Source organism: Sciurus vulgaris (assembly GCF_902686455.1).
Source record: "Sciurus vulgaris genome assembly, chromosome: 19".
Classification (NCBI taxonomy): domain Eukaryota; kingdom Metazoa; phylum Chordata; class Mammalia; order Rodentia; family Sciuridae; genus Sciurus; species Sciurus vulgaris.
Genome location: NC_136480.1, coordinates 30,967,028 through 31,039,116, shown reverse-complemented (window position 1 = coordinate 31,039,116; position 72,089 = coordinate 30,967,028). Strand labels below are relative to the sequence as shown.

General features: G+C 37.1%; 2 protein-coding genes across 2 annotated transcripts; both read left to right on the top strand.

The window, feature by feature from the left end:
• Positions 1-15,647: 15,647 nt before the first annotated feature.
• Positions 15,648-52,320, top strand: LOC306650452 (vomeronasal type-1 receptor 50-like; the record flags this gene model as incomplete). Its single annotated transcript, XM_079122474.1, has 3 exons — positions 15,648-15,990; positions 16,041-16,556; positions 52,295-52,320. 3 exons carry the CDS (start codon positions 15,648-15,650, stop codon positions 52,318-52,320), a joined length of 885 nt encoding a protein of 294 aa, XP_078978600.1.
• A 4,271-nt stretch (positions 52,321-56,591) lies between these two features.
• On the top strand, positions 56,592-57,248 carry LOC306650451 (vomeronasal type-1 receptor 90-like; the record flags this gene model as incomplete). Its single annotated transcript, XM_079122473.1, has 1 exon — positions 56,592-57,248. One exon carries the CDS (start codon positions 56,592-56,594, stop codon positions 57,246-57,248), a length of 657 nt encoding a protein of 218 aa, XP_078978599.1.
• Between the last annotated feature and the right edge of the window lie 14,841 nt (positions 57,249-72,089).

Here is a 72,089-nt window from a genome sequence, read left to right as displayed (position 1 = left end):
CTAAAATACATGATGCAAAAGGAAATATCACGACAGACACTACTGAGATACAAAACATAATGAGAAGCTACTTTGAAAATCTGTATTCCAACAAAGTAGAAAGTACCGAAGATATTGACAAATTTCTAGAGACGTATGCTCCACCCAAACTGAACCAGGAGGACATACACAATTCAAACAAATCAATATCAAGCAGTAAAATAGAAGAAGCCATTAAAAATCTACCATCCAAGAAAAGCCCAGGACCAGACAGATTCTCAGCCGAGTTCTACAAGACCTTCAAAGAAGAACTCATTCCAATACTTCTCAAAATATTCCAGGAAATAGAAAAGGAGGGTACCCTACTGAACTCATTCTAGGAAGCTAATATCACTCTCATACACAAACCAGGAAAAGACACATCAAGGAAAGAAAATTTCAGACCAATATCCTTGATGAATATAGATGCAAAGATCCTTAACAAAATATTGGCAAACCGTATCCAAAAACATATTAAGAAAATTGTGCACCACATCCAAGTGGGGTTCATTCCTGGAAAGCAAGGATGGTACAACATTGGTAAATCAATAAATGTAATCCATCATGTCAATAGAATTAAGGATAAGAATCATATGATTATTTCAATTGATGCAGAAAAAGCATTTGACACAATACAACACCCCTTCATGCTCACAACACTAGAAAAAGTAGGGATAGTAGGAACATACCTGAACATTATAAAGGCTATTTATGCTAAGCCCATGGCCAACATCATTCTTATTGGGGAAAATCTGAAACCATTCCCTTTAAAAATGGGAACAAGACAGGGATGTCCTCTTTCATCACTTCTATTCAACATTGTCCTCGAAAATCTAGTCAGAGCAATTAGGCAGACTAAAGAAATTAAATGGATACTAATAGGAAAAATAGGAACTTAAGGTGACACTATTTGCGGAAGACATGATTCTATATTTAGAGGATCCAAAATCCTCCTCCAGAAAACTTCTAGAACTCATCAATGAATTCAGCAAAATAGCAGGCTATAAAATCAACATGCATAAATCTAAAGCATTTTTATATGCAAGTGACGACAGCTGAAAGGGAAATGAGGAAAACAACTCCATTTGCAATAGCCTTAAAAAAAATAAAATACTTGGGTATCAATCTAACCAAAGAGGTAAAGATCTCTACAATGAAAACTACAAAACACTGAAGAAAGAAATTAAGGAAGACCTTAGAAGATTGAACGATCTCCCATGTTCTTGGATAGGCAGAATTAATATTGTTTAAAATGGCCATACTACCAATTGCGCTATACAGATTCAATGCAATTCCAATTAAAATCCCAATGATGTACCTCACAGAAATAGAGCAGGGAGTCATGAAATTCATCTGGAAGAATAAGAAACCCAGAATAGCTAAAGCAATCCTTAGCAGGAAGAATGAAACAAGGGCTATCCCAATACTAGAACTTCAACTATACTACAAAGAAATAGTAACAAAAACGGCACGGTATTGGCACCAAAATAGGTAGATCAATGGTACAGAATAGAGGACATGGACACAAACCCAAATAAATACAATTTTCTCATAGTAGACAAAGGTGCCAAAAATATACAATGGAGAAAGATAGCCTAATCAACAAGTGGTGCTGGGAAAACTGGAAATTCATATGCAACAGATTGAAAATAAACCCCTATCTCTCACCCTGCACAAAACTCAACTAACAATGGATCAGGGACCTTGAAATTAGAGCAGAGACCCTGCATCTTATAAAATGATCTTTTGCTTCCTGCAGGCGCACTTTCAGCTTATTGGTATTATCATTCATTGCCTGCATTTGCTCTCTTATCTCATTCTTTGCTTCAGGAATCATCTTAATCATGTATAATCTGAAGTCCTTTTCTGACATTTCTTCTAACATACTGTCATTGTATTCTATTACTATAGAATCTAGATTTGTTTGGATCATTTTCTTCCCTCGTTTTTTCATGTTGTTCATGTATCTTCCCCTCTAGCAGTGCAGATCTGGGGTTTTGCAGATTTCCCCCTATAGGCTTATAGTGACCCCTATAGGTTTCCAAAACCCTTTCTTTGAGGGGAGATCAATATTAGCAGTTCCCAAATCAGACACTATGCAATCCCAGACCAAATAGCCACTATGGGGACAATAACAAATTGTCATAATAAACAAACGGAGTTCAAATATTATCTTCAGTAAAACAAGCAGATTTGCAATAAGGTCTGCCGTTTCTAATGGAGGACAAAGAGGATGCAGAGGGATGTAGAATATGGCTGTTAATGGGATAAGAAAAGAATATACAGAAGTTCTAAAAAATAGAAAGGGAGAGAGTGTAATCAAAAGAAATCAGATGTTAGAATGCAAAACAGGGACAAAGAGATTCTGAGGGAACTGTTAAACAAAAGGAAAAGAAAGCAAGAAAGTAAAGAAATAAAAACAAATTTTTTTAAAAAGGAGAAAAAAGAAAATCTACTCTATAGCAGTCATATACTAATGAAACCACTCAGTGTTCAGTAGCCTGATGCATGAGAGGCACCTGACAATGAGCTTCAAGCCTCCACCTGGCATCTCAGGATGGGATTTGCCCCACCCAAGATCGGAGCTATGGCTTCCAGGATTATCCAAGATGGCTGCTCTGGCTTCGAAATGTGTTGGCAAATGGGGAGCTGCAGCTCAAAGTGGACATGGTCAGCTGGAGGTCCTGGAGACAAAATGCAGTTGGTGCAGCAGGGGTCCTTGTGGGCCCATTGTGTTTGGTGTAGTTGTGGAATCCTGGATGCTGGGTACAATCAGTCGGTCTTGGTTCCTGGTGATAGGGCTGAGTCAGTTGGTCTGGGGGTCCTGGCAGCAGTGAGCAGTCAGTTGATGTGAGGTCCCCAGAGGCAGGGAGTGGTCAGTGGGGCTGAGGGATCCTGGAGATGGGGCTCGGTCAGTCTGGCGAGGGGTCCTATGGGGCCTGGCTGTTGTCTCAAAATGGCAGCAGCCACGTGTAATGAAACCTGCAGGTACTGTGACAGTGAACTTCCAGGCGGCAGCAGGCAGCTGGTGCTCCACTTGCGGTCTGCGGTCAGTCTGCTGGCAGCTGTGGGATGATCGGGAGGTGAACCTCGAGCGTTGGGTGATGGATAGGGTTAAGGTTGGCGATGGAGAGGCAAGAGGCAGGCAAATGGCACCTGCATCTTATAGAAGAAAATGTAAGTCCACACCTTCACCTTGTTGGCTTAGGATCAGACTTCCTTAACAGGACTCCTATAGCACTGGAAATAAAAACAAGAATCAATAACTGGAATAGATTCAAACTAAATAACTTTCTCTCAGCAAAGGAAACTATCAACAATGCAAAGATAGAGCCTATAGAGTGGAGAATATCTTTGACTCTCATACTTCAGATAGAGCACTAATTTCCAGAATATATAAAGTACTCAAAAAACTCTACACCAAGAATACAAATAATCCAATCAACAAATGGGTTAAGGAAATAGACATTTCACAGAAGAAGATGTACAAGCAATCAACAGACATGTGAAAAAATGTTCAACATCTTTAGTAATAAGAGAAATGCAAATAAAAACTACACTAAGATTCCATCTCACCCTAATTAGAATGGCGATTATCAAGAATACAAGCAACAATAACTGTTGGAGAGGATGTGGGGAAAAAGGTACACTCATACATTGCTGGTAGGACTGCAAATTAGTGCAGCCACTCTGGAAAGCTGTGTGGAGATTCCTTAGAAAACTTGGAATGGACCTACCATTTGACCCAGCTATCCCACTCCTCAGTCTATACCCAAAGGACTTAAAATCAGCATACTACAGAGATACAGCCACATCAATCTTCATAGCTGCTGAATTCACAATAGCCAGACTACGGAACCAACCTAGATGCCCTTCAATTGACGAATGGATAAAGAAACTGTGGAATATATATACAATGGAATATTACTCAGCTATAAAGAATAATAAAATTATGGCATTTGCAGGCAAATGGATGAAATTGGAGAATATCATGTTAAGTGAGACAAGCCAATCTCAAAAATCCAAAAGAGTAATGATCTCACTGATAAGCAGATGATGACAATTAATGGGGGTGGGAGGGGGGACAAGAATGGAGGAAGGAGGGACTGTATAGAGGGAAAAGACAGGTGGGAGGGGTGAGGGGGAAGGAAAAAATAATGGAATGGATCAAACATCATTACTCTATGTAAATATATGAATATGCAAATGGTATGGTTACTCCATGTACTAACTGAAAAACATGTATCCCATTTGTTTACAATAAAAATAAATTTTAAAAAAATGTGTGAAATACCTCTATAATTAAAACTACAGAAAAATAAAGAAAAAAATTAAAGAAGATCTGAGACAATGGATAAATTTCCAATGCTAATATACAGCAGAATTAATATTATTAAAATGGCCATACTACCAAAGGAGTTATACAAATTTAATGCAATTCCTAGTAAATTCCCCATGACATTTTTCATATAAATAGAAAATGGAATTAGTAAATTCATTTGGAAAACTAAGAGAGGCAGAATATCCTAAGCAATCCTTAGGAAAAATAGTGAAGCAGAAAGCATCACAACACCAGACCTTAAACTATATTACAGAGCAATAGTAACAAAAATGGCAAGGTACTGGCACCAAAATAGACAAGTGGATCAATAGTATAAAATAGAAGACAAAGAGACAAACAAACATAAGTACAGTTATCTCATCCTAGACAAAGCTGCCAAAAACATACATTGGAGAAAATATAGCCTATTCAACAAATTGTGCTGGGAATACTGGAAATCCACTTGCAGTAAAATGAAATTAAACCACTATCTCTCACCCTGCATAAAAATCAACTCAAAGTGGATCAGAGACTTAGGCAGTAAAACAAAGACCCTGTGCCAAACAGAAGAAAAAGTAGACCCAAATCTTTTTCATGTGAACTTAGGACCTGACTTCCTCTTAAAGCACAATAAGTAAAATTAAGAATCAATAAATGGGATGGATTCAAACTCAAAACTATTTTTTCAGCAAAGGAAACAATCAATAATTTGAAGAGAGAGCATACAGAATGGGAAAAAAATCTTTACCATACACATCTCAGATAGAGCACTAAACTCCAAGATATATAAAGAACTCAAACTCTTGACACCAAAAACCACCCAAATAACCCAATCAATAAATGGGCAGTGGAACTGAACAGATACTTCACAGAAGAACAGATACAATCGATCAATGAATATGTGAAAAATCTGCATCATCTCTTCAAATTAGAGAAATGCTAATGAAAACTGCTCTAATATTTCATCTCACTTAAGTAAGAAAGGCAATTATCAAGAATAAAACCAATAATGTGTTGATGAGGATGGGGAGGAAAGATGCACTTATACATTGTTGGGAGGATTGCAAATTAGTGAAACCACTTTGGAGGGAAGTATGGAGATTCCTTGGAACTTGAAATGTAACCACCATTTGACCTAGCTATCCCACTCCTCAGTTTATACCCAAAAGACAAAATCAGCATACTACAGTGATGCATCCACATTGATGTTTATAGCACCTCCATTTACAAAAGCAAAACTATGGAACCAACCTGGATGCCCTTCAACAGATGAATGGATAAAGAAAATATGGTGATACATATATGCATTGGAATATTACTCAGCCTTAAAGAAGAAGGAAATTATGACATTTTCAGGTAAATGGTTGAAACTGGAGAGTATCATGCTTGTGAAATAAGCTAATCCCCAAAAACCAACAGCCAAGTGATTTCTCAAATGAGCAGATGCTGATCCATAGTGAAGAGTGGGTAGGGAAGAATGAAGAAACTTTGGATTATACAGAGGAGAGTGAGGGGCTATGGGGTGGGTTCTAAAGGGAAGGATGGTAGATTGTGAGACAGACATTATTACTCAATAAACATGTATAAAGAAAATTTTTTTAAAAAAATTATCACTGTCAAAAAAAGTTAATGGAAAAAATAGAGAGACTTCAAATTACTGAAATTTGGGATGAAAAAGGAAATATCACAACAGACATAACTGAAATAGAAAGCATAATTAGAAACCATTTTGAAAATCTATACTCCAAGAAAATAGAAAATCTTGAAGACAATGACAGGATTCTAGAGACATATGATCCACCCAAACTGAATCAGGAGGACATACACAATTTAAATAGATTAATTTCAAGCAATAAAATAGAAGAAGTCATCAAAAGTCTACAAACAAAGAAGTCTGGGACCAGATGAATTCTCTGCCGAGTTCTACAAGACCTTCAGAGAAAAGCTTATTCCCATATTCCTCAAAGTATTCCATGAAATAGAAAGAGGTAACCCTTCCAAACTCATTTTATGAAGCTAATATCATCCTGACAAAATTACCAGACAGAGACACATTGAGGAAAGAAAATTTCAAATATCCATAATGAAGATAGATGCAAAACTTCTTAAAATTTTAGCATATAGCATACAAAAACATATTAAAAAGATAGTGAACCACGATCAAGTGGGTTTTATCCCAAGGATGCAAGGTTGATTCAACATCTGGAAATCAAAAAATGTAAGTCATCATATCAACAGACTAAAAGTTAAGAATCACATGATTCTTCAATAGATGAATTTGTTAAAATACAGCACACCATGATGCTCAAAACACTATAAAAAGTAGGGATAGTAGAAATATTCCTCAACATTGTAAAGGTTATCTATGCTAAGCCTATAGCTAATATCATTCTAAATGGAGAAAACCTGAAAGCATTCTCCCTAAAAACTCCAACAAGGCAGGGATGCCTTCTTTCACCACTTCTATTCAACATCATCCTTGAATTGCTAGCCAGAGCAATTAGACCAAAGAAATTAAAGAGATATGAATAGAAAAAGAAGAACTCAAATCATTCCTATTTGCTGATGACATGATTATATATTTAGAGCTGAAAAATTCCACCAGAAAATGTCTAGACCTCATAAATGACTTCAGTAAACTACCAGGATATAAAATCAGTGCTCATAAATCTAATGCATTTTTATTCATAAGTGATGAATACTCTGAAAGAGAATTTAGGAAAACTATCCCATTCCCAATAGCCTCAAAAAAATAAAATACTTGGGAATCAATCTAGCAAAAGAGGTGAAGTACCTCTAAATGAGAACAACAGAACACTAAAGAAAACCTTAAAAGATGGAAAGATCTCCCATGTTCTTGGATAGGCAGAATTAATATTGTCAAAATGGTCATACTACCAAAAGTGCTATACAGATTCAATGCAATTTCAATTAAAATCCTAATGATGTACCTCACAGAAATAGAGCAAGCAGTCATGAAATTCATTTGGAAGAATAAGAGATGCAGAATAGCTAAAGCAATCGCTACCAGGCAAAGTGAAGCAGAGGGTATCACAATACCAGACATTCAACTATACTACAGAGCAATAGTAACAAAACAGCGTGGTATTGGTAATAGACAGGTAGATCAATGGTACACAATAGAGGACACAGAGACAAACTCATATAAATACAGTTTTTTCGTACTACACAAAGGTGCCAAAAACATACAATGGACAAAATGTAGCCATTTCAACAAATGGTGCTGGGAAAACTGTAAATCCATATGCAGTAAAATGAAAGTAAACACTTATCTCTTACCCTGCACAAAATTCAACTCAAAATGGATCATGGGCCCTGGAATCAGATCAGAGACCATGCACCTCATAGAAGAAAATGTAGGTCCAAATTTTTGGCTTGTTGGCATAGGATCAGACTTCCTTAACATGATTTCCAAAGTACAAGAAATAAAAGCAGGAATCAATAATTGGGATATCTTCAAAATAAAAATGTTTTTCTCAGCAAAGGAAATATCAGTAATGTGAGTAGGAAGCCTACAGAGTGAGCGAAAATCTTTGCCACACATACTTCATATAGAGCACTAATCTTCAGAATCTATAAAGAACACAAAACACTTTACACCAAGAATACAAATAACCCAATCAATAAATGGGCTAAGGAAATGAACAGACACTTCACAGAAGATTTACAAGCAATCAACAGATTTATGAAAAAATGTTCAACATCTCTAGTAATAAGAGAAATGCAAATCAAAACTACCTTAAGATTACATCTCACCTAAATTGGAATGGTGATTATTCAGAATACAAGCAACAATATGTATTGGCAAGGATTTGGGGAAAAAGGTACACTCACATATTGCTGGTGGGGTTGCAAATTAGTACAGCCACTCTGGAAAGCAGTATGGAGATTCCTTAGAAAACTTGAAATGGAACCACCAATGGACCCAGCTATACCACTCCTTGGCCTGCACCCAAAGGATTTTAAATTAGCATTCCAGTGATGCAGCCACAGCAATATTCATAGCTGCTCAATTCACAATAGCTATAATGTGGAACCAACCTAGCTTCAATTGATGAATGGATAAAGAAGCTGTGATATATATATATATATATATATATATATATATATATATATATATACAATGAAATATTACTCAGCCATAAAGAAGACTAAAATTATGGCATTTGCAGTCAAATGCATGAAGTTGAAGAATATCATGCTAAGATAGATAAGTCAATCCCATAAAAACAAAGGACAAATGAACTCTCTGATAAGCGGATGATGATAGATAATGGGGGTGGGGGAGAGGCAAGAATAGAGGAAGGGTGTATTGTATAGAGAATAGAGAGGTAGGAGGGATGGGAGGAAGGGAAAAATAACAGATTGAATCAGACATCATTACCCTATGTATATGTATTTTTACACAAATGGTATGAATCTACTTTGTGTACAACAAGAGAAATAAGTTTTATCCCATTTGTTTACAATGAATTTAAATAAATAAATTATAAAAAAGACATTGCAACAACACTTCTCAAATTATTCCATGAAATAGAAAAGAATTAATACATTCCAAACTCATTCTATGATGGTAGTTTCTCTCTGATACAAAGGTCATATAAAGACACCTCAAGAAAAGAAAACTATACATCAATATCCCTGATGAACTCAAATACAAAAAAATTCTCAGTAAATTCTGACAATCATATACAAAAACAAATTAAGAAGATAGTGCACTATGATCAAGTGGGGTTCATCCCAGGAATTCAAGGTTGATGCAGCATATGGAAATCAGTAAACATAATCCATCATATCAATAGACTTAAAGACAAGAATCATATGATCATCTCAACAGATGACAAAACACACCACACCTTTATGCTCAAAACACTAGAACAATTAGGGATAGTAGTAATATACCTCAGTATTATAATAGTCACATATGCTAAACCCAAGGTAAACATCATTTCAAATGGAGAAAAATTGAAAGCACCCTTTGTAACAACTGCAACAAGATAAGGATACCCTGTTTCACCACTTTTATTCAACATCATCCTTGAAACTCTTACCAGAGCAATTAGAAGAACTAAATTAAATGGATAAGATTAGGAAAAGAAGGACTTAAACTATCACCATTTTGCTGATGACATGATTTAATATTGAGAAGATTCAACAAATATCCCCAGAAAACTTCTAGAACTTAATAAATGAATTCAGCAAAGTAGCAGGATATAAAATTAACACGCATAAGTCAAAGGCATTTGTGTACATCAGTCATGAATCCACTGAGAGAACTCAGCAAAACTACTCCACTCACAGAAACCTCAAAAAAATTTTAGAATTGATCTAACAAAAGAGGTAAAAGACCCCTACAATGAAAACTACAAAACCCTAAAGAAGGAAGTTGAAGAAGAGTTTTGAAGATGGAAATATCTCCCATGCTTCTGGATAGGCAGAATTACATCATCAAAATGGCCATTCTACCAAAAGCATTATACCTATTTAGTGCAATTCCTATTAAAATCCTAATGACAGTCTTCATAGATATAGAAAGAGCATTTGTAAAATCCTTTCAAAATATAATAGAACCACAATAGACAAAGAAATACTTAGTAGTAAGCATCACTATACCAGAACTTAAACTATACTACAGAGCCATAGTAAAAAAAAAAAATGATAAATTGGCAACAAAACAGACATGTTGGCCAATGGTACAGAACAGAAGACACTGAGAATAATCCACATAAATTCAGTTATCTTAACACTACACAAACGCACAAAAACATACATTGGAGAAAAGGTAGCTTCTTCAACATTTGGATGTAGTTTCTTCAACATTTGGTGTTCGGAAAACTGTAAATCCATTTGCAGCAAAATAAAATTAAACTTCTTTCTCTCACCCTGCTCAAAACTCAAAGTGTATTAATGACGTAGGAATTAGACCAGAGACCCTGCACCTAATACAACAAAAAGCAGTTCCAAATCTTTATCATGTCAGCTTAGGAACTGACTTCCTTAACAAAACTCCTAAAGCACAAAAAATGAAATCAAGAATCAATAAATGGGATAAATTCAAGTTAAAAGACTTCTTATGAACAAAGGAAACAACCTGTAAGGTGATGAGAGCCTACAAAATGAGAGAAAATCTTTTCCACCAGCACCTCAGATAGAGCACCAGTCTCTCCAGGATCTATAAAGAACTCCAAAAACTTAACACTAAAAGAAGCCAAATAACCCAACCAATAAATGGACAAAGGAACTGAACAGACACTTCAGGGAAGAAATATGATCAGTTAAAAAAATACAAGGGAAAATGTTCAATATTATTAGACAAATACAAATTAAAACTGCACTGAAATTTCATCTCAGTCCAGTTAGAATGGCAATTTTCAAGAATACAAGTAATGATAAATGTTGGAAGGGATGTTCTGGAAAGGTATATTTATACATTACTGAGGGGCAGGACTGCAAATCAGTGCAAGCACTCTGAAAGTAGTATGGATTTTCATAAAAAACTTAATGGAACAAACATTTGACACAGTCATCCTTGGCATGTACACCAAAGAATTAAAATCAGTATACTATAGTTATGCAGGCTCATCAATATTTATAGCAGCTCAATTCATAATTCCTCAGCTATGGAAAAAACCCAGGTGCCCTTCAACAGGAACATTGATGAAGAAAATGTAGTACATATACACAATGGAGTACTACTCAGACATAAAAAATGAAATTATGACAGTTGCCAAAAATGGATGGTACTAGAGACTATTGTGCTAAATGAAATGTCAGCCCCAAAAAACCAAAAGCCAAATATCCTCTCTGATATAAGGATGCTGACTCACAATAGGTGGCATGGGTAATGGATGCTTTGAGGTTCACTGGATTGAATAGGGGCAGTGGGGAAAGGGTGTGGAATGGGAATAGGAATGATAGAAGAATAAACTGTATATAATTTTGCATGTTTATAAGTGAATATGGGACCAGTGTAACTGCACACCATGTACAACCACAAATGTGGAAATTTATTCTCCATGTATGTATAAGTCAAAATACATTCTGCTGTCATGTGCAATTAAAAAGCACAAAGAATTTAAAAGAATAAAATTTACAATAAATTCTGGAGAGGATGTGAAGAAACACATTTGCACTGTTAACAGGATTGTAAATTAGTACAAACCTATCAAAATTGATGGGCTAATACACATGAGAGGACACAGAGGCAGGGTTAATGCATGCTGTTGAAGGAAGAGGTACTTTGAAATGCCACCATGTGACTTCAACTATATGACTCTAGAAAAGGCCAAACAATAGGCAATAAAGGATTACCAGAGATCCAGGGGAAATAAAAGACAGTGAAGAGGTGAAGAGCAGGGATCTTTAGCATTGTCAATTGGTTAGATAGTATAATGGTGGACACTCAACACTATACTTCTGTCAATACTTTCAAAAATACACAAATAGTTCAATTAATAATAATATCTTGGTATTCTTATATTTTTTCTCTACTGATAACAAACCTCACACAGATATACAAGATGTAAACAAAAGGAATAACATTGTGGGGAGTAAGCACATGGGAACTCTCTTCTACATGCTAAATTAACCTGTACATGTAACCTTGTTTCAGTAAAGTAATAAGTATGTACTACAAAAAACAGAACACACTCAGCTGTTCTCAGAACTCAGCCCTAAGCTATGCCTGGATGGCCCTCACACAGTGACACAAATGCCTTGGGACTTAACTGGGACAACTAGTCCTGGAATGAATGAAAGGAAGGGAGTGAATAAGTGTTACAGAAAAGATAGATGAAGGAAAGGAACATAGGAAGGATGGAAGCATGGAAGGAAGGAAAGAAGGAAGGAATTTATGACTAATGGGATTTCTGTAATTGGGCTCGAAGACTTGTTAAAGAGGCCTCCTATCTGCATGATCCAATTTTCTCTACATTAATGTGTTTGTAACTTCCTTCAACAACTGTGAGTCTTCAGTTGATCTCCCATTTTTGAACATTCTTTCAGTTCTCACAAGTCAAGCATACATTTACAGCAGATCTGTTCTCTTTATTGAACACAAACCACCATGAATACTACAAGGGCCATGGCTCTTCTTGGAGGTAATTTTTCTAGCTTCTGTAGATCATATCTTACCCAAGAGCAGGTGCTATGAAAACCATGGATGTCAGTCCCCCAGGGCTCTTTCTTTTCCATATTAGTACCTGCAAAGGGAACATCTTGACTGGTAGCTTTGGCTACGTAATGCAGGGGAAGCTCATGACTACTCCTGGTTGTATACACCTATTTTGAGGACACAGAAGAACTAAGCTGGTCTGAATTGATTCTAACTTCACTTTACTTTATGATAGGTCCTACCCATTTGGAATATATGTGAGGCCATCAGTTGATTTGTTGTGATGCTGGTAGCTAATTAAAAACTCAGGGTCAGGCCACATACCTTGGAAAATGAGATGTTCAATCAAAAAGTTTTTATCCAGATGATCCTTGTTTATCATTGTGTGAGAATGGAAAAAGATTTCTCTTTTCCACTGGGGACTCTCTCTCTGCCTACAAGACAGGTACTATCAGACTTCAGCTGTAACACCATGATTACCACTCTACTGAGAGATTAGTTAAAGCTGTCTGCAATATATCAGATCATCTTGGAAGCCTCAGCTCAAATGCTAAGTGGAAGACAAAGCAGACGATTCTTCTCCATAGCTGCTGAAGGATGGCATTTGAAAGTTTGACTCTTAGTATCTTATATGCAGATCACGGGTATTTATTCCCAATGTGCTGCAGAGCTTATTTGAACTACAATAGAATTTTTATAGTATTATTTTCCTATATTATTACTATGATTTATATCACCATAATATTATAATACATAATTATATTATCTTACAGGGCTTTTCCAGCAAAATGACTCAAAAGTAACAATAAATAAGAAGGTCAGTAATACCTAGGCTTCCAAAAATATCTAGAGCTTAACATGTTTAAAATTTTCTTTTGGCAACTTATGCACTCATGCACATACCTGTTAAAAACTCTAGCTAACATTCTAATTTTAAATTGCAACATCAAATTACATTATAGTGTGTACTGAAATAAATTTAATGACATGTTTTGTCTTCACAAATTTGAATGAATTTATCTTCCTCTTCTCTACAACACAGATTTGATTTTGAATTTAGACATATTCTAGGCTTTAAAACTATCCTATTGATGCAAATAGATGTATAATAGAATAAATATGTGCTAAAAGTAAATATACTATAATTTTCATGGGTTGGCATAGTGATATTGGTATAGATGACCACAGACTCCATTTATCTGGTGATATTTTACATCTCCTGATGTCATTAAACACTGTTCCTTCATACATACATATTGCTGTAATGTCATCTTGTCCCAGGTGATCTATTAGTTTCTGAGTTCTTCCTTACCAATATATAACCACTGAGTAAAGAAAGAGAAATTAACACCATTCTTTTCCATAACTCATCATTCCATAAATACCGAGGATTATTGGTTCATGGTAAAATAACCAATGACCCTGGAATTAAAACTATACATTTCTTCACTCTACTTTCACATTATGTTTTGTCATAGAAGTAGTTTATTATACACTAGAGTATTTTATCTTTCATCAGATATATTGTATGTTGTGAAGTATTTTAACTATTCCTAACTCCCAAATCTCAAATGCTGATGTTCTCAATTGAAAATTTTCTTCACAAAAATATTTTCCAAGTTACATTTCAAGCTACTCACTCGATGATTACAGACTTCATCTCTGAGCGTTCATGTAAGTAAGTTAAGTATGTGCTCATAGAATTAATGATCTTAAAGAAGAATATGGTAACTAGATCATGATAAAGGAGATGATTCTTTATCTGGTTCCCAGATATTGACATATAGGTATCAGAAGCAGAATGACATGAGCTTGGGACACATGAACAGATTTCCTGAAGGAGACTCAAGACCTAGGTACCTGCTTCAGAGCCATCAGGAGTCTAGGACCTGAATGAATATGCTACCAGAGTTGTTACAACTAAGGAATATTCTGGCATTATGCAAAGAATAATAAAGTATCTGAGAAAATTTTCAAGTGTTTTTAACCTTATTCTTGGAGAAAATTCCCTTTTTATTTTCTTGGAAATGGGACTTGGCAGCTTGCTTCAATGTGACACATTGATTGTGACAGGTCCTGCTTCCAACACCTGAATTGCCAGTTTTCATTATATCTATACTGAGCAATGTTTCTTTCATAAAAGCTTTGAAATATTGTTATTAAATATAATAGATATTGAAGGTTTACCTGTGTAGTAAAAATAGCAACAGACTGAATCTTTTATTTCCTATCAAAAGTATAACCAGTACTTGATATTTTATATTTTTTTCCAAGAAATATTATTCCATCATCATTTTGAAATAAAATGTTAGAAGTGACATTGGTTGAACTTTAAATGAAAAAAAAATCACTTAAGCATATCAAAAACTTTCTAAAGGGTTTTTATACTTTTCCCAATGCAATCCAATGATTCTTCTATTCATATTGTTATTTCAGTCAAAAGCAGTTATCAGAGTTGACAATGCTCACCAGCAGTGCGCCCTGCCCTAGACAAAGGCTGCATGTGTCTAGGATATTACTAAATCCCTCAGCATCCTGCACCTTTCTAAATAAATCATGAGAATGTGCCTTTGAGAGAGTGTACCTGTAAGATTCCTGTTTATATTGGTCCAAAATTGACATCAACAGACTTGGTGTACAACTTTTATTTAACCATTATGCTTGGCATACACAGAGTCACACAAAAATAAGGTGGCATATTGACCCTTAGGAAGTCTGGGAGAAAGCAGAAAATTAAACATAAATTGCTATTAAATAAGGCAATTTTTGGTAAAAAATAATGCATAATTGGTACCATAGGCTCACAGTGAAGGGCATGATATGAATGTCTCCAGGTGGTGAATGTGAGATTGAAAAAAATTCATGTATTAGTCACAGGAGTGATGCTTGAGTTGAATTCTTTGTAAAATATTAGTGGCTTTTTTCTCAGTGTATGCAATAAAACTCAGGGTTTTGTGAATGCTAGGCAAGCCCTCTACCAATATGCTACACTCTCAGCTTTTCAGTTCAAATTAAAATGGGGAATAAAAACCACAGAGCTATTTTGATTAAATGATGACTCCAGAGATTATAAAGAGTGAGATGGCCAGAAGCATCTCAATGAAAATTGTGCTGCTTACAAATTCTCCCCCTTTTTTTTCCAGAAATATTATTTGCTTCAACATCCCTGGGAATATGAACCAACATGTCAGAGATATTGATGTAAAAAAGACTTTTTATCCCCAAGCTGGCATTGGTATCTCAGCAAACACCATCCTGCTTTTCCTCCAGATTGCAGTTTTCCTTGTGGGTCCCAAGCCCAGGCTCACTGACCTCCCCATCACCCATTTGGCTCTAACACACATCCTCATGCTCCTCACCACTGGACTTCTGATATCTTCAGACATCTGGGGAGCACAGGACATCACAAGTGACTTGAAATGCAAAGTACTTCTCTTTCTGTACAAGGTCATGAGGGGGCTCTCCATCTGCATGACCTGTGTCTTGAGTGTGCTTCAGGCTGTCACCATCAACCCCAGTGGCTCCTGATTGGCCAATTTCAAATCTTAATCCAGAAATATATTCTAGGTTTATTTCTCTCATTATGGGTCCTCACCATGTCCACCCATAGCAACCAGTTTTTCTTCACTGTGGCCACATCCAATAGGACGCAGTCCGGTCTTCTTTTTATCACTGAACACTATTCCTTTCTGACCATTAACTGCATGCAGAGGAAAGTCCTGATCACCCTCATGGCATGTAGAGATGTCTTCTTTGTGGGCCTTATGGTTCTTTCAAGTGGTTACATGGTCATTTTCTTGTACAGACATAAACAGCGGTCTATGTCTCTTCATAGTTTCAGGTTCTCCACAAATAGCTCCCCAGAACAGAGGGCCACTCAATTCATTGTGCAGTTCATCTGCTGCTTTGCTTTTCTGTACTATGTAGACATCATCATTTCATTGGTCAAAGGCATAACATGGAGAAATAACCACAACATTCTATGTATCCAGATGCTTGTGACCAATGACTATGCCACAGTCAGTCCTTTTGTGATCATCAGTGCTGATACACAAAAAATAAAAATCATTCAAACCACATGGGGTAAGAAATGTCAGCATGTGAGACTATCTAAAGCATTTTTCTGCTCACTAGAACAATTTTAACTATTTTGCAGAATTATGCCTCTGAAATATACTATGTTAGTTTGCAAATATCCTGCCATAACAAAGTAATCTGTTTAGCAGAATCTTGCAGGTGATTTTTCTTTTTATCTGTCAATGGCTTCTTTTACATCCTTATGAATCCTTCATTTTTTTTTTTTTGGTATCTCTCATCTTTATTCTGAGATTAGGTTCTTTCTTCATGCATTATATTTCTTAACAATGATTTCAGTGAAGATCTATTAGAGGTACACAGTCTTTTGTCTAAAAATATTAATATTGTACACTTTTTAAAAATATAGCAGTTGGATATGGTGGTGGTTACCTATAGTTCCCACAACTTGGGAGTGTGTGATTGGTAAATTACAAATTTGAGGCCACATTGCAAAGCTTAAAGTGACACTATCTCAATAAAAATGAAAAGGGCCAAAGGGTTAAATTCAGTACTAGACCATCCTGAATTTAATTCATTTCACCAAAAATAAATAAATAAGTAAATTGAAAACTTCACTTCACAGTGATTAGGATGGCAAAAAAAAGGAAGAAAATATGAAATCTTTGCATATTTCTGGAAGGTTCAAATGATACAGTAGTTAAGCAAAATAGTTTGATAATGCTTTAAAATGTTAAATATAGAATTATCAAATGACTTGCCAATTCCACTCCTAGCTATATATCCATATGATGTGAAAACAGATACTCAAACACTTGCACATGAATGTTCATAGCAGCATTATTTATGATAGCAAAAGGGTTAAAACAGCCCAAGTATCCATCATCAGATGAATGTGTAAAATAAATATGAGATGTGTGTGTGTCTGTGTGTGTGTGTGTGTGTGTGTGTGTGTGTGTGTGTGTGTGTGGTAGCATATACTGCCAAAAGAAGGAATAAAATGTTGATACAAGTTACAACATGGATACATTTCAAAAATATTCACCAAAGTAAATAAAAGTGGCTGTAAAAAAATCACTAACTGAACAGTTATACTCATGTCAAATATTCAGAATTTGTAAGCCCATTGACAGGAAGCCATTTTTATCATGGCCTTGGAGGCCATCAAAGTAAGTGGTTTCCTAATGGACACATGGTTTAATTTTGTGGCAATTTAAAATATTTAGAACAAGATAAAGGAGTTATGACACTGTACATGTCAATATACTATACTTTTAAAATGGTCACTATTATGGAAATTTAACCTCATATACACACAGAGTAAACACTGAAAATCTACTCAATTGAAGGGGATAACAGTTCTAGGTTAGAGAAAATTCCTGTGGAACTTCAGACTCCCTAAAATTCTGTGGATCTTCATCTCAATGAATGACTGGTAATACTGCATTCCAGGAATAGAGAGCCTATTATGTGTCATGGGCTTTTCTAAGTTATTTATGTACTTTGATCCTAGTCTTCCTAGTGGTTTTGTGACCTGGTTGGAAGAAACCTGATTTACAGATGACTAAACTAAGGCTGAGAGACAAATTTTCCATCCAAGTTCACCCACTATGCAAACCAGGGTTCTGACTACTGCTTTATTGAAGCCCATGCTTCTAATTAGACTATGACAAAGGGGTAGTCAGTAGTTTTCCTGCACAGAGGATGAGGCTAGAGAGAGGAATGACAAAGAGATAACAGGCATCTTTTAGGTGTGATCTCAATATTCCCTATCTTCAGTGTGGTGATGGTTTCATAGGTGAGTACTTCTGTCATAACTTGGAAAACTGTTCATTAAATATGTGCAGTTTGTTGTATATCAGTTTTATCGGAATGAAGTTGTTTTTAAAAATAAATGAGTGGCCATGCTCAATGGCACACACCTGTAATCCCAGGAGCTTGGGAGGCTGAGACAGAATGATCACAAGTTCAAAGCCAGCCTCAAATGGCAAGGTGCAAAGCAACTCAGTAAGATCCTATCTCTAAATAAAAAATAAAAATATAAATAGGGATGGACTTAGTGATTGAGTGACCCTGGGTCCAATCCCTGATATTCCTCCCCCCACAAAAGAAATTAATGAAAGGAAATAATACACCTCAACAAAGAAGATATGCAAATGGCCAATAAGCATAGGAAAACATGCTCAACACCACATGTCATTGGGGAACTATGAATTGAGCATATGTGTTGAAATTGACAAAGTACAAATCCTGACAACCCAAATTGCTGACAAGGAAGAGGAACAACTGAATCCCCCATAAACTGCTGGTGAGGTCACAAAACTATACAGCCACTGTGGAAGATGACTTGGAATTTTCTTACAAAACTAAAGACACTCATACTTATAGCCTGACAATCACATTACTACCTATATGTTCAGTGGAGTTGAAACATATCTCCACAAAAATCTTACACTCAAATACTGATACCTTCTTCATTCATGAGTGACAAGAACCAGAAGTGACCGAGAGAGCCTAAGAAGTTATTTACATATTAGTAATGAAAACACTGATGCAGTCATTCCTTGGAGGGCCATCCAGCAATGGAAGATAAATGGGCTAACAAACAAGAAAAGACAGGGAGGCAGCTTAAATCGTATTGCTTAGGAAAATAGCTTATCTGAAAATGTCACATCTCTATGATACCAGGAATGTCACATTCAGGGAGTCAAAACAACAGACCATAAAATGCTTAAATGTTGCCAGGAAGTCAGGGGGAACTGGAGAGGATGAGGAGCTAAACACTGGGGATCATTAGGTATTGTGAATCTATCCTGTAAGATGTCACAATGAGGAAGCTCAACATTATCTTTTTTCAAAATTTAAACTGCACAAAAGTCATTTAATAAATAATGGTACACCAATATAATATAATTGCATTGATTCCATATTTATGTCAAGTGCACCATAGTAAATTGAGATGTAGATAATTGAGGAAAGAATGTGGGGGATGGGCTTACATGAACTCACTACCAGCGTTGCACTTTTTGATAAATATACAACTGTTCCTTAAAGAAAAATAAAGTCCATTAATTAAAAAAAAAAAAGAAACAGAAGTGGTTCAGGGCTTTTTGTAGCGTCCACAATACCCTGCCTTAGTACTGACCATCAACAATGAATACATCTTCCTTTCTCCTGAGAATTTACGACACACACAATGTTGATTTTTTAGAATATTTACCTGTGAGATTTTCCTATAAGTAGGTCAAACAAGTCCATCTTATATATTTCATGCTCTTTGAGATCAAAGCACCAAAATATTTAGAGAGGAAACCAGTACCTGATGACCACAAGCATATTCATACATCAAATAACAACTATTTATCACTTTTCCATAACTACTGATTCCATAAACACTAAGGATAATGTGCTCCAAAGCAATTTTACTACATTCATTCTTGGGGAGAAAATGATCTGAGATGGTTTTTTAAAAAGCCTACTCTGCCAGGCATGATGGAACATGCCACCCAATTTCTACCATGTTACATGTAAAAAGAGAGAACTGTATTTTTGTTTACCTGACAAATTCTGGTTGGAATAAATCAAGATAATCCAGATAAACAGGTGAATTGATATACAATAATGTAAATAAGTTCTGATTAATATTGTGAAGCATAGACTTGCTGATAAGAGGAAGAGTAGACATTGGCTGGTTTCTGAGGGCTCCACAATTTGTCTCCATTTTTCTAATGGCATAACCCTGCTCAAGGAGGTGATTCACTTCTGAGCATTAGATGTGACTGGTACTACCCAGCAGAAGCAAGGAACAGAGTGTTCTCAATTCTAATGAGCTCAAGTTTTGCTATGTCCTCACAACCATGTTTGGTATGTTAGACACAACTACAGCCACTCAGGAGCTTCCCTCACATTTCCTAAACAAATTTAACTGGAAAGAGATTCTTCCTTTAGTCAATGGGGTGGAAAAAATAGAAGAGTTCAGGTGATTAATATTCAAACTTTGACACCACCTGCTCGTGGTTAGGATGGACTCTGCTGTAGCTGGAAAAATGAACTCAAAGTATGGGTGTGACTTGTGAAATTTCCATGGTGGCTTTTGTCTTTATTTTATGTATTTATTTATTTTATTGTACACAAATGGGAAACATGTCGTTTCTCTGTACATGGAGTAAAGTCATCCCATTTGTGTAATCATAAATTTACATAGGGTAATGTTGTTTGATTCATTCTGTTATTTTTTCCCTTCCCCCCACCCCTCCCACCACTCTTTTCCCTCTATACAGTTTTTCCTTACTACATTCTTGCCCCCCTCCCTAACCCTAAATCTAACCCTAACACTAACCCCTCCCTCCCCCCATTATGTGTCATCATCCACTTATTAGCGATATCATTCGACCTTTGGTTTTTTGAGATTGGCTTATCTCACTTAGCATGATATTCTCCAATTTCATACATTTGCCTGCAAATGTCATAATTTTATCATTCTTTATGGCTGAGGAATATTCCAGTGTGTGTATATATATATACACACACACACCACAGTTTCTTTATCCATTCATCAACTGAAGGACATCTAGGTTGGTTCCACAATCTGGCTGTTGTGAATTGAACAGCTATGAACATTGATGTGGCTGTATCTCTGTAGTATGCTGATTTTAAGTCCTTTGGGTATATGCCAAGGACTGGTATAGCTGGGTCAAATGGTAGTTCCATTCCAAGTTTTCTAAGGAATCTCCACACTGGTTCCCAGAGTGGCTGCACTAATTTGCAGTCCCACCAGCAATGTATGAGTGCACCTTTCTCCCCACATCCTTGGCAACACCTGTTGTTGCTTGTATTCTTGAAAATCGCCATTCTAATTGGGGTGAGATGGAATGTTCGGGTGGTTTTGATTAGCATTTCTCTTATTACTAGAGATGTTGAACATATTTCCATATGATTGTTGATTGCTTGTAAATCTTCTGTGAAGTGTCTATTCATTTTCTTACCCCATTTGTCGACTGGATTCTTTGCTTTCTTGGTGTAGAGTTTTTTGAGTGCTTTATAAATTCTAGAGATTAGTGCTCTATCTGAAGTATGAGTGGCAAAGATTTTCTCCCACTCTGTAGGCTCTTTCTTCACATTGCTGATAGTTTTCTTTGCTGAGAGAAAACTTTTTAGTTTGAATCTATCCCAGCTATTGATTCTTCCTTTTATTTCTTGTGCTATTGGAGTCCTGTTGAGGAAGTCTGGTCCTAAACTGAACATCTGGACCTACTTTTTCTTCTATAATTTGCAGGTTCTCTGGTATGATTCCGATGTCCTTAATCCATTATTAGTTTAGTTTTGTGCATGGTGAGAGATATGGGGTTAGTTTCATTCTGTTGCATATGTTCCAATTCCCCCATCACCATTTGTTGAAGAGGCTATCTTTTCTCCATTGCATATTTTTGGCACCTTGTCTAGTATGAGAAAATTGTATTTATGTGGGTTTGTGTCCATGTCCTCTATTCTGTACCATTGATCTACCTTTCTATTTTGGTACCAATACCATGCCATTTTTGTTAGTATTGCTTTGTAGTACAGTTGAAGATCTGGTATTGAAATACCCGGTTTCACTCTTCCTGCTAAGGATTGCTTTAGCTATTCTGGGTTTCTTATTCTTCCAGATGAATTTCATAATTGCTTGCTCTCTTTCTGTACAGTGTGTCATTGGGATTTTAATTGGAATTGCATTGAATCTGTATAGCACTTTAGGTAGTATGGCCTTTTTGACAATATTAATTTTTTCTATCCAAGAATATGGGAGATCTTTCCATCTTCTAAGGGTTTCTTGAATTTCTTTCTTTAGTATACTGTAATTCTCATTGTGGAGGTCTTTCACCTCTTTTGTGAGATTGAATTCCAAGAATTTTATTTTATTCAAGGCTATTTTGAATGGGGTAGTTTTCCTGATTATTCTTTCCAAAGATTCATCACTTATGTATAAAAATGCATTAGATTTGTGTGCATTGATCTTATATCCCGCTACTTTACTGAATTCACCTATGAGTTCTAAAAGTTTTCTGGTGGAATTTCCTGGTTCCTCTAAGTATATAATCATATCATCAGCAAATAGGGATAGTTTGAGTTCTTTTTTTCTTATTCATATCCCTTTAATTTATTTGGTTTGTCTAATTGCTCTGGCTAGAGTTTCAAGGATGTTATTGAATAGAAGTGGTGAAAGAGGGCATCCCTGCCTGGTTCCAGTTTTTAGGGGGAATGCTTTCAGTTTTTCACCATTTAGAATGATATTAGCCATGGGCTTAGCATAATTGGCCTTTACAATGTTAAGGAATGTTCCCACTATCCCTATTTTTTCTAGTGATTTGAGCAAGAAGGGGTGCTGTATTTTATCAAGTGCTTTTTCTCCATCTATTGAAATAATCATGTGATTCTTGACTTTAAATCTATTGATATGGTGAATGACATTTATTGATTTCCTGATGTTGAACCAACCTTGCATCCCTGGGATGAAACCCACTTGATCATGGTGCACTATCTTTTTAATATGTTTTTGTATGTGATTTGCTAAAATGTTGTTGAGAATTTTTGCGTCGATATTCATTAAGGATATTGGTCTGAAATTTTCTTTCCTGGATGTGTCTCTGTCTTGTTTAGGTATCAGTGTGATATTGGCTTCATAGCATGAGTTTCTATTTTATGGAATACTTTGAGAAGTATTGGAATGAGCTCTTCTTTAATGGTTTTGTAGAACTTGGCTGAGAACCCATCTGGTCCGGGACTTTTCTTTTTTAGTAGGCTTTTGATGACCTCTTCTAATTCATTACTTGAAATTGGTCTATTTCAATTGTGTATGTCCTCCTCATTCAGTTTAGGCAATTGATGTGTCTCTAGAAACCTGTTGATGTCTTCAAAATTTTCTGTTTTGTTGGAGCATAGATTTTCAAAATAGCTTCTAATTATGTTTTGTATTTCAATCGTGTCTGTTGTGATATTTCCTTGTTCATTCCTAATTTTAGTGATTTGGTTTTTCTCTCATCTTCTTTTTGTTAGTGTGGCTAAAGGTTTATCAATTTTATTTTTTCAAAGAACCAACTATTTATTGTGTCAATTTTTTGTATTGTTTCTTTTGTTTCAATTTCATTGATTTCAGGTCCGAGTTTAACTATTTCCTTTCTTCTACTAGTTTTGGTGCTGTTCTGTTCTTCTTTTTCTAGGGCTTAGAGCTGTAGTGTTAGGTCGGTTATTTGTTGAGTTTTACTTCTTTTATTAAATGTGCCCAAGAAATAAATTTTCCTCTAAGTACCACTTTCATAGTGTCCCAGAGATTTTGATATGATGTTTCTTTGTTCTCATTTACCTCTCTAAGAATTTTTTAATTTCTTTCCTAATACCGTCTGTTATCCCTTCATCATATAAGAGCATATTGTTTAATAACCAGGTGTTGGAATATTTTCTGTTTTTTACTCTTTCATTTATTTCTAACTTCAATCCACTATGATCTGATAGAATACAAGGTAGTGTCTCTATCTTCTTGTATTTGCTAACATTAGCTTTGTTGCATAATATATGGTCTATTTTAGAGAAGGATCTATGTGCTGCTGAGAAGAAAGTATATTCGCTCTTGGTTGGATGGTATATTCTATAAATGTCTGTTATGTCTAAATTATTGATTGTGTTATTGAGATCTATGGTTTCTTTGTTCAATTTTTGTTTGAACGATCAGTCCAGTGGTGAGAGAGGTGTGTTAAAATCACCTACTATTATTGTGTTATGGTCTATTTGATTTCTGAAATTGAGAAGGATTTGTTTGACATACATGGATGAGCCACTGTTCGGGGCATAGATGCTTATGATTGTTATATCTTGCTGATTTATGCTTCCCTTAAGCAGTATGAAATGTCCTTCTAATCCCTTCTGACTAACATTGGCTTGAAGTGCACATTATCTGAAATGAGGATGGATACTCCAGCTTTTTTGCTCAGTCCATGTGCATGGTATGTTTTTCCCCATCCTTTCACCTTTAGTCTATGGGTATCTTTTTCTATGAGGTGAGTCTCTTGTAGGCAACATATTGTTGGATCCTTCTTTTTAATCCAATCTGCCAGTCTATGACTTTTGATTGATGAATTCAGGCCATTAACATTCAGGGTTATTATTGAGATATGATTTGGTTTCCCAGTCATTTGGTTCAATTTTAAAATTTTATTTATTTATTTATTTATTTATTTGACACGACTTGGTTCCTCCTTTATTTGACAATTCCTTTAGGATAATTCTTCCCTTTGCTGATTTGCTTCTTTCTTTTTCGTCTCTTTCTCACAGAATATTTTGCTGAGAATGTTCTGTAATGCTGGCTTTCTTTTTGTAAATTCTTTAACTTTTGTTTATCATGCAATGATTTTATTTCATTGTCCAATTTGAAGGTAAGTTTTGCTGGGCATAAGATTCTTGGTTGTCATCCATTTTCTTTCAGAGCTTTAAAAATATTGTTCCAGGCCCTTCTAGCTTTTAGGGTCTGGATTGAAAAATCTGCTCATATTTGTATTGGTTTCCCCCAGAATGTAATTTGGTTCTTTTCTCTCAAAGCCTTTAAAATTCTGTCTTTATTTGTGTGTTAGGTGTTTTCATTATAATGTGCCTTGGTGTGGGTCTATTGTAATTTTGTGTATTTGGAATCCTATAAGCCTCTTGAACTTTATTTTCCATTTCATTCTTCAGATTTGGGAAATTGTCTGATATTATTTCTTTGAATAGATTGCTCATTTCTTTGGTTTGTTTCTCTAAGCCTTCCTCAGTCCCAATAATTCTTAAATTGGCCTTTTCATGATATCCTATAGTTCCTGTAAATTCTGTTCATGATTTCTTACCATCTTCTCTGTTTGTTCAACTTTGTTTTCAAGGTTAAATATTTTGTCTTCAATGTCTGAGGTTTTGTCTTTCAGGTATTCTATCCAGTTGGATATGCTTTCTATGGAGTTCTTAATTTGGTGTATTGTTTCCTTCATTTCAAGGATTTCTGTTTGTTTTTTTTCAATATCTCTAACTGTTTATTGAAATTATCTTCTGCTTCCTGTATTTGCTCTTTTAACTGTCCATTGGTGCGATCATTCAATGCCTGCATTTGCTCTTTCATCTCATCATTCAGTGCCTGCATTTGCTCTTTCATCTCATCGTTTGCTTCTGTGATCATTTTAATTATGTACATTCTGAACTCCTTTTCTGTCATTTCTTCTGCCATGCTGTCATTGGGTTTGATTGATGTAACATCTAGATTTGTTTTGGGCATTTTCTTCCCTTTTCTCATATTGTTCATGTATCAGGACCACTGAGGTATTGCAGAATTCCTCTATTGACTTATAATGTCCCTGAAGATTTCTAGTATATCCCCTCTTAGCCTTCAGTAGGCTGAAGTCTTGCAGGAAGTTGATAGCATGGTGCTCCACAAGGAAGCTGGCTCTCTAAGGGTGGTGGCCTTCAGGTGGGGTATATTCCCTGCTAGTGGGCAGAGGTGCCTCCACTTGTTGACCAATGGTCATCCAAAGGGGATCTAAGCTGCGTTCTGAGGCAAGGCCTGTTTGGGCCTGTGTCTCTGATTTTACCGTCCTTGGTGGAAAGCCTCACCCGCCAGGGAAGACTCACCTTGTTGGAAGGTCTCGCTGGTCAGTTCCCCTCCTAGAGGTTCCCCTCAATCTACAGCTACTGCCTGGTTTGCGCTGCCTTCCTCTGCAATGTTTCCAGGGGCCCGACCCTACCTCCTGGGCCTGGGAGCCTCACCCTTCACAGATGAGTCTCCTTAGGCTGCCTCTCCTCAGAGAATCAGCCCGCAGTCCTGGAACCTTCACTCCTCCCCTAAGCATGTCTCTTTGCAGCTCTTCCACCAAGAAGCCTCCTAGGTCCTGGGACCCTGCTCTGCACCCAATCACCTACCTACGCGGCCCCTCCTCTGAGCAGCCACCTGGAGCCCTGTACAATCGCTCTGAGTCCCAGAGACCCACTGCACACCCCTTCCTCCAGACAGCTGCCCGGTGTTCCGGTGTGGTCATCAGGAGTCCAAGCAACTCACTGGGTGCCTTCTCCTCCATCCAACTGCCCATAGCCCTGGGCAGTCACTCCGAGTCCAAGTGACCCGCCCTGTTCCTCCTCCTCCTCCAGGTAGCCCACCAGGTGTTCATGAGTGGTCACTCTAAGTCGCTCTGCGTTCACGCACTCCTCCTGCAGGCACCCCCTGGTGTTCAGGAGCGGTCGCTTTGAGTCCAAACAACTCACCACTCGCCTCCTCCTCTGAGCAGCCGCCTGGAGCTCCAACGCTGTCACTGGGAGTCCATGCGACCAACCGCACTCCTCCTCCTCCTCCTCCAGGCAGCCCCCCGGTGTTCAGGAACGGTCGCTTTGAGTCCAAACATCTTGCCATGCAGCTCCTCCTCTGGCAACCACTCATAGCTCTGGTATAGTCACTCCGAATCCAAGTGCCCACGCTCCTCCTCCTCTGGGCAGGCCCCGGCATTAAGGAGTGGTTGCTCTGAGTCCAAACAGCTCTCCTCGCAGCCCCTCCTCTGGGCCGCCGCCCGGAGCCCCAGTGGTTGCTCCGAGTCCCAGCGCTGTGCTGAGCCGTCTCCTCTATGATGCTCCCAGTTGTCCGAGTTCACTGCTCCAGCGAGGGGAAGGGTGTCTTGCCGGGCAGCTCTACTTCACAAAGTTCCCTGCGTTCGGGACTACCGCCCCATCTGGGATGCCTCCCCAATGGGAGAGACTCACCTGGCTGCTTTGAGTTGGTCTGAAGACTCTCAATTTCTCCTCTTTTGAATCCTGAGTCCTGGAGCAACATGAAATGCAACCACCCTCTAGTCCGCCATCTTGAAACCTCCACATTTCTACTCAGCTTTTGTCTTTAATAATAACAAGAATCCTACTGCATGTTCTAGAAAAACTTGGGTGAGAGTGGAAGTAACCTGGACTGTAGTGGAGAAAACTTGAGGGAGATATTCATGGGAGCAAAAATCAACACAATGAAGAGCAAACTGACTCACTTAGAAAGCAGACATTTTACTTGTCTTCATGCCCAAAAGAAACAACCTCATTAGTCAGAAATTCTTTCCTTCCTTTTTTTCTTCCTTCTTTATTTTCTTTCCTCCTGCCTTCATATTTCTCATCCACCCTCCCATTGATGATTTCTTTCTAGAAAATATCTCAGTTCACTCTCCACATTTTTTTTTCTCATGAACTATGAAGGAATCAGACCCAGAATAGCATGGTAGAAATAAAAACTCACTATTGGGCATATTCATGGATATTGAGGTGACATTACTCTGAGCTGTTTTGAGAAGACAGATGTAAAATATAGGTTTTGATTTTTTTCCATTCACATACAATATTAGATGGTTTTGGTATTTCTCTTCATTCTATGCCACTCCATACCTACTTGGGGATAATGTGAGGGAGGTTACATTATTTTGCAACAATTGGAAGCCCCAAAATAAGATTCAACTGAACTTGAAAAATGAGAACTGCACAGTTTTCATTCAGTTGTTACCTGTTTACCATTGTCTGAAATTGGAGGGAGCATTTTTCTTTCCCTTTGGGGACTCCGTCCCTGCCTACTGGAAGGCAGGTATTGTCAGACTTCAGTTGCAACACCAAGATTACCAGTTCACTGAAAGATGAGCCAAAGCTGTCTGTCCCACATAAACTCATCTTGGAAATGTCAGCTCAAAATCTGAGTGAAAGTGGAGGCAAAGGAGGCTACTAGGTAGGCCCTGGAGGAAGACATTTTAAAGTCTGACTCTTACATCAAAACCAGGACTCACTTATTTGTTCTTTGAACTCTTAGCCATTGTTCAAGCAATATTTCTTGTATGAAAGGACCCTGAAGATGCCCTTGTAAGATTATAAACTAGAGACCCAAAGCTATTTACTACAGCACTGTTCTTAAAAAGTGAAGCACAGAAATACACCAAATGTCTATTGTTCAAGTCAGTTCCAAAAGCTTGTGGCCTGTCCTCATGATGAAAAGTTAAGATCTTTGCAGATGTGGAGTGATTTCCAAGTTGTTTCATCAAGTAAAAAAACAAGAAGCACAGAGGATATATAGCAGCACTACCTTTTTGGTAAGAAAGAAAGGGACAAAAGAATATATAACCATTCTTGTCACCTACCAGAATAAGAAACAATGGAAGATACCTGAAATCAAAACATATACTCACAAGAGGCAGTTGAAGGAGACTAGAGTGGATGGAATGGATGCGAGATATCAGTGAACTTTGTTTTTTTTTTCTTTTTTTTTAACTCAGTTGGTAGAGTTCTTGCCTAGCATGCACAAGGCCCTGGGTTCAATCCTAGCACCACCAAAAAAAAAATTTAAATAAAGTTAAATCAAAGAGACAAAAATCAAGCCTAACAGGTGAGAGATGGACAAGCCCAGTAAGAGCCATGCTATTCTGGGTCTGATTCCTTATTGTTGCTTAATTCGAAGGATCTTGAAGTCTAATTTCACATAATTTTTACCTGAAGTAGCCATGTTGGCTGTCAGGAAACAGTGCTGGTAACCAGTCAACAAAAAATGATGCCTGGATCCATTAGCCATGTCTACTTTCAGCACAGCAAGGGGCCACATGAATTCCATGCTTCCTCCATTAGACTGGCGCTCAAAAGGCAGGAGCCACTTCTGATCCAGAGTAAATAGTCTGCTGAGGACACAGATACTACTATTAATATACACTGAAGGATTATTTGACAGTTTAATGTCCAGAACATAGAGATAACTTGAGTATTATTTCCAGGACCTGATTCCAGAAGCTTGGTTATACACATATGGGGCATTATGACTAGTCTTAGAAACTGTGAGTGTAGAGATTTGAATGTCTTGGTAGCTTAGCAAGAGCATGGGCAGAAACAAAGCCTCTCATGTCCATCCAGAATCAATCTCCATGTCCCATGTGGTACTGACATGTGATTACATATCCCTATGCCATCCTGACTTGGCAGTTATCCCAAGACCACAGTGAGATGAATTTACTCATTTCCTCTACTGACCATCTCTATCACCCCCTTGGGAGTTGAGTCTTTAGCACTGAGGGGCCACAATTCTAAAATCCTTCCAGGTTTGGGCTGATAAACACTCAGCTGTCACATGGAGTCCTAAATATAGGACAGTTGCCCACCAGCCACCCCATCAGATATGAAGATTGACTCTCTTATCAAGGATGAAGGAAGTATAGGGAGAGATGCACTGAGGCCTATGCATTAGGCACTTATGTGATACCCTCAGCAATGAAAGGGCATCACTTTTTACTATGGTCTGAAAATTCTTCCTTTCAAAACTCTGCTGAAATCTGAATGCCCAAGGTGATGATATGAATTGAGGCCCTGGAGGTTATTAGTTCATGTGTATGGAGCCCCATAAATGGAATTCTTGTCCTTTATGAAAATAATAGCCCAGAAAGAACCTGTCATCTCACACAGTGAGGGCACAAAAGCATGGTTCACTGCCTTAATGTGATCATGCTTCTATAATAAATTATGTGAGACTGAGTGGTTTATAAGCTACAGACACTTATGTTTCACAGTGTGGAAGATCAAGACACCAAGTCATTCAAGGTCTGGTGAGGACAAGCCAAAAGGAAGGGAGCTTCTGGCTGTGTTCTCAGGTGGCAAAATTGGACAGTTTCACTGTGGGACCTTGTTCATAAGGGCACAAGTTCACCTGATGAAGGTTCCAGCTTTATGAACTCATCACCTGCCCAAGAACCCACCTCTTAGTACCATCACCTTGGTGGGCAGAGGATTAACCTAGGTAAATGAGGGGACACACATCTTCAAGTTGGAGCTGTCTATGAAGAAGCAGCTCCTCGCAGGCACTATATGTGGTGGAGCCTTGAACTTGAATATCCTAGCTTCCAGAAGTACACAAATGAAATTCTTCTGTTTATAAGGAATATAGTCTTTCTGCTATTTTATTTGAGAAACCCAAATTGACTAAAATGTATTCCAAATGAGAATTCTGCCCTTTCAAGTATTTTTCCCACTATGAACATTTATCAAATTTTACACAGGTTATTGACACTCTGCAAGCAAATGGTGATGCAAGTTAGGCTTTCTGCGATTGATCCTATCTGACTCATCTCTTTAAGATACAAGCCTGCTTTCAGATAGTGCAGCCTGCTTCTGTCCTGCACTCTGGGCTTTGCTCTCACCTTCATAGAGGAGTCCCTCTCCCCAGGTCACAGCAAGGCACCTCCATTGCCTGCACATTTTTTTACTCCTCTAAATCCCCTGGTCACAAGCTGTCATCACTTTACAATGCTCCTCTGTATATTTCCTCCTCTGTATCCACAGCTAGAATGAAGCTGCCATTTGCTAGTTGCCTCACTGGACCAAGTTCACTTGTACACAGCTCACCATCCCTGTCCTGGAATATACACCTAAACATGACTTCTCACTGGGTTCCTACTGCCAGTGAAGGGAACAGGGATAAAAGTCCCAAACACATTAGTCTAGTAAATGCTTATCAATGGTTCCTGCTGTAATTAACTGTCACCATTATTAGCTTTCAATCCCACTCTGCAACATGGGAAAAGTGAATCCCAGAAAAGTGAAGCAATTAACCAATCTCACCTGGCTGGTGAGCCCAGGTATGCCCTGACTCCAGAATCCCTGTTCCCAACCATATCTCAGGGTCAGAACAGCAAAGTGCTATGTGAACAGGTGACCACTGTAAAGCTATGGAAAACAGCTCCATCAATGGACACAAGCCAAAGAATTTTGAGATGAAACTGAACCCTAAACATTACACTTGGACGATGGTGAGATTTCAACTTCAGTCTGATTCCATTCTCTCAGACACAAAACTGTCATGGAAACCTGGGCTACACAGACAATAGTCAACACAGACAAAGAAGAACAATCAGGAGGTGGCAGATCTTGTGGATGAGTGTATAAGCAGTCAAAGCCACAGATCAAAGGGCCCAACATGCTTCAGAATAGTCTTCTCCCTGGGGCTGCATTCCCTGGATCTAACAACAGAAAGCCAGGCCTGAACATGGGAGATCCTCTGTGTGGACAGGTGAAATTCCCAGGAAATAGCACCTACACATCTCTTTACAGACGTATTCATTCTACTCAGTCATAAAGAAGAGTGGAATTATGCCAATTGTGGGAAATGAATGAAAGTGGAGTATATCATGCTAAGTGAAATAAGCCAGACTCAGAAAGTCAAGGATGAAATGTTTTCCTTCATATGTGAAAACTAGAAAGAAAAAAGAAAAGAATAGAAAATGGGATCTAACAAAAACAGGAGGAAGAAGAGCAGAGTAGAGGCTCATATGGAGGGAGAAAGAATGACACAAGTGAGATCTTAAAGAATAAGACTGTCAAAATGAGTTATGCACAGACACAGATATGTGAAAGACCTAGGAATTAAACTAGAAACACTACAACATCAATAAAAAAAAGTATCAACCTTCCCACACGTTGGCACAAGCACTCACTTCCTTAATAAGATTGCTAAAGTTTAAAAACCAGTAAGTGGCATTGCTTCAAATTAAAGACTCTGCACAGCAGAACAGAACAATAAAGACTGTGGAAAAAGCCTAAAAAATGGGGAAGAAAAGTTTCAGCTAGTGTTCCAACAGAGGATTAAGATCCAGAATATAGGAAGAATTAAAAAACTCTTAAGAAAATAAGCCTACAAATAATGCAATCGATAAGTGTGCCAATGAACTAAAATACATTGCTAGAAGAAAAAGTTAAGAAATATATGAAAAAAATATGATCAACATCTTTAGCACTCAAGGACATTCAAGTCAAAACTCCACTGAGATTTTATCTCCAAATTCAATCATCATTAATATAAATAATAATCAAAGCTGACAGAGATGCAGATATAATGGAGCATTATACGCCTTTGGTTGATTGTCAGTACAATAACTAAAAAAAAAAATAGAAAAATAAACTACAAAAGCAAACTAAAAAAAAAAAAAAAAAAAAAAAAAAAAAAAACTACGGAAATCAGTATAGTGTTTTCTTAAAAGTCTAGGGATGAAATTACCAAATCACCCTACTGCAACCCTACAGGTACTTATCCAAAAATCTAAAGTCAGCATAATATTGCAATACATGCGCAACCATTTTTATAGCAGTGTGATTAACAATAATAGCCAGTTGGAATCTGCCTAAGAGTTTATCAATAGGTGAACAGAAAAAGAAATATGTACACATACACAATGGAGATTTACATGGCAATAAAAAAAATGTTATTTTCAGGAAAATGGACAGAACTAGAGAACTTCACGATAAGTGTATAAGCCAAACTCAGAAAATCAATAGTCAAATGTTTTCTGTCATAGATGCAAGCCAAAGATGAAAAAAAGGAAAGGATCGCATGAAAACATAAGGTAGAAAATGGGACTGTGGGTGGAGGAGATGATAGAAATGGAAAGTATTAGGGAAGCAAACTGACCAAATTAGGTTATGTGCAAATAATGAATAAATTGCAATGGATCCTACCCGAATAATTATAACCCACCAATTATTTTTTTAATGGAAGCCTAAAGCTAAAGACCAATGAAACATAATTTCCGCTTAAGTCATTCTGGCCAGAATATAATCATGCCTACTACTACCAAAGGGAAATGGAGAATGTGGTTTTTGAAGTCATAAAAAAGACAGAAAATAGTTTTTATTTACAATGACTTATATTACTTCATCACATTTATGTCTACAACAATCATAGTTTCACTTATTTGCATGCAGGTATTTGTTGAAGGGCCAACTCTGGCCTAGGCATGGAGCTACCACTGGTGTCCACCAGTGAAGTGAAAATTCAAAGGCCTTTTCCTACCTTAGCTCAGAGAGCACTCACTGTTCACCAAGTACCTACTATGTATGACTTCACTCATTTACATCATAGACTTGGGAAGCAATTGGCAGCAGCCGAACTTATAAATGAGCAAAGAGAGGCTCTGACAGGTTAAAAATCTTTTCAAAGCTCTATAAATATATAAAAGCTGAAATCCAAATGCATTCTGATACACTCCACAGCTAAGTCCATTAACATTTATTCTATCCAAGTCACTACATCTGAGGACCTCCCTGAAAACTTCTATAAATAAAAATCCTAACACCTTCTCCACAGAGATTCTTGTTCAACTGATTGGGGCTACAGCCTGGTTATCAGTGCATTTGTGAATAATGTTCACAATTAAAGAGGGATTCATTTTCGTATCTATTAAAAATCAGGGAGTCATGTTAAGGAAGTCTGATCATAAGCCGACATGACAAAGCTTTGGATCTACTTTTTCTTCTATAAGATGCAGGGTCTCTGGTCTGATTCCAAGGTCCTTGATCCATTGTGAGTTGAGTTTTGTGCAGAGTGAGAAATAGGGGTTTAGTTTCATTCTGCTGCATATGTATTTCCAGTTTTCCCAGCACCATTTGTTGAAGAGGCTATCATTTCTCCATTGCATGTTTTTGGCACCTATGTCTAGTATAAGAAGACGGTATTTATGTTTATTATGGTTTTTGTCTGTGTCCTCTACTCTGTACCATTGATCTACCTGTCTCTTTTGGTGCCAGTACCATGATGTTTTTGTTACTATTGCTTTGTAGTATGGTTGAATGTCTGGTATTGTGATACCCCCTAGTTTACTCTTCCTGCTAAGGATTGTTTTAGCTATTCTGAGTCTCTTATTCTTCCAGATGAATTTCATGATTTCTTGCTCTATTTCCATGAGGTACATCATTGGAATATTAATTGGAGTTGCATTGAATTTGTATAGCACTTTTGGTAGTATGGCCATTTGGACAATATTAATTCTGCCTATTGAAGAATGTGGAAGATTTTTCTATCTTCTAAGGTTTTCTTTAATTTCTTTCTTTAGTGTTCTGTAGTTCTTATTTAGAGGTCCTTCACCTCTTTTGTTTGATTGATTCCCAAGTATTTTTTTTTTGAGGCTTTTGTGAATGGGCTAGTTTTCCTAAATTCTTTTTCTGAGGATTCATCACTTTTGAAAAAAATGCATTAGATTTATAAGCATTGATCTTATATTCTGCTACGTTACTGAATTTACTTATGAGTTCTAAAAGAAAAAGTTGGTCCACATCTTCATCATGTTGGCTTAGGACCAGACTTCCTTAACATGACTCCCATAGTATAAGAAAAAAAAGCAGGAATCAATAACTGGGATAGATTCAAACTAAAAAGTGTTCTCCCAGCAAAGGATGCTATCAGCAATGTGAAGAGAGAGCCTTCAGAGTGGGAGAAAATATTTCCCACTCATACTTATGACTCTAATGTAGAAGGTGGACCTGAGTGTAGAAACATATAGAGACAGAAACAGAATGGCAGTTACCAAGGCTGAGGAGGGGAGTCAGTGAGGAGTTCTTATTTGATAGATGCAGAGGGATACTTTGGGAAGAAGAAGAAGCACTGGAGATGGATGGTGCTTGTTTTCACAATAGGATGAATGTGCTTTCTACCTCTGATTTCTACTCTTAGAAGAATCAAAATGTAAACTGTATACGCACCTTAACATAATAAAAAATGCCCAAGGGCATTCATTATTTTAAGAGAAATATACCAGATACAGAAGGAAAAACCACATATTCTCATTCATTTGTGGAAAAGAATAAGTAAATCTACTAGAACAGAATGGAATAGTGGTCACACCAGAGAATGAGAAGAGCAGAGAGAGGCTAGATGGAGAGGGTTCAGAGAAGGGCACATACAGTGGAAGAATCACCTCCTGTACTTCCTAGATACAGTGGGGTAACTCTTCATCAAAACAACATAAAATATGTTTCAAAGTGAAATTCCCAACACATACATGTAATTGACAGTTGAAGAGATGGAAATACTTATTACTGTGAATTGATTACATACTACAAGTTATATACATGTACTGAATTACCATAATGTAACCCACAAAATGCATACATAAAGAATATTTAAAAGGTTTTTTTTTTTTTGGGTTGGGAAGATAGCTCAGTTGGTACAGTGCTTGCCTCACAAGTACAAGGCCCTGGGTTCAATCCCTAGCACCACAAAAAAAAAAAAAAAAAAAAAGGAAGAAAAAGTATAATTTTTTACATGTCATGATTCTAATGATTCCAAAATACAATTTTCTTTAAGATGTTTTGGTGCATTACGCCCACATTAATTTTGGCGGAGGGGGACAGAGATTGAACTCAGCAGTAATTAACTACTGAGCCACAACCTCATCGATTTTTATTTTTTATTTTGAGACTGGGTCTTAATAAGTTGCTTAGCCTTTTGTTAAGTTTGCCTCTGAGCCAGGACATATGTTGGACTGTTCATCTCTTAATAATTAATTATTTTTCATTCTGTGAGCAGGGTTGTCTTGCTTTGCCCCAAAGCCTGACACACATTAAAAGAACTAAATGTTTTATATTTAGAAAATTCAGATGCACACTACATCATAATGGTGAAGACACACGTTCCCTTCCCCCATTCTTCCTAAGTGATCTTGTCTTGACACCCTTTGTGGGACCTCATCAGGTACTGATAGCAACATAGTCAGTATGGTGTCTGGTGCTGAGGGCTATGCCTGTCTCCCTTTTGTCACCTCTATCTTTCCCAAGCCCTGCCACACCTTCAAAGCCTTGAGACTGTTCTGTGGGTGTGATCTGGTAACCTCACAATTGTTGCTTGAGGGGACTCAGGCATTATGTAAGCTTAAGAAGTTTTAGGGTGAGTTTCTAAGGATTCATCCAAGCTACTTTGTGTTGACATTTTATCTTTCGTAAGTGTTGTACTGGGTTTTGGATGTTCCAGTTTCTTGTCTCACCATACACCTACCATCTTATTTCAAAACTCCTATGACTAAGGACATTGAACAACTTCCTTTGATAATATTTTCTTTGATCCAATTTCCCTGAAGTTTTTTTTTTTTTTTTTTTTTTTTTTTTTTTGCCATTTTCTGTATTGATTGTTTTTATTACTGTTGGGCTTTGATAACACCTTACCCATACAAGATAGTAGTTTTTTGCTCCAATAACTTTATTTCCTTTGTTGGAGGGGTACTGGGGTTTGAAACCAGCATGTTTTTCATCCTAGAATTCAAGGTCCTCTCAAGAGGATTCATGGTGACCCTCTTGTGCAGGCATAAGAGGCAGTCCCTGCACCTTCATAGCACCAGTCTGTCTCCAAAAGCAGCCCTAGAAGTAGACCACCAGCCTCATTCTGCTGCTCATGGCTTTCTTTGTGGTCATGTACTTTGTGAACAACATTTTGTACTTCTTAAGAATTATGTAGAAAAGTGAATCAAATCATCATTGTGCCCACATGTTGTTGGTCAATGACTATACCCCAATCAACATTTTGGCCTTCAACAGCACTGAAAAATATTTTATTAATTTCTTGAAATATGTGTTGGGGAGGACAGTATATTTGTGATTATTCTGTGATGCCTAAGTTCCCTTGACATGAGTCAATGTAGATGTGTTAATGCATAGTATGCCATACCTGCTTTCTGAATGACATGAATACATGAAGGTATGTTTTCTCTGTAAAACCTCTATTTGATATGAGTATGTCATGGTTGATCTGCATCACCAGCTTGATTGATAGATGCCAAGGGAATTCCTAGGATTGAGAGATTTCTGGGTTCTACTGTAACAGTGCTTCCAGAGATGACTGGCATGTGGAGCAGCAGAATAAGGGGGGAGACACAGGCTGAATATGGGCAGTAATGTGCAATAGGCTGAAGGACTAGAAAGAAGAGGTCAAATAAGGAAGAAGCCACTGCAGAGGCAAGATGCATTTCTCATAGTGGGTATGCCTCCAGTTGCAGCAAGAAGGCCCGCACCAAATGATGGAACATTTTGGTGTTATTTATTTTATTTGTACTTCTCAGACACACATGTCAGTAGAGTGTATTTTGATATATTATACATATATGGACTATAAATTGTTCTAATTAGGATCCCATTCTTGTTGTTGAATATGATGTGGATTCACACAGGTAATATGTGTATTCACATATGAACACAGGGAATTTCTATTCAATTCATTTGACTGCCTTTTTTATTCCCATCCCCCTTTTCTCTTCATGTCTCTTTGTCTAATCCATTGCTTGTTATGTGTTAGTATCCACATATCAGAAAGAACATTCAGTCTTTGGTTTTTAGAAACTTGCTTATTCACTAAGCGTGATATTCTCCAGCTCCATTCATTTACCAGAATAATTCAAACAATTCTTTCTTATGGCTGAGTAATATTCCATTACATATATATATATATATATATATATATATATATTACCTTTTCTTTCTCTATTCATCTGTTGAAGGACACGTAGGTTATCTTCATAAGTTAGCTACTGTGAATTGAGCTGCTATACATATTGATGTGGTTGCATTACTGTAGTCTGCTGATTGTAAATCCTTGGGTATGCACCAACACATGGGATAACCAGGTCAATTGATGGTTCCATTAAATATTCTGAGAAATCTCCATTTTAAATTCCAGTGTGGTTGCTCCAATTTGCAGAACATGAGCAATGTATGAGTTTACCTTTTCCTCCACGTTCCTTCCACCCACATCCTTGTGAACATTAACTTTTACTTGACAACTGGATGGTGGCACATTCATCTTGGAATTTCTAGTTCCCATAATTCTGACAAAAATACAATGTGTACTTTATACATTATTTTATCTGTGTTTTGCTAGTATCACACCACAAATGTACTGAGACAGACTCTGAGCACCCAAAGCAATCTCAAGACAGAGAAAAGCTGAATGCATCACACTTTCAATTTTTAAAATGTATTACAAAATGGTAGAAATTAAAACACTGTGGTTCTGAGGTAAGAGCAAACCTACAGACCAATGCACAGCAGAGAATCAGGATGAGCCCAGACACCTGTTGTCAGCTCATCTTTGACAATAGAGCCAGTAATACCCAACAGATAAAGGAGAGTGTCTTTATCAAATGATGCTGAGCACACTGCATACCAACAAGGGGAAGGAAGAAATCAGAACATTATCTTACCCCATACCCAAATATCATCACAAATGGGAATGCAAATGTAAATGTGACACTTGAATCAAGAAAATTCTTAGAGAAAATACTGGAACTGTTTACCAATCTCTTACTATCCTTCATGGGTCATAAATATAATCATTACTCTTATTTGACTTACACACTCTGCTAAATGTCTCAAAATATGCTGTGCTCCATAAGCAGGTGAGTAAAATTCATGAGTAAAATATAAAAAGAAAACAGATGAAAATCTTCACAAAATTGTGTTAGGCAATGGATTCTTCAGTATGACACTAAAAGGATGGGGGACGGAGGTAAAAATGGACAAGTGAAATGACATTAAACCAAAAGTTTCTGTACAGCAAAGCAAAGTGTGAACAGAGAAAATATTTACTTAACATAATGGGAGAAATCACTTGAGTATCACCTGAGAAGAACTCAATGCTAAAATACATAAATAATCCCTAGAACTATATAAAGGTAAGTAACCTAATTGAAACCACTAAAGGAGCTGGGAGCAGTGGCACTTGCCTGGAATTCCGGTAGTTTGGGAGGCTGGGGTGGGAGGATCACAAGTTCAAGGCCAGCCTCAGCAAGTTAGTGAGGCCCTAAGCAACTCAGAAAACTTTGTCACTAATTAAAAAATAAGGTGCTGGGAATGTGGTTTAGTTATTGAGTGCCACTGGGTATGATCTCTACCACCAAAAAAAAAAAAAAGTCATAGAGGAAGGGAGAAAGGATGGATGGAAGGAAGGAAGGAAGGAAGGAAGGAAGAGAGAAAGAAAGAAAGAAAGAAAGAAAGAAAGAAAGAAAGAAAGAAAGAAAGAAAGAAAGAAAGAAAGAGAGAGGAAAACATGTAAAAAGAGAGTAGCACATTGGTTGCCAAGGTATGGGGTTAAGGTGAAGTGGGAGCTGCTCTCTTTGACAGATAAAAAATTTAAATTATGAAAGATAAATAACTTCCAGATATTGGCAGAATAATTCTGTGCTTACAGTTTACAATACTGTAATGTGCACTTATACATGTTTTCAGATTATAGATAACCTACTAATATGCAAGTAAGAAAGGGAGGGAAGGAGGATGGAGAGAAAGAGAGGAGGAGGAGGAGGAGAAAGAAGAAGTAGAAGGCAGGCAAAAGAGGACTAGCCCCATGATGCTCCTCCTACACAGGCAGCATCCCTGCACAAAGTGGCCCTATTCTTGTTTGAATACTCTGCTCTTGCCATCATATTTTTTATTGATTTTATCTTAGTACTTACATTTCATAATTGAATTCCAAGAAGGCAATGGACCACAGGTATGAACAAGCATATACATGTAATCACATGTATTCTGCATGTGGTTGCCTCATGCACATTGAGTGGTTTTATTTCCCAAGAGCACAGAAGTCCAGTGGGTCAAGAAAATGTGGGAGCTGAGAGAGAGTTGGGTACAGTGAACATCTACAAATAAGTACAGAAAGGGAGGGTGCTGAAGTCCAGGGAGGCCATATTTGGGGTTCCAAACAGAACTAGATTAAAATGTAGAAAGAAGGTAGTGAATTCTTCACCAAGACCAACGACCCCTGTTTTCTCCTTTATCACTCATGGTACTCTGCTGTGTTATTCCACCTCTCCAGCTGAGGATGTGAAGTGAAGGAAAACCAGGGCCACCTACAGTCACTTTCCTTTAGTTCTTTCTACCTCACTAACAAACCAATTGTGGAATCTGTTAATGGTTATCCAGGTGTAGTTAACAATGACTTCAATGTAGTTAATAATTGGTTTTGTGTAACATTTTCACTGATCTGATATAAATGAACTCATCATGGGTAGGCGAGGTGTAAAAAATGACTTTTTTAAGTTTGCAATTACAATTGACATCACATAATTAAAGATGAAAGTTAAATGTCTTATTAATAATTTAAATGCTGGTTTTTCTGTAATGAGAAGGACAGCAAAGGACAAATAAAATGCACCATGACATATGAAGAGATCACAGAAGACATAGTTGTCTGTGGTATGATATTAATGACACTGGTTACCTGTTTTTGAGCAAGGACCTTTTGCACTGGACCTGACAAATTACACATCTGACCCTAATAAGTACCACTGGAAATGAGTCCATTTCCCAGGAGAAATGGCTGATGCTAGGATCTGGTAAGGTAAATACAATATAAGCCTGACCATAGAAGGAGGAGGAGGAAGAGGAGAAAAGTGTTCTAAATAACAATGTTTGACAAACGACATAGGAAAAAGGGTAAAGGATCTTCAAAGTGCCAAACCTGGAAGAATATAAGCAGGAAAATATTTAGCTTTAATAGTGAAATATAACTGAGGGCAGCAAATGAATATATGTTTATTGTCATAAGTAAATAAATGGCTATGTAGATAAAAACAATTTTTTCTTATATGGAGTTCAAAGCAATGCAGATGGATACCTCCTGCAGATGGAGCTATCTACCCTTCTAATTTACAGAGTGGACAGATTCAACGGCTTGATTGCAAAAAAAAAAAAAAAAATAGTGTAGGAAATGGTGGATGTACTTTCCAAAAGATGAAACTAGTGCAAACTACCTTGAACATGGCTGGACGATAGCACCTCACGGATTTCAATGACTATCAGGTAACCTGTCATTTTCTGACAAGAAGGCACTTCATCTGTGTCCTCTTCCTTGCAAAATTATTTAACCACCACAGTCTGAAAACACACACATGAAAACACACAAACACCACAAAACACCATGTAATGTACATTCTTGAATATATGTGACCTGTATTTGCCATTATAGTGAAGATAATGAAAATAGAGAAAGACTGAGATAGTTATCATCACAGGGAATTGACAATGATCATTTTTACAAGCAGAACATAACACATATTGTAAGGATGTTAACATCTTTTCCCACTGTTTAGAACTCCTCTACAGTGATTAAAAAGAATGTGTTTTTGTGTTCTAAGTGTTTTTTTCAACTAACACTTATTAGTTGTGCATGTTAATGGGATTGAGTATGATATTTCCAAATGCATGCTATTCAGTGATCATATCTAATTACCCACCTTCCACTCTCACCTACACCCTGCCCCAACACCGTTCCTACTGAGCAATAATCATTATTGTGCTTCTGGATTTAAAAATCAACTCAACAGTAGAGCTGGCAAATATAATAATAGAACAGAGATTTTTGCAGCTTCAAACAAGAGAAAAATGCTCTTTTCAGAATAACCTCCTGTGCACATTTAGATACCCCCAGTGTTAATGCATGCCTGGGTCTCCCTTCAGCTCATCATCCCCAGTCAGAAAAATTATCCCCAGCAGTTGCCTTCCCGGTGCCAGCTTCTGTTCTTTCACATATTCTAAAGTTGTCTTCTGCTCCCCTTGCCTGAAAACAGTGGTGCCACCGAGGGCATCAGAAGCCTCTCTGACAAAAAAATCTAATAGTCCCCCGTTGGTCACCTTCTACCTCACTTCTGAGTGGTCTTCAAAACAAGCGATCCTGCTTCTCCTTTTTAAATCATCTCTTCCCAAGAATCCATGTCATTCCATTTCTTTGCCTTTCCATCTCCCTAACTGGATGCCCTCACTTCCTGTCTCCTTCATAGACTTCTCCTCTTCTCCATCTCTCAATATAGGTGTGTCTCTAGCACAGAGAAAGGATTCCTATGCTTTTCTATTTTCACTCTCACCCTAGTTCACCTGCAGTCTCATTGAAGAAACTATTTTCCTCTTTCCCCTGCCTCCCAAATGTCTATCTTCTCCCTATCCTATCCTCTCACTTTTATAAGGATATGTAGTAGGCATCAAAAATGACAACCCAAAAGCCTTCCTCAAAACCAGTGCTCTTTTTCCTACCTTGTGGTCTTTTGCCCCATTTAGTAGTAGGTGTCAGTAATCCCCTAGAATGCTCAAGCCAAAAGTTTAGAAACTCTCATTAGTCTTTTGGCCCTTACTCTCACCTGGATTCTTCACCATTCTCTACTTATAAAAATTTATAATGTGTGTATACATATATAATATCATAAATATATAGTGATATGTATATTAATTATAAATTAATCTGTTTCCAGAACTTTCATTCTCCTGTTACCTACTCATGCTGTCATGTTATATAATGTACACTTCATTGATACACAGACCCATGGTTGCAAGTTCTGCTAAGTGGCCACAAATTCTCCTCATGTCACAGGGACTTAAAGACTGCTTTTGCTAAAAATCACTATCCTTCACTAAGCCTACAGATGCCCAATAAATAACTACAAGTAAGATATCAGACATACACACACACACACACACACACATTTTCTGTTTTTTTGGCTTATAACAATCAGAGCCTATCACAGTGCACAACATTTCCCTAATATGAGTGAAGATTCCTGAAGTATTCCAGGAACAACAGCTGTAGGAAGAGGTCATGATTTATTTCAGGACCTTGCTCCACTTCTGAATAAAATTGGGAATATATATATACACTTCATCTTCATAAAGAGAATGAATACTCTGTATAGTGAGTGTGTTAATGCTCTCTTCATAGCTGGAAAATTAATTCCATTCTTAAAATTCATAAATAGTTTTATGAAAACAATTACAGGCTCTTGTAAAACACATACTGAAGTACTTCATAAAACTTTCAGTAACCAAGCCAGCAGATAGGAAGGCAGATACTGAAGAACTCTAGAAAAATTCTTAAGTACAGTTCTGGTGCTACATAGTTTCTAATAAGGAGCTAGAACTCCTAACAAGGAAAACAAAATCATATCAAGCAGAGGTATATACTGGAAGGCATGAGAAAGCTGTTCTTCAGGAGATGCAACTGGAAAAGCAAGTGAGGGACACCTCCTAAAGAAGGCCTTAATATCACATGCAGGAAAGGATTGGGGGCAGCTAAGTGACAAGAGGGATATGTTTTAGAGTAATTCAGCAGGTGAAACATCACCATAGATGGTAACATTAGATCAGATGCCTAAAGGGGTCAGTGCTCCATGTATGTTTAGTGCCTGATTTCTTGGGCCAGACCAGCAGAATGGCAGCCCCCACCAGAATGGGAGCAGAAATTCCTGGCTGTTTGGTTTACTTCTAGGTCCTCTCTGCCTAGAACAGAGCATGGTACTTAGTAGCTTCATTTTTAAATACAAGGGGGTTAATTTTCCATAAATTAAACTAAATAATAACACTGTCAAAACTATAGGCCTCCTGTCCCAACCATGCCAAACTGCCCCTTAGAGAATTATGAGCCTCACACCAGGCTGAAAGGCAGGAGTCACTGGTGTCCTTGTCTTACTTTACAGATGCAGTGAGTTGCCCAAGGTCACCCCTGGCAAGAATCAAGGCCAACTCCCCATCTATTCTTCTCTCATTTCTAGGTGACAAGAAGGTTCTGCCCATGGGTGAGTGAGGTACACTGTGGGATCAGGACCAGGCTTCCATGAGTGACAACTGAATAACCTGCTCACCCTTTCGGGACATCTAGGTCACACTGTCTAAAAAGTAGGCAGTAGGAGAAGTGCTGTGAACATGCTAGGAAAATGGTCATCCCCAAAACACAAAGTCTCTTAGATGACTTTTCCCAGGAACAATCCCAGATACCCCCAGATCCCAACCCACCTGAATACACAAAATATCATCAGTATCTTCTGAGAGGGAGAAATTAAAGAGAGTTGTGCAGTGGTGTTGTCAGTCTCCCTCCGTTGCCTTATTTTGTATGTGGGGAAACTGAGGCCCGAACAGAAAAGACTAGAAGGTCACATCTCAGAGCAGGGGAGATCCAGGGCCCTGCTTTCCTGCTGGGCCCACAACCAGTGTCCAAAAGAATTTTCTGAGTATATGTGCTTCTCTTGGTTCCCTTCCTCTCCTGTGGAGGCACCCACTACACTCTCCACTTACATTCTGGTCTCTTGGATTCCACTCTGCCCTCACACTAGGAGCCCTGGATGGGGAATACCTCCCATGTGCTTCTACTAACCCCTGCCTGCCCCATGCTCCTAAAGATTGAGCTCCACTCACTCTGCTGGGCTCTACCCTGCCAGCTCTGCCATTCACTGGACTCCACTCTACCATCCTCAGCTCTGTCTCAAAGTCTCCAACAGATATTTAGGCTCCACTGGGCACCACTTTGCAGCACCATGATCATTCCCCACTAACTCTGCTGAATTCTGCCCACTTGGCTTATCCTCTTCTGTCCTGTTTAACATTCCATGTTTTCTACTCTAGCCCTGGAACCATTTGTTCCAATTGTCTTGGCCCAATTCCACCAACAATAGAAGCATCCCAAATGACTCTGCTCTTCTCCATTAGCCATGATCATCAGTCAAGCTCACTCCTACACGTACTAGACCCTCACACACCTGGCTGCTCAATTGCTCCTTGAGAACGCCATTGGAAATGAATGAAAGGGATCTTGCAGAGTTGCCCATGGTTGCGGACACTGCTCACGCTGAGGGACAATTAAGATTTGGGGTGTGGTCACATTGGGACCTCACATTGCCAGTGAATGACCTTGGACCACTCTGCTCAAATGAGGCACAGGTCTCTCCATTTACACAGTGCAGCTGAAGTTAATACTTTATTAGGGTAAATGTGAGTATTCTTTTTTTAAAAAAAATACTTGTAGGTGGACATATTGCCTTTATTTTATTTATTTTTATGTGATGCTGAGTGTCTAACTCAGTGACTCACACACACCTGCTAGGCAAGTGCTCTACAATCGAGTCACACCCCATTCCAAGGTGAGCATGTTTTGAACAGTCTACATGTCAGGAAGAGTATGGAAGAAGGGAAGACACTGGTGAACAAATAGCAAGTTTGCTGCCTTACCTGATAAGAGCCCATCCAGGATTAAAGTAGTGAGTCTGCACAGCACTTGGCCCTCTGACAGTCTCTAAATCTATGATGACTCTGTCTACCATCATAGATTTTTCTCCACCCATACGTCACAACCTTTAGCAGGAGCACCTCCCATCCTGGTACACTGCATTATCAAGTACCTTTCATGCATCATTCCACTGAAGACTGAAAGCTTTGGATAGTATATTATAGTCCACTGTATCCTAATTCTACTTTCTTCTCTGGTAGATAACAGCAATCCTGGGAGAACTGGGCTCTAAAATTTTCTCTATGTTTTGAGGACACATCTGGAGAGGGATCTTGATTGTGGTCATGTTGTAGATTGTAATTATTTTTTTTCACTATTTTTCCTACTTTTTAAAATATTTTTCTCACTCAATTTTCCTCTTATCTATCTGTTTCCTTGGAGTCTCTTTCTCTCTTTTCTCATGCTAACAACCAACATCTTTTGATTCCACTTTCACTCCTCACATGATCTAGTACATCACTTCTTACCTCATCAACATTACTTCCTAAACCCTCCCCATCCCATCTGTCCACCATTAGAAAATGTGGATCTTATTTCAAACCTATTGTTTATGCTGCAGATAATATTCAAACTCATCATCTCTGTTTATTATGACAATACCATTAATATCTTAATAGGGATATTTGGATTAAGACTGCAGAGTGTTTGCAATGTGTGCTGTTAATATTGATCTCCCCCTTTAAGGTGAGATAACACAGGAAGATACATGAACAACATGAGAAAACAAGGGATGAAAGAATCCCAAACAAATCAAGATGCTTAATTAATAGAATCCAATGACAGCTTGGTAGACAAAATGTCAGAAATGGTGTTCAGAATGCAAATAATTAAAAAGATCTGAGAATCAAACAATGTGATAAGAGAGCAAATGGGGCTGGGGAGTTAGCTCAGTTGGTAGAGTGCTTGCCTTGCAAGCATGAGGCATGAGGCCCTGAGTTTGATCCCCAGTACCACAAAGAGAGAGAGAGAGAGAGAGAGAGAGAGAGAGAGAGAGAGAGAGAGAGAGAGAGAGAGCAAATGCAGGCAATGAATGATTTCACCAGTAAACATTTAAAAGAGCAAATGCAGGAAGCAAAAGATCACTTCAATAAGGAGATAGAGATTCCGAAAAAAAAAAAAAAAAACAGAAATCCTTGAAATGAGATAAACAATAAACCAAATTAAAAACTCAATACAATGCATCACTAACAGACTAGATCAGTTGGAAGACAGAAATCAGACAATGAAGGCAAAATATTTACTCTTGAAAACAAAGATGACCAAACAGAAAAGAGGGTAAGAAATCATGAAGGAAACTCAAGTAATTATGGGATATCATGAAAAGATCAAATTTAAGAATTATTGGGATTGAGGAAAGCACAGAGATACAAACCAAAGGAATGAACAATCTATTCAATGAATTAATATCAGAACAATTCACAAATCTGAAGAATAAAATGGAAAATCAAATACAAGAGGCTTACAGAGCACCAAATGTACAAAATTACAGCAGATCCACACCAAAGCACATTAAAATAAAGATACCTAACATTCAAAATAAAGATAGAATCTTAAAAAGTGTGAGATAAAAGCATCAGATTACATTTAGGAGGAAACAAATACAGAAATCAGCAGATATCTCAACCTAGACCCTCAAAGCAGGAATGGCCTGGGACATCATATTTCAAGCTCTGGAAAAAAAAAAAAAAATGAAGGCCAACCAAGAATCTTATATCCAGCAAACTTACCTTCAGTTTTATATTTTACTTATAGATTTAGACATGGAAATTCAAGTTTTGAAATGATGGCATGCAGAACTAACAGAACCAAGAAACCAAGTACTGCAAATGAAAACAAACTAAGGAAGGAGCCCAGCACACATGGTAGGAAGAGTGCCTTCAGAGCTATGGGCAAACCATGGGTGATGCCAAGAATCCCTCACAAAGGGCAGCTGTGGACTGGGTTTGGAGTAGTTTGATATAGGGTCAGGATGAAAGTAACTAGAATTGTCAACAGGATTGGGACATGACCACAATCAAGATCCTTCTCCAGATGTGTCCATAAAACTTAGAAAAAAGTTTAAACCCAGTTCTCCCAGGATAGCTGTTATCCACCAGAGTAGAAAGTAAAATTAGGAGACAGGGGACAGGTTCCAGTGGGGAAGTCACAGATATGTGTTCTCCAGGGGCATCTTGTCACATTTCTACAGACATTAAAATAAGAGGCCTCAAGATATAGGACTTAAAAACATCCTTTTCTTAAAACTTACAACTGTTTGACCTCTTCTCAGCTGCTTGGAGTTCTCTGCTATCTCAATCATCCGGGTAAGTACATCTGTGTCCTCAGATGCAGAATTAGAGTGCAGGTTGGTACTAGAAGGCTGTGGAAGTAGAGAATTTGAACCTAGTAGTGAAGGTTTTGGTAGGTACAGAGGCAGTATCAGATTAAACAGTCCTGTTGAGCTCATAGGACTGTATTCTGCATGGTGCAATGAGGATATGTTCTTCTACTTTAATTAAGATCTTCCTAAAATTAATAATTTTTTCATAGGGAAAATCAATTAATTTTTATTTTCCATAGATCTTTTAAAATTTAGTACTTCTAGTTACACAACTTACATATGGTAACTATTCTAGAGATATTATACCTTATTTATTTGGATACATATTATCAGAAGTCATGTTTTTATTGAATATTTTTATTATAAATATTTTGCTTTTCTCATCTTCATAAATCAAAGTTATCTTTCACATAAGTGACTTGTATACTTTCAATAATTGTAAGTTTTTCAATCTTTAGAAGTACATGACATTTTGTGTTCAAAACCTCATTTCCTATGGCCATACTACCTAAAGTGCTATACAAATTCAATGCAATTCCAATTAAAATCCCAATGACCCACCTTACAGAAATAGAGCAAGCAATTATGAAATTCATCTGGAAGAATAAGAAACCCACAAGACCTAAAGCAATCCTTAATAGGAAGAGTGAAACAGGGGGTATTGCAATACCAGATCTTCAACACTACTACAAAGCAATAGTAACAAAAATGGCGTGGTATTGGTACCAAAATAGAAAGGTATATCAATGGTACAGAATAGAGGACACAGACACAAACCCAAATAAATACAATTTTCTCATACTAGATAAAGGGGCCAAAAATATGCAATGGAGAAAAGATAGCTTCTTCAACAAATGGTGCTGGGAGAATTGGAAATCCAAATGCAACAGAATGAAACTAAACCCATATCTCTCACCATGCATGAAACTAAATTCAAACTGGATTAAGGACCTCAGAATCAGACCAGAGACCCTGCAGATTATAGAAGAAAAAGTAGGTCCAGATCTTCAACATGTCGGCTTAGGACCAGACTTCCTTAACAGGACTCCCATAGCACAAGAAATAAAAGCAAGAATCAATAACTGGGATAGATTCAAACTAAAATGCTTTCTCTCAGCAAAGAAAACTATCAGCAATGTGAAGAAAGAGCCTACAGAGTGGGAGAAAATCTTTGCCAATCATACTTCAGATAGAGCACTAATCTCCAGAATCTATAAAGAACTCAAAAAACTCTACACCAAGAATACAAATAATGCAATAGACAAATGGGCTAAGGAAATGAATAGACACTTCACAGAAGAAGATCTACAAGCAATCAACAAACATATGGAAATATGTTCAACTTCTCTAGAAATAAGAGAAATGCAAATCAAAACTACCCTAAGATTCCATCTCACGCCAATTAGAATGGCGATTATCAAGAATACAAGCAACAACAGGTGTTGGCAAGGATATGGGGAGAAAGGTACACTCATACATTGCCGGTGGGGCTGCAAATTAGTGCAGCCACTCTGGAAAGCAGTGTGGAGATTCCTTAGAAAACTTGGAATGCAATCACCATTTGACCCAGCTATCCCACTCCTTGGTCTATACCCAAAGACTTAAAATCAGCATAATACAGAGATACAGCCACATCAATGTTCATAGCTGTTCAATTCACAATAGCCAGATTGTGGAACCAACCTACATGTCCTTCAATTCATGAATGGATAAAGAAACTGTGGTATATATATACAATGGAATATTACTCAGTCATAAAGAATAATAAAATTATGGCATTTGCCGGCAAATGGATGAAACTGGAGAATATCATGCTAAGTGAGATAAGTCAATCTCAAAAAGCCAAAGGACTAATGATAATGCTAATAAGTGGATGATGACACATAATGGGGGGAGGGAAGGGTTAATGTTAGGGTTAGAGTTAGGGTTAGGGAGGGGGGCAAGAATGTAGGAAGGAAGGACTGTATAGAGGGAAAAGAGGGGTGGGAGGGGTGGGGGGAAGGGAAAAATAACAGAATGAATCAAACAACATTACTCTATGTAAATTTATGATTACACAAATGGTATGCCTTTATGCCATGTAGAAACAGAGAAACAACATGTATCCCATTTCTTTACAATAATAAAATAAAAATAAAAAAATAAAAAAATAAATAAAAGCATATATGAAATAAAAAAAAAAGAAAGGAAAAAAAAAAAAACAAACCTCATTTCCTAGAAGGGAAACTCACACTGGTATAAAATATCTACTTGCATTTTCTCAAGAAGGCTTTGCATCCAATGTAATTTTACAAATAAAAATTCCCTTATCCTGGACTATATCACTTGGGAAATGTCAAATTAAAGAACCATGATGATAAAGTTTGGAAGTGCATTAAACATTTTTTAAAAATCAAATGAATTTGTAAGTAGCTTTCCATTCCTGGCTCCAAAACACCCAGGAATATATTTCACAGTAGTTAGGAAGGAGAATATTTGTGTTCACTATTCCTGTATGTTTTAGTCATTAAAATTAATACTGTTTTGATTTCTGTCACCAGGGAAATGTTTGAATCTGATTTTTTTAGAAGAGTATTTAGGTCAGTCAAACCCCATCCTGCCCTTGTAACAGTACCTTACTTTCAGATTTTCTCCAAATTCTATTTTTCATATCTTTAACATGGATAGATAAATGTCAGTCTCTCTCCTTTCTTGTTACTAAGACACAAAGAACAAGATGGCACAGGAAAGCCAAACCTACTGAGCAGGAAAGCAGAGCTTGTATCTTCCATCACTACCTCAGTCAGGGAGACAGACTCTCCTGTAGGACTGTCTGCATTTCTGAATAATAAAAGCTGAGAGTCTGTGAAGAACCTCTGGGGCTTCCTGTTTCTTTATTTAAAAGAATATTTTCTCTTCTAATAACTTTTCTAAGGAGGATTTGAAATATTGGAAATATGAATATTATAGTGGTAAGCATGACTCCTGAGCTGTAGTTTACAACCCTGACAATTTACAAAAGCAACCAATAATTCTCAACTCCATTTCTCAAAAAATAGTTGCCATTCATTTGCCAAAAACTTGTCCAGGGTTTTGCTCATTGTATTGCTGCAATTTTTCACAGCAGATGTGCTAACAGGACTGACATCTGCTGGGTGATGGTTTTACCTGCCTGTCATTTCTCATTGTGTTCCTCATAGATTTCCAACACAAGTAGTTCCATAAGGTAGAAAATTCTGCCTACATTGTCTCAATCCCAAGCCCACTTCCTTGAAGCCAGACCTATCTCCCCTGCCAGAAGACTTTTGTGCATTTTTAACTTAGTGAATAGAAGGGAAGGACAGGAGGACTGGCATGAGGGGTGAGGCTGAATTGTGTGATAATAATAATTCAAAGCATGTGAGTCTTTCCATCCATAGTTTGGTGGTAACATGATTCATCTGTCATCTCATCTCTGAGAGGCAGATTGATGCTCACACTATAGATGACAGAACAGATGTGTAGATCCTACAGTCCTTCACCCTGAATTCTGCCCAGACAGAAGGTCCTAAGAACACAAGATTGCAGAGGAATCTTCAGAGGGGTGTCCTCCTGTAACTCTTTGTACTTCTGTCCTAACCTCCAGTTCATGTCCACTTCCTCAGCAGTTCTCACTAGTTTTGGAATAATGTATGATGATGCATGTGCAATCCAGCCCCCCATGATTTTGGTGATTGTAGGATGGCACTCTGTTCAACATGACTGCTTCCTTGATCCAGATTTTAAAGGAAGCCTTAACCATGAGGATCCCCCAGTCTTCACTATAAGCTCTAACCAATGAAAGTTCTGAAATTTTGGACGTTTTCTTTTTTTCATGTGTGATCTGTTGCACTCATCTACTTAATTACCAGAAGTGGATTCTTCAAAATGATCAACTTCAGAAATTCATGTTAGATTCACTTTGATTTACAAATCCTTACACACAGAATGTTGAGTCTGGGGGCAGCTTAATTTCTTCAGTTCATAAAGGACAATATTAATGCCTGGTGCAAGAGGGCATCCAGGTACCAATTTGGCAGCATCACCACTAATGCTCTTATTTGAGGAGTGTTTCCCACATTACCACATTGATGGCAAAGACCTTGTGTTCTGTCCCCTGATATTCTAGACTCTGCAATGCTAGGTGTAATTATAATGGACAGCTTGGAAGTGACAAGCCAAAGAATTTTGCTTAGTTCCTTTATATGAGTGGTACCCATAACGCAGGATGATTTCTAACAATAATGGTACATCAGCATTGATATTAGTACAGAATATTCTTTACAGTATCACCATGATACACTTACATAATTGAAATAATATACACTAAGTGTGCAGCATTTACTGATATGATTGTGGTTCAAAACAGAAGAGAGGATGCTAGAAAATTATTTTCCTGGGCTATCTCTGGGCACTAAATGGAGAAAGAATAATTCTGCTTAAGATTAAATCAAATTGCGTCCCTTTCTTCCATGTTTGCATCAGGAAACAGTTTAAGTTTTTACTGTTACTAATACAGAAACTCCCTTCTAGAAAAACATTTCCATCAGTTTTAAGGTCATGAACAAATGACTCCATGAATTCCTAATTATTGCAAATTCATGGCATCTATACACTCCTACTTTTCATTACTCCTGTTTGCAGGACTGCAGATTCTTCCACCACAGTGAACGTATTGACAAACAACAGCCTTTGGACACAGGTGATTAAAATATTTCATTCAATGAGTGTTTTAATGCTTGTTTTTATAATACTGAAATATTAAAAATAAATTAAAGCAGATCCTGTATTTCACAAAAATGATGTATTATAATGAAAACACTTTTTTTTGTTTCATAATGCAATTTTTGTTAAGAGAAGGCAATTTTAATTTTTTTTTTTGGTACCAGAGATTGAACCCAGTGTTAGGGTTAAACACTGAGCCACATACTTTTGGTTTTTATTTTAAGGCAGAGTGTCACTAATTTTCTTAGAGATTTGTTAAGTTACTGAGACTGGCTTTTGAATTTGGATTCCTCCTGTCTCAAACTCCTGTGTCTGGCCTAACACAATTTTTAAAATGTATTTACCACATGATAATATGAATCTATTTAAAATTATGCTATAAAAATACACAAAAATAATTGATTTATGTCAAATAACTTTATAATGAAGGGCATATGCCATTTATATGTACATTTAAATGACATTTATATGTCACTAAATAAGAGAACCAAGTCTTAGTAGTAAAATGTAGTCCATAAAGTCTTGTACATAAGGATATTTGATTTATAACTTTCTAATATTTTTTCTGAACTTATCATGAGTAACAAACCCAAAACACTGAATGAATGAATGGAGAAGATTGTGGCATTTTACCTGATCATCAGTTGGGGAAATCATTGTCATTTTTAGTGGTGGTAGAGACTTTTCATTTTCCAATAATACTGCATATTAGCACTCATGCATTGAACCTGAAATATTAATCACACACAAAGAGAGAATATAAAAGTCTCTTAGATCTATGATCAGAAAGATAATGAAAAAATTAAAGGCAATGAGTGCTAAAAAGTTTTAAAAGAGATACAGTGGAAAAAAGATAGCCTCTTCAACAAATGGTGCTGGGAAAACTGGATATCCATATGCAGCAGAATGAAACTAAACCCCTATCTCTCACCCTGCACAAAATTCAACTCATAATGGATCAAGAACCTTAGAATGAGAACAAAGACCCTGCACCTTATAGAAGAAAATGTAGGTCCAAATCTTCATCATGTTGTCTTAGAAATAGACTTCCTTAACATGACTTCCAAAGCAAAAGACATAAAAGCAGGAATCAAAAATTGGCACAGATTCAAACTAAAAAGCATTTTCTCAGCAAAGGAAACTATCAGCAATGTGAATAGAGAGCCTACAGAGTGGGAGAAGATCTTTGCCACACACACTTCAGATACAGCACTAATCTCCAGAACCCATGAAGAACTCAAAAACTTTACACCAAGGATAAAAAATAACCCAATCAATAAATGGGTGAAGAAAATGAGCAGACACTTCACAGAAGAAAATCTACAAGCAATCGATAGATACATGAAAAAACGTTCAACATCTCTAGTAATAAAAGAAATGCAAATCAAAACTACCCTAAGATTCCATCTCACCCCAATTAGAATAGCCATTGTCAAGAATACAACAACAATAGGTGTTGGCAAGGATGTGGGGGAAAAGGTACACTCATACCTTGCTGGTAGGGTAGCAAATTAGTGCAGACACTCTGGAAAGCAGTGTGGAGATTCCTTAGAAAACTTGAAATGGAACCACCATTTGACCCAGCTATCCTACTCGTTGGCATATATTCAAAGGACTTAAAATCAGCATATTACAGTGATGCAGCCACATCAATATTCATAGCTGCTCAATTCACAATAGCTAGAGTGTGGAATCAACCTAGATGCCCTTCCATTGATGAGTGGATAAAGAAACTGTGGTATATATTCACAATGGAATATTATTCAGCCTTAAAGAAGAATAAATTATGGTATTTGCAGGTAAATGAATGCAGTTTGAGAATATCATGATAAGTGAGACAAGCCAATTCCAAAAAAACCAAAGGCTGAATGAACTCCTTGAAAAGCAGATGCTGATATATAAGCGGGGGTTGGGAGGGAGGTAAGAATGGAGGAAGGATGGATTGTATAAAGGGAAAAGAGGGTTATGGAGGGGTGGGGGGAAGGAAATGTAACAGAAGAAGACAAACATCATTATCCTATGTTCATGTATGATTACACAAATGGTGTGACTCTACTTTATGTACAGAGACACAACAGTTGTACCCCATTTGTGTACAGTGAATCAAAATAAATTTTGAAAAAGGACCCTACCCTACCTCTCTATCCTTAACCTTTCCCATATCTCTCTTGATTAAAATATCTTTTTACAAACAACCAATAAAAGAATTAAAAGAGGAAAATAACTCAGGATTTACACCACAATAGAGAGATTACACTCTATCATAATTAGTTATAAAATATAAAATAACACAAGAAGGGTTTGCAGGTTTTCATCAGAAAAGTGATAACATTTGAGAAGATGGAAATTGATCTCATTTGATCAAATGCATTGTATACATGATGAAGTATAATACTAGGTTCCATAGCCAAGGACAAACAGATTCCAAATAAAAACTAAAATAAACAAAAATCAACACTTCAATATTTAACCAATTATCTACATAACATCGGATTTTTACATCGTATTCCATTTTCATGAATACTTAACATTTCTGGTTTCTCTTAATATTTTTTTTTTGTACCAGTGATTGAACTCAGGGGTATTTAACCACTGAGCTACATCTCCACCCCTATTTCATAATTTATTTAGAGACAGTGTCTCGCTGAGTTGCTTAGCACCTTCCTGTTGCTAGGACTGGATTTGTACCTGAAATCTTCTTGTCTCAGAATTCTCAGTCACTGGGATTAGAGACATGCATCACTGTGCCTGGTCCTTGAATCTTTACTTGTAGATATACATGCTCTAAAGAGCCATGCAAAGATTTAGCCTCACATGCATGATTTTTCGATGAGTTTTATTTTTCAATGTATAGCTGAAAATGACTTAAAATTTACACCTATGATTTCAGATACTTGAACTAAAGCAAAACATGGCTTGTACAGTAAATATTCCATTAGTATATCAACATCAAATTTTCTATATCAAGTTTACACTTTTGCCTCTGAACTGAAAAATTGCTTGCTTTCTGGAGATGACAATTGGAACTCTTTTGTAAGTACATCCGTCAGATGTAGGTCAAATTCTTGTTCTGTAATTATATCCTTAAAATGATAAGACTTAGAATATATATTAACTGTGACTTCTATTACAACCCTAGTTCCAGATGACTGAGAAGAATACATTAGAATATGTTCTGACTAATATTTGATAATTGGAATTGGCTCACTTAGGACAGTTATTCTGGTGATGATAATAACATGTACACAAGATGAGTAGCTATACTTGGGATTCAAAAATAGTCTTAAAATATCACCAAAGACTATAGTAGAGATAGTGATAAAATGTTACAAAATTATGGAAATATTTTTGAGGCAACAACAGAGGTAGTTATTGTTAATAGAATTGAATTAAATCTCCAAGGTCACATGTATGAGAACTGCATTATTAAAAAAATAATTGCCAATATTTCTCAATGTCACTACACATTAGAAGCAAATTCATATGTGGTATTTCATCTTCTGGCACACATAATAGCTCTAGAGTTCAGGTAATATCACCGAACATTCTACAGATGAGATGATGAGAGGTTAGAATCTTAGACTGCTTAAGATCACACTTGAACTTAATGGAAAATCAGAGATACAAATTCAAACACTGTGTCTTAGAGTATGTAATTCTCAATGTTGGCTCATTTAATGTATTAAATATATTATGTCTGTTAATAAACCAGAACAGGGATAGCACAGAAATAACACACCCAGGTATAAAACTACTCCATCAAGATTCATTTCTTGAGAGAGAATTCTGCATTTAGCAATACTGCCACTTGCATTCCTCAAAAATTGCAGAATTTTCAATATGTACTTCAGGCTGATGTAACAGAAAGATGAAACTCAAGTAAGGCACTAGTCCAGAAAATTTCACAATCAGATTATAATCAACCACTATTTTCAATAGCATATGGTAATTCTGAATGGACAGGAATCCAATGTACAGTGGGAGTCCCACAATTGTTGCATAATCCAGACATGTTTTGATGATAATAGGAAAATGCCATTGGGAGGATGTCAGAGACACTTGAGTGGGGAAGTGGGAAAGAGGGTGTTGGGGTGAATTCATTAATATCCTGATGGTAACAGTCTAGGCTGAAATTCATGTAGGTGATACTATTTGAAATAAAATCTTTTTCTTCCTTTTCTCCTAAGATAGACACTATTTGATCCTTGCTGAAAAGATGAAAAAGAATGACAAACTATATGATTATACTAGCAAAAAAAATGCATTTTTCTCTGAAGTTGGCATTGGGATCTCAGCCAACACTATCCTTCTTCTCTTCCACATCTTCACATTCTTTCTCCAGCACAAGCTCAAGCCCACTGATGTGATCATTGGACTCTTGGCTCTAATACATCTGGGGATGCTGATAAATTTGCTGTACATAGTTACAAATAAGATTTTGTCTCAGTATTTTTGGGATGACATCAAATGTAAATCAATCATCTACTTGTACAGGTTTTTGAGGGGCTTCTCCATTTGTGCCACCTGTGTGCTGAATGTCCTCCAGGCCATCACCCTCAGCCCCAGAAGCTCCTGCTTGGCAAAGTTCAAACATAAATCTCCACGTCAGATCCTGTGTTCCCTTGCTTTCTTGTGGGTCTTCTACATGTCCTTGAGTATGCACTACTCATTATCAGCTACTGCCATCACCAATGTGACCTCAGATGGGATTGCATCTATTACCGAACCTTGTAAAATTGTACAAATGAGTTACTTCCTCAGACATTTATTTTCTGTATTAGGTGCATTCAGGGATGTATTTCTTATAGGACTCATGGCCCTCTCAAGTTTGTACATGGTGGATCTCTTGTGCAGGCATAAGAGGCATTTCTAGCACCTCCACAGCACCAATCTTTCTCCAAAAGCATCCCCTCTTCAAAGGCCACCTCACCCATCCTGCTGCTCATGAGCTTCTTTGTGCTCATGTACTGTTTGGACAGCATCTTCTCCTCCTCAAGAACTATGTGGAACAATGACCCTGTTTGCCACTATATCCATTTAATTGTTTCAAATGGCTATACCACAATCAGTCCTTTGCTACTGATCTGTACTAACAAACACATTATTAACTTCTTCAAATATTATTTGGTGAACATACCACATACTTAACTATTGATTAGATAAGTTCTCATTGTGCCAATACACTGGCCTCTGAATAGTACATCATGGCATAGAATGTATGCTGTCTGCATTAAGTGAATATGGAGATATCCATGTTTGTTTAAATCTGCTACTTTGGGACATGAATAACAAATAATTCATAAAAATGTCAAACATTTACATTTCTGACATAACACAAAGGCCCAACATGTCTCCTTGGTGTCAGCAACAAGTTCCTATGAGGTGGATTTCACCTTCATGTCCTGGGTTAGCCATTATAAACATGTGGACAGAGTACAGTACTTTTTAATGAGTGCTTCAATGAGGTGTAGCTTTCCTTAAATAAATGCATCAATATTTAATGCCATGAATTATCACCTGATCCATCAATTGGCCTTTTAAAGATCTCCTAAAAAAACCTGAATGTAAGATGATAAATTTCTGTTATGTGCACCTTACAATAGCAAAAAGTGACCAATGACCTTCTTTATGTTAGTAAAATATGCCTGATACCGAAGGACAAACACCACATATTCTCATTCATTTGTAGAAAACACTAAGTAAAACTAATAGAAGAGATTGGAATGGTGGTCACCAGAGAATGGGAAAAGCAGGGAGAAGACAGGTGAAAAGAGTGTGGTGAGGGGCACCAGGAACAGTATGAAGGAATCACTTTAGGGACTTAATTTTCACAGTTGGATGACTATAGATTAAAATGACCTAAAGTGTGTTTCAAAATGAAATTTCCAATACATTAAAAAATTAATAGTTGAAGAGATAAAAACACTTATTACTATGATGTGATTGCTGCAACTTCTATAAATGTACTCAGTTACCATAAGATGTACCATAAAAATGCATGTATAAAAACATCTCTTTAAAAAGAGTTTCCAGTGACCTTATAAACAACTGTGAAAAAGTCCTGTAAAATAAAAATAATTTCACATGTCATGATTCCCAAGATGCAAAAAAAAAAAAATTGATGAATGCATAAAGAAACTGTGTATATATATATATATATATATATATGTACACACACACTGTATACATATATATACACAGTGTATACATATATATACACAGTTTCTTTATGCATTTATGTGTATATGTATGTATATTTCTTTATGCATATATGTGTATATATAGACACATATATACATATATATGTATACACACACAACAATGGAATATTACTCAGCCATAAAGAATAAAATTATGGCATTTACACACAAATGGATGAAACTGGAAAAAATCATGCTAAGTAAGATAAGTTAATCTCAACAACCAAAGGATGAATGATCTCGCTGATAAATGGATGATAACATAATGGAGGGTGTGAGAGGGCAAAAATGGAGGAAGGAGGGACTGTATAGAGGGAAAAAAGGAGTGGGAGATGTGAGGGGAAGGGAAAAATAGCAGAATGTATCAAGCACTACTACCCTATGTAAATTCTTGATGACACAAATGGTATGTCTTTATTTCATGTACAGAGAAACAACATGTATCTCATTTGTTTACAATAAAAACAAATTTTAAAAATAAATAAAATATAAAAAACATAATTCTTAGAATTTTCTAATAGTTTTATGTCACTTTAGTGAATTGGGTCCAAAACTTTTTTTTTTTTTTTTTTTTTTTTTTTTGGTTTGTTTGTTTGATTAGTTTTTGGTTTGGCCAGGAAGACAACCCAGAAGTGAGTTACCACTGAGCCACATCCCCAGGCCCTTTTTTTAAATTTTGAAACAGTGTCTCAATAAATTTCATGGAACCTTGCTAAGTTATTCTACACTGGCCTCAAACTTGTGATCCTTCTGCTTCAACCTCCCTAGTACCTGGGATTACACGTGTGTGACACCTTGCAATTTATCCAAAGGAGGAGGCATTCTTGTTATGGATTCAGTTCAGGAGAACTCAGTGCTGTTCAATCTTTCAAGAGTACATTGCCTGAGATAGCAATAGTTTCTTCATATTCTACATAAGGTGTCTCATATGAGGTCAAATGTCAGATTCAAATTATATAGGAACATGTGAAAAATGACTGGCCTTGATAATTCATGCTATGAAAATCATGGATTTGTAGTATTGTTTAATCAGAAAAAGGAAAGAATATTAGTGGTAATTTTCTAAATAGATGTCAGTATTTTATGTCACTGAATATTTTAAATGATGTACTGTGGGAAATGATGCAATGTCACATATCTTTTATTCTACTACCTCATCATTTCTCTTTCTTGGTAATTTTGCCCTTAAAATTATGACCTAAGAAACAACTGAAAATTGGGTACTGATTCAGGTAACTTGTAGAAAGGTTGTACATGTATACATTCTAAATAATAAAATAATCAAAATGTACAATAGCAGTGCCTTAATTAATGGTCATATCCAACTATTTAAAATGATGGAATATAATAAAGAGAATTTAAAAAGATGGCAGATTAGAGGGAGGGTGCATTTCTTGTCACTTCATAACTCAGGTTTCAGGCAGAGGAATCTGTTTCTTAGTGACGCAGTTTTTGCTGTTTATCGATCTCATGCTGTTTGCCCCACTTTTCTGCTGTGAGCACCTGCAGTCTGCCAGCATATCTACCACTTTTTGAGTGCAGTTTGCTCACTGACTGATGCCTGTAATCTGCCATTTGCCTGCCTCTTGCCTGTCCCTTGCTACCTTTCACCTACCTATCACCACTGCCCAAGGCTCACCTGCCCATCATCTGAGAGCAGCTGGTAGGCCAACTACAGACCACTGGTGAAGCGCCATCTGCCTGCTGTTGCCTGGAAGTCCACTGTCACATTATCTGCAGGTTTGGTTGTGTATGGCTATTGCCATTTTGAGACAATAGCCAGGACCTGTAGGACCCCTGTTCAGACTGACCGAGCCCCATCTCCAGGACCTCTCAGCATGACCTACAATAAAGAAAGAAATAAATAAAGAAAACAATAAACCAAATAAAAAACTCTATGGAAATTATCACCAACAGACTAGACCACTTGGAAGACAGAACCTCAGACAGTGAAGAAAATATATTTAATCTTGAAATTAAAGTTTCCCAAACAGAGAAGATGGTAAGAAAATCATAAACAGACCCTCCAAGAACTATGGGACATCATGAAAAGACCAAATTTCAGAATTATCGGGATTGAGGAAGGCACAGAATTATAAACCAAAGGAATGAACAACCTATTCTATGAAATAATATCAGAAATTTTCTCAAATCTGAAGAATGAAATGAAAAATCAAATACAAGAGTAATACAGCACACAAAATGCAAAAATCACAACAGATCCACAACAAGCCACATTATAATAATAATGCCAAATATACAAAATAAAGGCAGAATCTTAAAGGCTGTCAGAGAAAAGCATCAGATTACAAATAGGGGGAAACCAATACAGATATCAGCAGATTTCTCAGACCAGACTCTAAAAGCTAGAAGTCCCTGGAACAACATATTTCAAGCACTGAAGGAACATGGTTGCCAACCAAGAATCCTATACCCAGCAAAACTAATCTTCATATTTGAAGATGAAACAAATCCTTCAATGATAAAAAAAAGTTAGAAGAATTTACTAAAAGAAAGCCTGTACCACAGAATATTCTCTAGAGGAAATGAAAAACAACAATGTAGGTCAGCAAAGAGAGGAAGTGCCTGAAAGGTAAAACCAATCAAAAGAGAAATCAAGTCAAATTAAAAACCAAAAATGATCCCAAATGACTGGGAACACAAATCATATCTCAGTAATAACCATTAATGAACATTAATGGCCTAAACGCATCAATCAAAAGACAGACTGGCAGATTGGACTAAAAAGAAAGATTCAGTAAAAAGTGGGGGTTTCAATCCTTATTTCAAATAAAGTGGACTTCAAGCCAAAGTAGACGAAGGTATAAAGAAGGACACTTCATACTGCTTAAGGGAACCATAAATTAGGAAGACATAACAATCATAAATACTTATGCCCCAAACAATGTTGCATCCATGTACATCAAACAAATCCTTCTCAATTCCAGGAATCAAATAGATCACAACACAATAATTCTGGATGACTTTATCACACCACTGTCACCACTGCATAGATCTTTCAATAAAACTAAACTAAGAAACCATAGAACTGTAATACAATCAGTAAATTAGACTTAACATATACAGAATATTCCATCCATCAATGAGCTGATTCAGTTTCTTCTCAGCAGTACATTTAACCTTTTCCAAATAGACCATATATTATGCCACGAAGCAGCCTTTAATAAATACAAACAAAATAGAGATACTGCCTTGGTTCTATCATATGATAATGGAAGGAAATTAGTAATCAATGACAAAATAAATTACAGAAAATACTCCAAACACCTGGAGACTAAATAATATGCTATTTTGTGAAGTATGGATAACAGAAAATGTCATTGGGGAGAAAAAATTTCTTAGAGCTCAATGAGAATGACGATACACGTATCAAAATCTCTGGGGACACTATGAAAGCGAGTACTAAGGGAAAACTTCACTGCATGGAGTGGACTCAAGAAAAGAATAAAAAGCCAACAACTAAATGACCTAATATTACGGCTCAAAGTCTTAGATAAAGAAGAAAAAACACCACCAAAAACAGTAGAAGACAGGAAATAATTAAAATCAGAGCTGAATCAATGAAATTGAAACAAAAAAAAAAAGAATTAAAACAGCTGACAAAATTAAACGTTGGTTCTTGAAAATGTAAACAAAATAGACAAACCCTTAGCCACAATAACAAAGAGGAGAGAGAAACTCAAAATACTAGAATTCATGATGAAAAGAAAATATCATAATAAACACCACTGAAATACATAACATGAGAAGCTACTTTGAAAATTTTATACTCCAACAAAACAGAAAATTCCAAAGACACCAACAAATTTCTAGAGATATATGATTCTCCCAAACTGAACCAGGAGGACATACACAAATTAAACAAATGAATATCAAGCAATGAAATAAGGAAGCCAGCAAAAGCCTACCAACCAAGAAAACCCAGGACCAGACAAATTCTCAGGCAAGTTCTACAAGACCTTCAAAGAAGGACTCATTCCAATATTTCTCAAAGTATTCTAGGGAATGGAAAAGGAGGGAAGCCTACAAAACTCATTCTATAAAGTTAATATCACACTCATACCCAAACCAGACAAAGGTACCTCAAGAAATAAAATTTTAGACTAATATCATTGATGAATTATACATGCAAAAATCCTTAACAAATCCTGGCAAACCACTGTCCAAAACCATGAAGAAGATAGTGCACCATGATCAAGTGGTGTCATCCCAGGAATGCAAGATTGTTTCAACATTCAGAAATCAATAAAATAATCCATTACATCAATAGACTTAAGGTTAAGAATAATATGGTTATTTCAATTGATGCAGAAAAAGCGTTTGACAAAATGCAACAACCCTTCATGCTGAAAACAATAGAAAAAATAGGAATAGCAGGAACATACCTCAACATTGTAAAGGCTATTTATGATAAGCCCAAAGCCAACATCATTCTTAATGAGAAATACTGAGAGCATTCCCTTTAAAAACTGAAACAAGACAGGGATGCCCTCTTTCAACACTTCTGTTCAACATCGTCCTTGAAATACTAACCAGAGCAAATAGACGACTACGGAAATTAAAGGGTTACAAATAGGAAAAGAGGAACTGAAGCTGTCACTATTGCTAATGACATGATCCTCTATTTAGAGGATCCAAAAAAATTACCAGAAAACTTATAGATCTCTAAACTAAGAAACGATAGAACTCTAACACAATCAATAACTTAGACTTAAGAGACACATATAGAATATGAAATGAGTTCAGCAAAATAGTAGGATATAAAATCAACACACGTAAATCTAAAACATTTTTTATACATAACCGATGAAAGATCTGAAAAAATAATCCAATTCCAAAAAACCAAGGACAAATGATCTCATTGATAAGCAGATGATGATACATAATGAGGATTGGTAGGGAGGAGGCAAGAATGGAGGAAGGAGGGACTTTATAAAGGGAAAAGAGGTGTGAGAGGGGAGGGGGAAAGACAAAATAACAGACTGAATCAAACATCATTACCCTATGTAAATGTGTATTTACATAAATGGTATGCATCTACTTCATGTGCAACCAGAGAAACAAGTTGTTCCCAATTTGTTTACAATAAATAAAATAAAATAAATAAAATACTTTGGAATCAATCAAATCAGAGAGGTGAAAGGTATCTCCAATGAAAGCTATAGAACATTAAAGAAAGAATTGAAGACTTTAGAAGTTGGATAGATCCATCTTCTATCCATGTACTTGGATAGGCAGAATTAATATTATCAAATGGCCATACTTCCAAGGTGTTATACATATTTAATGAAATTCCAATTGAAATTCCTATGACATTTCTCACAGAAACAGCAAGAAGCAATCATGAAATTCATCTGGAAGAGCAAAAGACCCAGAATAGCCAACGCAATCCTGGGCAAGAAGAGTGATGCAAGAGGGTATCACAATACCAGACCTTAAACTCAACTATAGAGCAATAGTAAAAAAAAAAAAAAAATGCATTGGCACCAAAAAAGACATGTAGAGTACAGGATAGAAGACATGGAGACATATCCACAATAAGTACAAGTTATCTCATATTAGACAAAGGTGCCAAAAACTTACAATGGAAAAAGACAGCCTCTTCAACAAATAGTTCTAGCAAAACTGGAATCCATATGCAGTAAATAAAACTAATCCCTATCTCTCATCCGTACAAAACTCAATTCAAAATGGATCAAACATCTAGGATTTAGGCCTGCGATGCTTCACCAAAGGGAGGAAAATGGAGGCCCAATCTCCATCATGTTAACTTAGGTAGAGTCTTCTTACAAGACCCCCACAGTGGCAAGAAATAAAAGCAAGATCATAAATGGGATAGATTCAAACTAAAAACGTTTTTTCCTCAGCACAGGAAACAATCAATAATGTGAAAAGAGAGAATACACAGTGGGAGAAAATCTTTTCCACACACACTTCAGACAGAGCACTTGTCTCCAACCTTTATAAAAAACTAAAAACTTTACACTCAAAATACAAAGAACCCAATCATAAATGTGCTAAGGAAATGGGCAGACACTTCACAGAAGACATACAGATAATCAACAAATATACGAAAAGTGCTCATCATCCCTAGTAATTAGAGAAATGCAAATTAAACCACCCTAAGATTTCATCTAAGTCCAATTACAGTGGTATTATCAAGAACACAAGCAATAATAAGTGTTGGTATGAATGTGGGAAAAAGGCACACTCATACTTTGCTGGTGGAGTTGCAAATTGGTGCAGTCACTCTGAAAAGCAATATGGAGATTCCTTAGAAAACCTGGAAGGGACCCACCATTTGACCAGCTATTCCACTCCTCAGTTTATACCCAAAGGACTTAAGTGCTCACTGAGCACTTAAAATCAGCATACTACACTGATGTAGCCACATCAATGTTCATAGCAGCTCAATTCACAATAGCTAGATTTGGAGCCAACCTAGATGCCCTTCAATTGATGAATATATAAAGAATCTGTGATACACACACACACACACACACACACACACACAACACACACATATACAACATGGATTATTTCTCAGGCATAAAGAAGGATAAATTATGGCATCTGCCTGTAAATGGATGAAATTGGAAAATATGCTAAGTGAAATAGGTCAAGCCCCCAAAACAAAGGGCTGAATGTTTTTCTGATAAGTGAATGATGAACATAATGAGGGAAGGTGGCAGGGGGCAGGGGGAAAAGAACAATGAAGGAATTTTGAGTGCTATAGAGGAAAATGGGGCATGAGGGGGTAGGGGAAGGAAAGATAGTAGAATAAACTGACAGGATTACCGTATGTATATGTATTATTTCATGAATGGTGTTAATCTACATTGTGTACAACCAAAGAAATAAAATGTTGTACCCCTTTGTGTAAAATGAATCAAAATACAGTCTGCAAAAATAAAAATATTTTAGAAAAATAATGGGAATTCAGATCTAGGATTCATTCTCACTTATTGGAGAACCCTTTTGCTGAAGATACCCTGGGGCCCTCCTGAGCACCAAGAAATGGACTCAGGATTCAAGAAGAGGAGGCATTGAGAGACTCAGGACCAACTCAATGCCACCAGGTGAGTCTCTCCTACTGGGCAAGGCTCACCATTTGGGGTAGTAGTCCCGAATGCAGGGAACTTCATGGAGTAGAGTTGCCCGCGAGACTACCTCTCTGGAGTATTGATCCTGGACAACTGAGAGCATTGTTGAGGAGGGCTGCCCAGCACAAGGCTTTGGAACAGAGCGAGGGTCCCAGGCCAGGGTGGCAGGACCAGACAGCAGGCAGCTTATTGGAGGAGGACCAACCAGTGAGATGCTTAGATGCAGGATGAGGATCCCTGGCCCAGGTGGTAGATCAGGTCCCCAGGGAATATCACACAGGAGAACCATTCAGTGATAAAATTCCTCACAGGGCCAGGCTCCCCAGCCCAGGTGGTAGTTGCAGACCCCAAGGAATGTTGCAAATTAGGGCTGCCCAGGGAGAACTCACTCCCAGGGCTAGGCTTCCTGGCCCAGGAGGAGGGTTCAGATCCCGGGAATGTCACAGAGCAGGGCTGCCAAGCCCAGGCAGTAGTTCTTGAGTGAAGGGAACTTCTTGGAGAGAGATGCCCGGCAAGCATCCCGCTGGGTTAGTCATCCTAGCAGGAGAGGCTTTCCCACAGGGCAGCAGAACCAGAGACACGCCCAGACCAGCCATGCCCCAGCCCACAGTCTAGTCTCCATTTGACTGACCATCAGTCACACATTGAGACACTTCTGCCCACTAGCAGGGAATATACCCCACCTGAAGGCCAACACCCCTAGATGGGCAGCTTCCTTGTGAAGCACTGAATTATCAAGTTCCTCCAAGACCTCAGGCTACTGAAGGCTAGTAGGTGAGTTACTGAAAAGCTACAGGGACACTATAAGTCAATAGAGGAACTCTGCAATCTCTGAGTTTCACTTCAAGAGGGGTAGATACCTGAGCAATATGAGAAAATGAGGAAATATCCCAAACCTAGATGCTACATCAATAAAATCCAATGACAGTATGGCAGAAGAAATGTCACATAGGGAGTTCAGAATGTACACAATGAAACATCAGCATCTCATTCTCACAAGGTGGGTTTACCTTCATGGGCTAGGTTAGCTACTTATAAGCATATTGAGGGTGTACAGTACTTTTATAAGTTCTTCAATGAGTGGTATTTTCCCAATTAATATGTCAATATTTATTGCCATGAATTACCTACCTTATCCATCAATTGTCCTTTCATTGACTTGCTAAAATGACTTTAAATCAGGGACCAGAGTTATCATATGTAAACTAATACTCATATAACATTCTTAAGGCTATTCCCTGGTGGAAACAATTGAATGTTATTCCACTGCTTGGTTTATACTGGAAGGACTTAAAATCAGCATACTACAGTGATGCAGCCACATCAATGTTCAATAGCAGTTCAATTTTCAATAGCTAGATTGTGGAACCAACCTAGAGGTCCTTCAAAAGATGAATGGTTACAAAAACTATGGCATATATATCAAAGGAATATTATACAGCCATAAAAAATGAAATTATGGCATTTTCAGGTGCATGGATGAATTGGAGATCATGCTAAGTGAGGGAACTCAATCCCCCCCAAAAAAGCAAAGGCCATATATTTCTCTAATAGGTGCATGAAGATACATAGTAGGGACTGAGGGGTGAAGGAAGAATGGAGGAAGGATGTGTTGTGTAGAGGGAAATGAGAGGTGTGAGGGAATGGGAGGAAGGAAAAACAGAATGAGAGAAACATGATTACCCTATGTACATTTATGATTACACAATTACTCTACTTCATGTGACTCTACTTCATGTACAACCAGAGAAATGAAAATTGTACCCTTATGTAAAATGAATAAAAAATGATTAAAAAATCAACAAATTACTTCAAAGATTAAAAAGAGACACAAATTAATAGGAAAAGAACTCAAACTGTCATTATTTGTCATTGACAGATTCTGTATTAGAATATCTAAGAGATTCCACCAGAAACTTCCAGAACTAGTAAATAAATTCAGTAAGGTAGCAGGATATAAAATTAGCACGCATATTTCAAATGCATTCCTATTCATCAGTGATGAATCCTGAAAGAGAAATGGAAAGATATCTAGTCACAAAATCCTCAAAAATGAAATATTTGGGAGTTAACAAAAGAGGTGAAAGACCTCTACAATGAACACTGTAGAACAGTTAAAGAAAGAAATGAAATAAAACATTAGAAGATGGAAAGATCTCTCATGTGCTTGGATAGGCAGAATTAACATTGTCAAAATGGACATACTACCAAAAGCATTATACAGATTTAATGCAATCCTTAATAAAATCCTGATGACATTATTCATTGAAACAGAAAAACAATCATGGAATTCCTTTGGAAAAATAGAGAACCAGAAGAGCTGAAGCAATTCTTAGTAAGGGAAGTGAAACAGAAGTCATCACAGTACCAGAACTTAAAATATACTACAGAGTCACAGTAGCAAAAATGGCATGGTGTTGGCACCACATCAGACACATAGACCAATGGTTCAGAACAGAACACACAGAGACAAGCCTGTATAAATACAATTATTTATCTTATAGAAAATGCCAAGAAGATACAATGGAGAAAAGACAGCCTCTTCAACAAATGGTGCTGAGCAAACTGGAAAACTGTACGTAGGCACTAGAACAGAGAGTCTGCATCTAATGGTAGGAAAAGTACACCCAATCCCCATGATGTTGACATAGGAACTGGCTTAATTAGCAAGACTCTCAAAGCACAAGAAGTAAAACCATGAATCAGTAAATGGTATGTAATCAAACAAATGCTTCTTCACAGCAATGGAAACAATAGCATGAAGAGAGAGAGACTAGAGAATGGATGAAAATCTTTACCACACACACTTCAGATTGACCATTAAACTCCAGAAAATATAAAGAACTCAAAAATCTAAACACCAAAAATGCCAAATAACCCAATCAATAAATGGGTTAAGAAAATAAAGACACTTCACAAAAGAAGAAATACAATTTATGAACCAACATGAAATACATGAAAATATGTTTAACATCTATAGCAATTAGAGAAATGCAAATCACTGAGATTCCATCTTACTCCAGTAAAGCACAATTATCAGGAATATGAGCAACAATAATGTTGGCAAGAAGGTGGGGGAAAAGGTACACTCATCCATTGCTTGTGGAACTGCAAATTGTTGCAACCACTCTGGACATCAGTGTAGAGATTCCTCAGAAAGCTTGGGATGGAACCACCATTTGACCCAGCTATCCCACTCCTCATTTTATACCACAGGACTTAAAATCAGCATACTACATTGATGCAGCTACATAAATGTCCCTAGCAGCTCAATGCACAATGGATAAACTATGGAATCAAAGTAGGTGTCTTCAACAGATGAATGTATAAATAAACTGTATACACACACACACACACACACACACCACACACACACACACACACAGAAGAATAGCACTCAACCTGAGTAAAAAATAAAATTATGGCATTGCCTGGTAAATGGATGGAGGTGGAGAATATCATGCCAAGTAAAATAAGTGAATTTCAACTAACAAAAGTCCAAATGTTCTCTCTGAAATGAGGATGCTAATTCCTACAAATAGGGGCTTGGAAAGAATAGAGGTAGTTTGGATTAGACAGAGCAGAGTGAAGGGAATGTAGATGTTGTAGGGGAGTGAAGAACAATTGATTGAGTCAGACATTATTACCCTGCATGCAGATAAACTACATTAATGGTGTAATTATATATCATATACCAGAATAATTATATATCAAAATGCATTCTACATGAATCAAAAAACATTACCCTATGTAAATTTATGATTATACAAATGGTATGCCTTTACACCACGTACAGAGAAACAAAATGTATTCCTTTTGTTTACAATAAAAAATGCATTCTACATTCATGTGTAACTAATTAGAACAAATTCAAAAAAGGCAGAGTACAAATAAATTACAAAGCTGTAGGAATTACAGTACTGTGATTCTGAAATAGTAGGGAATGTGCAGGTCAATGCACAAAAAAAGAGGACCTGATTTAGCCCAGACACATGCTGTGGGCTCATCTTTGACAAGGGGGTCATTGGTACACAATGCAGAAAGGATAGTCTCTTTAACATGTGGTACTCAGGACACTAGATATCCATGTGGGAAAAAATAAATCAGGATCTTACCTTGCATAACAGCAAAACACCAAATATAGAGGGAAAAACATGTAAATGTGAAATGTGAATTTATAAAAATTGCTAGAAGATAATGTGGAATCCCCATTTACCCATTCTCCTTATCCTTCTAAAGTGACCAATATGATCATTACTCTGATGCAATTACTACGCAGTGTTACCAGTATCAAAATATCATGCCGTACCTCAGAAACAGGTGAATTTATATTTCAGTCTAAAATAAGAGAACAAATCTATGAGTAAAATATAAAAATAAAACACAGAAGAAAAGTTTCATAACATTGCTTCACGAAGGGATTTCTTGACTATGACACCAACAGGACAGGGGACAGAAGAACAAAATGATGAGTGTCTGCACAGCAAACAAAGCATGAACAGAGAAAAGAATCAATTGATACAATGGGAGAAATTACTTTTAAGTCATCTGAGAAAAGCATTATGTCCAAATATATAAATCATCCCTAGAGCTCTATAACAATAAATAACCTGAGTAAAAATCAATAAAGGAGCTAGGGGTAGTGGCACATGCCTGGAATCTCAGTTGTTTGGGAGGCTGAGGTGGGAGGATCATAAGTTCAAAGTCAGTGTCAGCAACTCCTGAAGAAACTCAGAGAGACTCTATATCAAAATGAAATAATAATAATAATAATAATAACAACAACAAACAAGAAAAGGGCTGTGGATGTGACTCAATGGTTAAGCACTCCTGGGTTAAATATCTGATATAAAAAAAGTAAAGGATCCAAACAGACATTTATCCAGTGAAGACATACAAATGGCCACAGGCAATGACAGATACTCTTTATCAACTAATCATCATGGAAACAGAAATAAACTCACAATAAATAAGCAATCAATTTCATTCAATAATTTCACATTGGATTGGAAAATGCCTTCTAAATATGAACATATACAGCCATAATTAATCAATAAGAAACACTAAAAGAAATACCAATATCAATAACCACACACCTGTTAGAATGGCTATTATCAACAAAAGAGTACAAAGAACTGCTCCAGAAAATATGGAGAAAGTATAAGGTTTGCATATTATAGGTGAGAATGTAAAATGGTACTGCAATTATGAAAACCAGCATGGAATTTACTCCAAACCTTAAAAAGCAGGATAACCTTATGTCTCCAACTCCCCTCTTCTGGGTGTAGATTCAATTGAATTGAAATCAGGATCTCAGAGATATCAACACCCAATGTTCAAAACAGCATCCTAGACAAGAGCCAAGGTGTAGAAACATGTCAGGTCCTTGACAAATGGATAATTAAATTAGTGTATTATTTGTTCCTTCAAAAAGAATTGAGTCCTGCTGGGCAAGATGGTGCATGTCTATAATCTCAGTGATTCAGGAGGCTAAGGAAGGAGGATCTCAGGTTTAAAGACAGCCCCAGCAAGTTAGTAAGACCCTAAGCAATGCAGTGAGATCCTGTCTTGAAGTAAAAAAAAAAAAAGAACTAAAACCTGGCATTTTGACAATATTAAGATTGAAATTATGCAAAGCAAAGGACAAATACTGTAGTACGCCGCTGAGGTAAAGGTATTACAACAGACAAGTTTATGGATCTCAGGAGGTTGAGGCAGGAAGATCATGAGAATCAGGTCAGCCTCTGCAATTGAGTGAGGCCCTAAGGAACTCAGTGGGACCCTGATTCTAAGTAAAAACTAAAAAGTGCTATGGATGTGTCTCAGTGGTTAAGTGTCCCTGAGTCCAATCATTAGTTCCCCAAACAAAAAGACATGGAAAGAGACAGTATCAAGTTGGTTGTCAAGGAATGTGTTTAGGGTGAAGTGGGGTGCACCTCTTTTATGGATATGAAATTTCACTTACATAAGAGACATAACTTTAGATGTGTGCTGTACAATTCTGTGCTTAGTTTACAGTACTGCAAGATGCACTTACACATTAATTAAGCGTATAAAAAATCCTACTTAGTGTTCTTACTACTATGGAAGAATGGGAGGGAAGAAGGGATGGAGAGAGAGAGAGAGAGAAGAGAGAGAGAGAGAGAGAGGAGAAGGAGGTATAAGGCAGGCAAAGGAGGGCTAGCCCCATGGTGTTCCTCCTACTCAGTCAGGATCCTTGCTCCAAATAGGCCTGATTTTGCTAGAACACTCTGCTACTGCTATCATAAATTTTCATTCACTGCATCTTAGTACTTATGTTTTCTAAGTGAATTCTGAGAATGGATACATATATGAACACAGCACACACATGTAACTTGCATGTATACTGCATCTAGCCACCTCATGCAC